General features: G+C 44.3%; 2 protein-coding genes across 19 annotated transcripts in view; one reads left to right on the forward strand and one right to left on the reverse strand.

Moving 5' to 3' along the window:
- Positions 1-9,778: 9,778 nt before the first annotated feature.
- On the forward strand, positions 9,779-38,204 carry PIWIL1 (piwi like RNA-mediated gene silencing 1). The gene is made up of 20 exons (XM_007111851.2): positions 9,779-9,856; positions 10,225-10,306; positions 16,727-16,852; positions 17,346-17,560; positions 17,942-18,063; positions 19,067-19,147; positions 20,030-20,227; positions 20,667-20,778; positions 24,714-24,840; positions 25,062-25,179; positions 25,699-25,813; positions 26,940-27,127; positions 27,494-27,566; positions 29,063-29,263; positions 29,377-29,480; positions 30,645-30,715; positions 30,873-31,026; positions 35,280-35,405; positions 37,785-37,932; positions 38,088-38,204. The coding sequence occupies exons 1-20, from the start codon at positions 9,779-9,781 to the stop codon at positions 38,202-38,204; spliced, it is 2,556 nt and encodes an 851-aa protein (XP_007111913.1).
- A 9,725-nt stretch (positions 38,205-47,929) lies between these two features.
- The window catches only part of RIMBP2 (RIMS binding protein 2), a 278,098-nt gene continuing 254,702 nt past the window's right edge, over positions 47,930-71,325 (reverse strand). For 7 of the 18 annotated variants that reach the window (XM_055080474.1, XM_055080471.1, XM_055080470.1 and 4 more), the window contains 6 exons: positions 68,300-68,484; positions 67,425-67,593; positions 61,688-61,791; positions 60,496-60,567; positions 51,616-51,750; positions 47,930-49,445 (listed from right to left, as the gene is read on the reverse strand). In XM_055080474.1, the coding sequence (XP_054936449.1) occupies positions 49,257-49,445; positions 51,616-51,750; positions 60,496-60,567; positions 61,688-61,791; positions 67,425-67,593; positions 68,300-68,484 (854 nt within the window). In that variant the 3' untranslated portion in view covers positions 47,930-49,256. Of the gene's footprint in view, positions 51,117-51,615; positions 51,751-60,495; positions 60,568-61,687; positions 61,792-62,172; positions 62,567-64,481; positions 65,405-65,755; positions 65,907-67,424; positions 67,594-68,299; positions 68,485-71,325 lie in introns of those variants that run through there. The other 11 variants (XM_055080472.1, XM_055080479.1, XM_028480083.2 and 8 more) reach the window with 9 other exon arrangements.

A 71,325-nucleotide genomic window follows, 5' to 3' on the forward strand; every position in this document is an offset into this window, starting at 1 on the left:
ACCACTGCCAAAGCAACAGAAGACAGGATTAGTTCAGATAGAGTAACTGCTACTAGAATATACCAGTACGAAGCTCAGGAGCTGAACACAGGCTTGACACAGACTTCATGAAGCTGAAAAGATCATTTGATATCATGGTACCCCAAAAGAGTGAGACACCCCAAAAGACTGAGGAAGGTGGTAGGCTTAACCCCTTAGCCCACTGGTTAGTCCAGTGGTTCTCAAACTATGTGGTGAATTGGAATCAACTGGCAGCCTGGTTAAACATAAATTTCTGGCCCCCCTCCCAGGGTTCCTGATTCAACAGATGTAGGGTGAGATCCAAGAACTTGCGTTTCTAACAGGTTCCAGGTGAGGCTGATACTGCTGACCTGGGGGCCACATGTTGAGAACCTTGGTCCTCATTGATATTTAGGAGACGGGCAGAAGAAGAAACTCCCATGAATCATACAAAGAAAGACCAGCCAGGGCTCCCCTGGTGGCGCAGTGCATAAGAATCCGCCTGCTAACGCAGGAGACACAGGTTCGAGCCCTGGTCCGGGAAGATCGCACATGCCGCGGAGCAACTAAGCCCGTGCGCCACAACTACTGAGCCTGCGCTCTAGAGCCCGCGAGCCACAACTACTGAGCCCGCGCGCCTAAAGCCTGCGCTCTGGAACAAGAGAAGCCATTGCAATGAGAAGCCTGCGCACCGCAACGAAGAGTAGCCCCCGCTCGCCACAACTAGAGAAAACCCGCGCGCAGCCACGAAGACCCAATGCAGCCAAAAATAAAATAAATAATGAATAAATTTATTAAAAAAAAAAAAAAAAGACCAGCCAGAGTGGAGGAAGAGAACCCAGATCAGAGGAGGCAAGATGGGATGTTGTCAGGATAGATGGAGCCAGCATCCCTCTCAAAAGGTACCGAGAAGACAGGTTGGTCTGACAGGTGTCCCCTGGATTCGGAAACAAGGTCTTTTAGAGAATCTAAATCATACTGTGGGAGGGTAAGAAGTGGATGGGAGGTGATGGGCCAGAAAGAAGAGTATGCCGTTCTTTCAAGGAGGTGGACTAGGAAGGGGAAAGAGAAAAGAGCAGCGATAGGGGTTTCTTTTCTTTTGTTTTGCTTTGTTTTTAAGATGAGGAAGACTCACGCCAAGGAGAAAGCCCCAGTAGAGAGGAGAGCTGAGGATAAAAGTGAGGACTTGTGATAGAGAGAGATCTTTGAGAAAGCAGGAAGGGGGATCCAGAGCACAGACGAAAGCGTTCGGCTGGATGAGGCTGGTGGAAGTCTGACACTCAGCACTCATGGCAATGACCTCATCTTCCTTGGAGCAGTATAAAGGCCAGTGGGGTAAGGACTGTGGGGGGGGGGGGCTTGTGGAGACTGTGAAGGTTCATGAGAGCCCAGAGGGGTGAGGCAGGTGGAATTAACCAGGAGGAGGAGGAACGTGACGGCCAGTGACGGTGCCCGGCTGAAATCCCTACTGTTGGAAGGAGGGCCACAGAGCAGAGGTGCTGAGGGCATGGGGGCGACAGCGAGAGAAGTGATGGCACCAGGGTCCGGCTAATGTTGGAGTAAAGGGCGGGACTGTAGATTGAGCTCATTCATTCATTCTTTAGTTAATGGAGATTCTTACAAAGCTTGTTGGGTGCTTAGCACCGCTGCGGAAATTGGGAATATCCATGCGGATGCAGCACATTCCCTGATCTCATGGAGATTTTATTCTATCAGGCTAGACAATAATAAATAAGCCGGTAGTGTCAGGTAACAAATGACCTTGACAACCAATAGAGCAGGGTGTAGTGGGTAGGACAGTGTGCCCTAAAAATCCGTGGCCATCAGGAACCTCAGAATGTGACCTTATTTAGAAATAGGATCTTTAATTAATTTGTTAAGCATCTCGAGAGGAAATCATCCTGGATTTAGGGTGAGCTCTAAATCCAGCGACTGGTATCCTTCTATCGAGAGGAGAGGACACAGGGACACACTCAAGGGAGTCAAATGAAGACAGAGAGCAGAGACTGGCGCAAGGCAGCCAGAAGCCAGGGAGCACCTGGAGCACCCGATGCTGGAAGGGGCAAAGACGGATTCCTCCCTGGAGCCTTCAGAGAGCACGGCCCTGCCAACCGACACCTTGACTTCCGACTTATGGCCACCAGAACTGGGAGACAATAAATTTCTCTGTTTTTAAGCCACCAAGTCCATGGTAATTTGTTACGGGGTCCTAGGACCTGACATGCAGGGTGAGGGTTAGGGTGATGGGAGGTGGGTGTAGAGGGACACTCAGGGAAGGGCCCTGGGAGCAGGGACATTTGTATGGAAAGCAGTGACAATCTAGGGGAGAGAGCTTCCAAACAGAGAAATGGGAAGTGCAAAGGCCCTGTGGTAGCAGATGAAGGAATGGACTGGAGAATGACCATGTGGGGAGGGGAGCCCTTGTGGATGGGTACTCAGGGAAGGGCCCTCTGAGGATGGGGCATGTGAACAAAGACCTGGATGGGAGAGGAAGCCAGTCCCTCCTGGAGGCAGGTGCCCCTAATAGAAGGAAGAACCAGGTTAGAGCCCCAAGCAAGACTCAGCTCGGCATGTCTGGCCCCAAAGGCCAGGGTGGCTGGGTGAAGTTGTTTGCAGAGGTGAGTGGGGGACGTCTTGCGGGCTGGGGGCTACTGGTACTGACTCTGACCGAGAAACTTGCTGGGGTTTAAAGCTGGGCAGTTGGAAATTTTTTTAAACCATCTGGCGGAGCCTGGAAGCAAAGATGAGACCACCGAGGGCACTGTTCCCACGCCAGCACCTCTCAGCCGTAAGTGGCAACAGGATCACGAGGAAGGCTTGTTAACGCAGAGCCCTGGGCACCGTCCCAAGAGATCCCGGTTCAGCAGGTCTGTGCAGGGTGTGCCTGAAAATCTGCATTTTGTACAAACTCACAGGTGGGGCTGCTGCCGGTCCACAGACGGCACTGTGAGAAGTGCTGGTCCAGGCCAACGCCTCCTTTTCTAGAGTGGAGGAAACTCAGAGAGCTTAAGTGGTGCCCAGGGCCACTCCTGAGAACAGAATCGGGCCAGTTTTGTACACCCAGGTCAGCGCTCTCTTTTCCCCACCCCCAAATATCCCACCTGTGGCCAGACTGTGATGTTCAGAGTTTCATTAAAAATTTGTATTCAGAAAACAGATAAACTCTGGCCTTACCCATCGCCCTCCCTTACAATAAATATCCCCAGGTATTCAGTGTGTGTGTGCACGTGTGTGTGCGTGCGTGTGCTTGTGCGCGCTGTGTGTACGTGTGTGTGTGCACGTGTGTGTGTGGACCTTGGGGCACACACCCACCTTTCCATTCTGCTCCTCTGGGTAGATCAGGTACCTACGGAGCAGGCGAGAAGCTGGACAGTTCTGTAATTCAACCGAACCAGATCAGAACCAATATAAATATGAAGGGAGGGGACAATTGCTTTAGAAAATTACGGTTGAAGAATTCACAGTAACTTGCTCTGAGTTTTTTTTTCTCTTTCAAAGGCTTCATCTATCACTTTACCTACAAAGTCTGGATTATGATTTTAAAGATGTTTTGCCATCTTGGAATGAAAGGAACTAGGTCCAAAAGTGCTCTGCTTATGTGCTTTTCAGCTTTAAAAATTTCAGAAGCTGACGGGTTACAGAATACGGTCCACAAAACTCCCGCATGCGGCACTCGGGACTCACAATGATTGACCAACTTTCTTTTCCAGCCAGCAGTTTCTGACGTACCTGCCACCATCAACCAAGACCATATTTACCAATCTGTAGCTAAACTAACTTGGGATTTCTCTGTCTGTTTCTCTCATTGTGTTTCCTTCTACTGGAAAGCTCTTCAGAGCAGCTGTCATGAACTTAATGGCCGTGGGCTGAATAGGAATCCACAAAGGTTCCTGCTTCTCTGTAAAAACATTAGACCCACCCTTTGGCGGACGAATGGATAAACAAAAGGTGGTCTATCTGTGCCATGTAATACTATTCAGCCATAAAAAGGAATGAAGGGCTGACACGCTCTACTACACGGATGAACCTTGAAAACGTGATGCTGAGTGGAAGAAGCCAGACACGAAAGGACCACATGTGACTCCATTTATATGGAGTGAACTGACGGGATGAATCCATAGAGACGGTAAGCAGATTCATGCTGGCCAGGGGCTGGGAAGGTGTTGGGGGCTGGGATGGGGAGTGACGACGTAATAGGAACGGGGTTTTATTTTGGGGTGATGAGAATGCTCTGGAACTAGATAGAGGTGTAGTTGCCCAGCACTGCAAATGTACTAAATGCCAATGAAGTCTTTGCTGTGAAACGGTTAGTGTTATGTCATGTGAATTTCCCCTCAATGAAACAAAACAAACAACCACAATGAAATCTCACTAGACCCAGCAAATCTGGGACCTCATTCCTCTTGGTAAGGACGGCGTGGGGCCCCGAAGTCACTGACCTTTTCAGGTGCTGTGTTTATGCTCCCGTTTGCTACAGCTGCTGCCTCTCCTATTCGGTGACGGGCCCACCTCTGATGTGTATTCCAGATGGCCTGGCCTTAGCATCATCAAGAAGACAGAGTGTATTTTATTCACAGCAGCTAGCAGGGTGCATCCAGCAGTCAGGATGTTCAGTTTTTGTTACTCAACTTCTAGAACCTGGTCTGTCCCTTCAGTGTCATCACCTGTCACTCCCCGACATGTCCCATCACGCCTGCCGGACCAACTGCAATTCCCTAACCACACTCTGTCCGTACTTTCCCCATGGCTCCCTGCAAACCCCATTCAAGACTTTAACGGCATCGTTTCCACGAAGCACCTTCCAACCCACCCTCCCTCCAAGCACTCAGATCATTTTTTGCCCTCTGCTCACTTTCAGGGTTGATTCGCCCCCTTGACCCAGCTCCTGGGAGGAGAACCTACATCCATTCCGTTTCCAGCTTCCAGAATCAGACACATACATCGTTGTTCCCCAAACTGATGCCACGGGGGTCCTGGTCGTGCTGTCAACATCGAAAGTTAAAAACACACACACACACAATTTCCCAACCCTTCTCTCTCTGAGCTTTTCTTTTTAAGTTTTAGGTGAGCTTTGTGAGATGTGATGTTTGCAACGTCGGAAGAATGATGGGCTTTGCCTCCATCTGCTGTCTCACTTCTTTAGAAAACAGCTTCATACATTGCACACACCAAGACGCTCAGCGGTACTTCAGACAGGCACTGTATCTTCAGCAGTTCCAAGAAGTATCAGGCCTATAGAGAAAATAAGCAGAGGAAAAAGTGTCACTTCCACCCTCTAACGTCCACTTGCGATATTTTTCTCCCCTACTTTGAGCTGAGGCTGTAAAGATATATTTCTTGTTCCACTGCTCCATCTACTGGCACGACTTCACAGAACATCCTCCTACTAAGCTTTTACGTCCTTCCTGGGAAAGTGAAAGTTCATATTGTATTCCAAATTGAGCCCTTAAAAAAAAAAAAAAGGTGAAAACCTTTGTGAGGCCATTTCTTCCCCAAGACTACTCCTCGCTTCAAGTGTCTTGCCTTTTCTCATGAATTCTTTCAGTGTCGGAGGCGTCAGGATCACACAGCTTGCCTCACACTTCTCAAACTTCTCTGAGCATAAGAATCACTTGGTGTTACTTGTTGAAAGAAAATTCCTTGCTGCCACAGCCCAAACCTACGGAATCAGGGTTACCTGGGGATGTGTGTGTTTTCAGAAGCTCCCCCAGTGGATTTTTTATAATCAAGCTACTGTGGGAAACACTGAAATCTAGCCTGTTCCTTTCAGCTCACGGATGAGACTGCAGCCCTCTCCAACCCCCGCCTCCACCGAAGTATACCCTCTTAATGAATAAGAAACAATATTTTTGCTGTATAAACGCCCCATTAAAGTCAGTCCCTAGACGCACTACCCCTACCCCCCCATTATAAAGAAGTTATTGAATTATTACTGGACTTAACTAGTCACCTGGTCACCAACCGTCCCACTTTCCGAGCCGGACAAATAATTCCGTTCTATTTTACAGTATTTACAGTAGCTTTAACTGTGTTGATTTTTGCCCAGTGAGGAAATGAACTCCTGTTAAGGGCATCTAGCTAGCTCAGTGCCTCTGCTACCAGTGCAGACGCTGGACCACCTGCAGTTGGTCTTCTGCAGTTTGTCAGAGATGCAGATTAGTGGGTCCCACCTCTGGAACCTGCTGACTCAAGAGTCTCTAGCGGAGGCAGCGGCGCGATCTGTGGTTTAACCAGCCCTCCAGGTGACCCTGATGCAGGGCAAGTTTGAGAACCACTGTCATCCACAGCAACACGCATGCACTCAGCACCCAATCTGTTGATGTGGCAAGTTAAATGCGTAGGTACACACCCGCTGGCACTCTGGCTCTAGAATGCAGTTTTACTTCTTTGGGGGCAAAATTCAAATCTCATTTTCTTATTTGATAAATGAAAAACCTTATCATTTTAAGGGGTCAGCCCCAAATTGAGTCCTTTTCTTTCTTTCTTTCTTTTTTTTTAAACAGCAGGCCTCAAAACACACACTTGGTCACAATTTCAGTTCACCGAGGGCGTGCTGAGTGCACAGACCTGCTCCACGAGCAGGAACGAACCGAGCACACCGCAATCCCCGTCCGCACCTAGTCACAGATGCTCCAGGTACAACGGGAGGCTCGGGCAAGGCGTGGGCGGGTCCTGGCGAGGCAGGGGCGGGGCTCATCTGGCCTTGCCTCTGCCTGTGCCCCACAGAAACCGCCATCCGCACAGCAGCCAATCAGCGCGCAGCGCGGGCCGCCGCCGCCTCGCCGGTAGCTGGGTGTCACGTGAAGGGCAGTTTACCCCTTGAAGTCGGTGTCCATCCGCCCAGAAAAAGAGGACCCCGCCCACTTCCGCCGGCTCCCGCGCCCCGCAGTCGCCCACAGCGGACGGCGAGGTGAGAGCGGGCGGCGCGGTTCCGTGGTGCCGAGAGGCCCCGGGGTCCGTTTGGTCCGGCGTCGGGGCGCCAAGTCTCAAGTCCCGGCGCGGAGGGATCCGGCGTGAGATAACCGTTGGCAGCGCGGCGGCAACTGTTAGTGCGGTGGGGGCGTCAGCGAGGCGGAGGGTTCCGTGAGGGCGTCGCTGAGGACCGGTAGTGGCACGGCGGTTCCTCTCCCGCTCCAGCCTGCGGGCCTGGTGAGGCCGCGGCCCTGCGGAGGGGCGTCCTCCACCGTGCGGTCGCTCAGCCCATTGGCGGCCCGTTCTGCGGTGGTCTCTGCCCTCCTTGGGCGTGGGTGGGGGCGGGGTGGCCGGGCGGGCAGCGGCGAGCGGCTGCGCTTTTGGGGTGGACGTCCACTTGACCCGGGCGTCCTTTGTAGCTGGTGCGGTACCTTTGAGCACCAGCTGGGTTTCTCACTTCCCAGGGATGGGGTAGCTTGTGGTCCAGCCTGGGGGATGCTGAAGTGGGGAGGACGCAGCTGAGCCCCGCACCTGTGCAGCGGGCGGCATGCGGTGGTCCTGCCCGTCCCGGCTTTGATGCCCTGGGTAGCGTCCTCCGGGGTCCTCGGGCTCAGCGACCATCAGAAGCCCCTGCAGCCTGCTGAGCACGAGCTTCTGGCTCGGGGGTGGGGCGTGGGACCCCCGTCCCGTTCGCGTTTGCATCACGTTCCAGGTGTTGCCCGCCAGGGATCACGCTTTGAGAACTGCTGCACTGGTTAAAACACACTCGCTCTTGGGGCGGCAGTTGAGCTCATTACTCGGTTGTTCACACCCCCCCACAGTCACTGCTGGGTTGCCAAGCTCTGGGCTTAGGTGCGAGGGATGCACTGATGAGCCGCCAGGTGTGGAGGAGCTCTTGAAGTGTGTGGGAGAGAGGGAGGGAGGGGGACACTGGTCACCCTTGCCGTGTGCTTGGTGTCATCCGCGTGCACACAGCTTTGGCAGAAGAGGGTGCAAGAGCTGGTCCTTAAAGGATACGCTGGATTCTTCCATTTTAGAGAGGAGGGTAAGGCGCTTCAGCCAAGGATGTGCCGGGGCACAGAGTGAACCCTGGAATTTATCGTGGCTGCCGAGTGGAGGAAAGCCACGTTTGCTGGAGTCTAAGGCAGAGGCCTCCGACTTTGATTCTGTCCCCCAGTAAGAGACCGGCATGTATGCCAATGTGCTCAGCGTGTATGTATGTATAGCCGTGGTCGTGGTCTACATAGTACAAATACAGAATGCTTTATAATGGTATGAAAACTTCGTGCGAATATGCTGGCGCCTCCGCAGGTCATATCTTGTAACCTTCTTGGGGAGTTGCTTGACTTGGGTTGGTTTTTACAGTGCGGTGAGCGAATGTTATTTTTAGTCCTTTAGAATATGCTAGGAAGTCAGAGAGGTCTTTGAAGAGACAAAGTGGAGAGTGTCGTTAGATTTGTCTTTCTAGGAAGCTTGCCGTGGAACAAAAACTTCTAGAAGCTGAGAAAACAGAGACAAAAAAGATAGCCTGACTTACAGCAGAGTGATCTCAACTGTAAATAATGTCATAATCTGCCCCTCTTTGGAACCTGCAGTAGTCTCACCTTGAGTTGAACATCAAATCCAAGCTCATCACACTTCTGTCACACTAGGCATCGTTGCTTTCTGCAGACAAGCCAAGCTCTCAACACTTAGTCACGGGTTTTCCCCTCTTGTCCCAAGAGTGGAGCCACCTACCTTCCAGTTCCTAGTCCTCCTACATCTCAGTTTAAATGTGAGCTTCATCGCAGACAGACCTCTTCAATATGTAAATTAGCTTCTGTTTTCCTCTTTGTAAGAACATGCTTCTTAGTCCCTTTGTCAGACTTAAGAATTTGTAGTTTATCTGCCTTTTCCACCAGGGCTCACATGGGTTGAATTCTCCTGGTGTGCCAGGTATTCTGTAAGCCTTTATATGTGTTCTCATTGAGCCACACAATTGACCTCTGTGGTATAGGTCGTTACAACTGTTGTGTAAATAAAGACGTGAGTCTTGGGTTATGTGATTTGCTCAGAGTCACTTACGTGAAGGAGTAGAGCTCAGATAGTCTAGCTCTGAGGTCCCTCCTGATGATAACCTGATGATACTGCTTTCTACCCTGTGGTTGGGGGTGACTGGGTGGGGAACCTCTCTACATAGTACTGACGGTATATTTGATGCCTGACACAGATCCTGGCTCACATTAGGTACTCACTCATTGCACATGGTGTTGTTGAAGAAATGGAGAGAATTGTTGATCAGATGTGGTAGGAGCAGTAAAGGAGTAGTTTAGAGATGAATGACTCAGTCAATTTTCTTTAGAGACGAAGTGGATGCCCCTCACCAAGAATGAAATTATGGGCCATAAATGATGTGGTAGAAAAGATTAAGCTACACATGGAATTGTGGGAAGATCCTGGAAGATACAGTAACGTATGTATAAGAATTATGTAAAGAGCCTGGCATAAAACTTGCCATTGGTGCCCTCTTTCATAGTAGGTTACACATCCAGATGTGAAAGAGAGAACTAGTCACCAGCACCTTCAGTCTCTGAACAGTTTTATCCTCCTAAATCTCTTAATAATAAATAATCCAATTGAAAAATGAAGTAGTGTATTAGGTCTTCCACGTCTGTGCCACCGCCTAGCACAGGAGCACTTAAGTTTATCGAAGGTGGGGGTATTGCCTTAGACTGTATGTTAAGAGGTTAGAAAAGTATGATTACCCAGGAGCTTGTTTTAGAGTCTCAACCAAATCAGTTTAAAGGTAACGTTGTAGAAACACTCAAATATAACTGTGAACAGTGAGTACTGTCTTCATGATTATTTCCTCTCAAGAAAAAGAAGAATGACTGGGAGAGCCAGAGCGAGGGCAAGAGGAAGGGCTCGTGGCCCGGAGGCGGCGTGGCACGTGGGCGCCGCGGCAGTGAGTGCTCCCCCTTTGCTGACCGCCCAGAGCGACTTAAAGCGCGGTGGTGTTAAGCCTTCGTCAGCTTGCACTGTCCAAAAGAAGTTTAAGAACCGTGTCCTGTGAAGGGACAGGGGCTGAACAAGGCAGCTGGCGTTCTGTGTCCTGTGGATATTGGAAGCTGGTGCTTGCCTTCAGTTGGCGACCCTTCTTGAAGAAATTTCTTGCTGAGGATAAAATATTTGATTACTAATTTAGATCGGTTTTGGTTAAATGCCCTGGACTTGTTTGAGTAGTTATTGCCTCTGATATCTGTGACCTTTTGACGATATCTGTGACCTTTTGACCTGAAAAGAATGCTGTTCTTCATTTGCATATAACTGCAGAGTCAGCAGCCGCCAGCCGAGGGGGAGGTCGTTGCCCGTGGACGACAGAGAGGGACAGGAGGAGCGACAGCCAAGTCACAAGGTGAAGGGGGAGTGAAGAGGCTGCGCGCGTGCGCGTGTGCGCACGCCTTAGATGTGCATGGCGACCAAAGCTCTGTAGAAAGAACAAGGACCCCCAGCAGCCCTCGAAAGTGTAACAGCCTCTCCCTCAAACTGTGCAGCCTGCCACCGAGTGCAGGGCCACAGGGTTTCTTTTCTCCTTGGAGATGAACTCCAGCCTACCAGAGCCCCACACTTGCTATTACAAAGCAAATTCTAAACTGATTACAAATTTGCTTCTTATGCATTAATCATTTTAGAACATTCTCTTGGCATCTTTAGTGACTTCACCCAAGCTGTACCAACTTTTACATTTGTAACTTTGGCTTAGAAAACGTATTTTCACATGTGTTGTTTTGGTTCATCCTGTTTCTCAGTTGCAAAAACTGAGGTCAAAGTTGCGACAGCCAGTAGAGTCAGAACACCGGTTCTGATTCCAAAACTTGTGCTTTTTCACTGCATTGTTCCGAAAACTAATTAATTGGATGCTTGGTGTAAGATTCTTCTACAGTTATTAAGTTTGGCTTTGGTATAGGAAAAGCAGACCCATGTATACATAGGGAGAACTAATATAATCACATTGGCTTTTAAACCCTGGGATGGCCGTGGGAAATGGGCAATAAAATAGTGTGGACGCAAAGGGAAAACTAGAAAACGAACCTGGTTCCTTGCTTTATGCGTTGCACTGCATTTCCATGTACTCCGAATATTTAGTCATAACCAATGAAATCCATAAAATGAGAAGAAAACATGAGTGAATCTAAGACGAACTTGGAGTGGCGTGAATCAAGCTGTGACGGATACCGTCGGTGTCGGGAGGCAACCTGGGAGCGTGACTGGAGTGACGGGACAGCTCCTGCTCTGACACGCGGAGCAGTCTCACCAGTCTGTGATAGTAACAAGCTGCTGGCAAAGTGGACAGAGGAGAGGGCAAAGCATTGAAAGATACAAAGGCCAGTAAAACGTTAAGCCTTAGCATTAAGTTTAAATTAAACTGAAACGTTTTTTTAAACAGAATAAACATCTGTTTATCCTCCATTTTACTTTTTGCCGATGTTGGCGATTGTAAAACTGGAATTTGTGCTCCCTGAGGGATTGTACTAACTTTTGGATGGCATTTGTGATGTGAAGCAGCGGTACACTTTTATTAGCAGTTACATTCATGGTAGTGTACCCAGACACTGGAAACCCCTACCCAGTGAGAGGTAAAACCCACTGTGCTTTAACAGTAGAGTACCATTTAGCCATTTTCAAGAATGTAAAAACTTGACCGAAATGAATGCAGCTTGCAAAACAGCTTTGTATTTTTAGTAAATACGTGTTATGTGTATGTATATATTTTCTGTATAGAAAATTTTGGGGAAAAATACATCAGTGGTTAAATAGTGCTTCATTTGAAGAATCTGTTAGAAGCCAAGGGGCCTTTTATTTGTTGCTTTATGTATCTAATTACGTCTGTTGCTTTTGTGGTACTACAGGACGTTTCAAACTTCAGAGTGCCTGATGACAGTTCTTTCATGGGGATTAATCTCCTTACATTTATAGGATTTTATCCAGCCACTTTGTCTAGATGCCTCAGTTCTTTCTTTTTTAAATTACCCATTGAATCCAAAAAGTGAACAGGGGGGTACAATCTGTTCTATTAGAATAAATATATCACAGCAGATTACAAATGTTTCTAATAATAGCAACTTGCATGAGTTTTAAATGTACAAGCCAAGTGAGAATTCTGTATCCAGCATTATAGCAGGCTAGATATCCTCCAACTAAATACCTTTAATGTGCTAAATTTTAAAATATCTTTTTAAAATTCATCTGATCTGGCTAGAGAGTTGGAAAATCTTCAGAGGCCAGAAATGACAAGAATAAATCCAGAGTGGGAGTCAGGTGCTGAAACCAGTGACTCCAAAAATCACCTCTAGGTCACTTGCTTTTATTATTTTTCCCCAGTTTTATTTAGGAAATAATTGACATGTATCACTGTCTAAGTTTAAGGCATACAGCATGATGGTTTGATTTACATGTATTGTGAAATGATTACCACATTAGGTTCAGCTAACACCCATCTTCTGATAAAGATACCATCGAAAGAAAAGAGGAAAAAAATTTTCTCCTTGTATGAGAACTCTTTGGATTCACTCCCATGATAAGTTTCCTGTATATCATTACAGCAGTGTTAGCTATAGTCATCATGTTGTGTATTATATCTCTAGTACTTATTTATCTTATGACTGCAAGTTTGTACTTTCAGACACTTTCCTCCAATTCTCCCTTCCCAACCCTCTGCCTCCGGTAACAAGTCTGATCTCTGTTTCTATAAGTTTGGTTTTGGGGTTGGTTTTTTGGTTTGTTTTTAGATTCCACATGTAAGCGAGATCATACAGTAATTTGTCTTTCTCTGTCTGACTGATTTCACTTAGGATAAGGCCCTCAGGGCCCATCCATGTTGTCACAAGTGGTCGGGTTTCCTGTTTTCATTATTTCATGAATAATAATCCATTATGTATATGCACCACAAACTCTTTTATCCATTCATCCATCAATGGACAACTCAGTTGTTTCCATGTCCTGGCTATTGTCAGTAATGCTGCTACCAACATGGGGGTGCAGATATCTTTTTGAGTGAGTATTTTCATTTCCTTTGGATATATTTCCAGAAGTGGGATTGCTGGATCATATGGTGGTCCCATTTTTAATTTTTTAAGGAGCCTCCATACTGTTTTCCATAGTGGCTGCACCAATTTAAAATCCCACCAGCAGCGCACAGGGATTCTCTTTTCTCCTCATCCATGCCAGCATTTGTTATCCTTGTCCTTTGGATGATGGCCATTCTAACAGGTGTGAGGTGATAGCTCATTGTGGATTTAGTTTGTATTTCCCTAACGACTAGTGATGTTGAGCATCTTTTCATGTGCTTATTAGTCTTTCATGTATCTTCTTTGGAGAAATGTCTGTTCACGTCTTTTGCCTGTTTTTTAAATTGGCTTATTTGGTTTTTTGCTATTGAGTTGTATGAGTTCTTCATATATTTTGGATATTAACCCCTTATCATATGTAAAGTTTGCAAATATTTTTCCCATTCTGTAGGTTGTATTTTCACCTTGTTGATGGTTTCTTTTGCTGTCCAGAAGTTTTTTTTATAGTCCCACCTGTTTATTTTCTATTTTGTTCTTGTGCTTTAGGTGTCATATCTTTAAAAAAAAAATCATTACCAAGCTCCCCTGTCAAGGAGCTTTTTGTCTTGTTTGTTTTGTTCTAGGAGTTTAATGGTTTCAGGTCTTACATTTAAGACTTTAATCTATTTCAAGTTAGTTTCCGTAAGTGGTGTATGATAGGCGTCCAGTTTCATTCTTTTACATGTGAATATCTAATTATCTCAGCACTGTTTATTGAAGAGACTGTCTTTTTTTTAACATCTTTATTGGACTATAATTGCTTTACAGTGTTGTGTTAGTTTCTGCTCTCCAACAAAGTGAATCAGCTATACATAAACATATATCCCCTTCTCCCCTCCATCTTGCGTCTCCCTCCCTCACACCAGTCAGAATGGCCATCATCAAAAAATCTACAAACAGTAAATGCTGGAGAGGGTGTGGAGAAAAGGGAACCCTCTTGCACTGTTGGTGGGAATGTAAATTGATACAGCCACTGTGGAGAACAGTATGGAGGTTCCTTAAAAAACTAAAAATAGAACTACCGTATGACCCAGCAATCCCACTACTGGGCATATACCCTGAGGAAACCATAATTCAAAGAGACTGTCTTTTTTTCCATTGAATATTATTGGTTCCTTTGTCAGATATGAGTTGACCATGTATTCCTGGGTTTATTTCTGGGCTCTTGATTCTGTTCCATTGGTCTATGTGTCTCTTTTTGTGCTGGTATCATACTGTTTTGATTACTGCACCTTTATAGTATAGCTTGAAATCAGGAAGTGTGATGCCTCTTGCTTTGTTCTTCACAGTTCTTTTGAAACTTAGAATATTTGACATGTTCAGCTGTGTTCAACGGAGCAAAATTTCATTGAATTAAAACTCTGGGCAAAAAGATGCGCTGAAGCTGTTTTTTAAAGAACATATCCTTATTATTGCAGCATTAAAATGCAAATATAATTTCTGGAAATACTTAAATCTAAACATTCTTTGTATTGATCTTCACTAATACTTTTTTAACAGTTCTTACATATCCTTATTATTGCAGCATTAAAATGCAAATACAATTTCTGGAAATACTTAAATCTAAACATTCTTTGTATTGATTTTCACTAATACTTTTTTAAAGTTCTTATGAATTTAATTCTGTGAAACTTAGTTCCCTACCTATGAAAAGGTATATATTGTACCTTTATAGATGAGGGCCACTCTGAGGGTCAGATGATACTCAGGATCACAAATACAAGGCCTGATTTGACCACCTTTCACTGGTCTTGTAAGTATTATATCTGAGAAGTGCTTCTCACAGTAAATGTTCAAGTATCTACTATGTTTTAGAAATTAAAATGACGACCTTAACAGATTTATCGTTAATGAGCCCTTGTTTAAGACCTCGATTTTTCACTCTGTGAAGGGGGATAGGGTTCCATTGCAGGACTCTTAAATAGAACAGCAGCATGATCGATCGGATCCGTGTTTTTAATAAAGCACTCTGGCAGCTGCGTGGAAGGGGAATTAGCAAGGTTTCCAGTTGTATCCATTTTGAAATGTGTCATCTTTCTAGATTGACAGTTAATCAAGTTTTGGCTAAAATATTAATACTAGCGGTGCTATATGTAGAGAGGGGAGCAAACTTCATCATTGTTTATATTCAGAAACTTGCAATCAGGTTTTCACATCCAGAACTGATATTTTTTTAAGAGGAACTCAAATTTTTCAGGGAAAAATTCCGATCAAACCTTTATGACCTGTTGTTGCTATCAGGTTAGATTCAGTATACCTGACCTTTGTTAATGTAATTAATCCATGGATACCTTAAGCTGAAAGACTTTGGGAGAAAAAGTTCACCAAGGGAGACAAATATAAACAGCTACATATTAAAAGACTTTTAAAATAGAGCCCCTGAAAATCATGAGGCACAAGAACCAGCATATTTAGCAGTACCTTTAAAGCGCCTTATAAACGAAGTTCTCATTTAAAACTTACTACATCCTGTAAAATTTATTATAATCAATTTTTCAGGTGAAGAAATTGAAGCTCACATTAAAATAACTGATATGTTTTGTTTAAGCTGTGTTACTTCTCCTCCAGAAGCTGGCAGTTCTGGGCTAGTTCTGGCATTTGTGGTCAGAAGAGAACTGGGCTCTCATCTTTTTGTTCTCTCCTCCCAAGTTCATGACCTCCATCATTAAGACATATGTTTTGTTCAGAATGTCTGCTTGAGCTCCCTCCTGCCATCACATCCAGGTTCCAGGCAAGATTGGCAGCTAGGGGCATGGACAACAGAAAAGCTAGCTATTGACTCCCTGTGGCGCTTTCCCAGACATTTCATCCAGTAATTTCTACATAAGTCTCTTAGGCCCTCCTTACCTGCAAGGAAGGTGGAAATTCTAGTCTTTTAGCTGTATTACTCCCAAAATAAACTTTTAAAAGAAGAATGAAAAATTGGTTATTGGGTAGTCAGTAGTCTCTGTTACACAAGATAACATGCCTATTAACTGAAAGCTAGAACTTAACACTCGACTACAAAGCCCATGTTCATTCTTTGGCCCACATCATACTATGGATATGAGATACTTCATAATATATTTCACGCAAATTAAAGGACTGAATAGTTTAGGATATTTTAGCCACAGCTTTTGCAAGTAAACATGAACTGATAGTTAACCTATCCCAGTAGGTGTGTATCATGGCCACTGCGGGATATACACAGGCCCATCCCATATGTTCTGCTGGTCCGTAAGGGAAATGAGTGAGGAAATTACACTTTAGACTTAACGTTTTCTAATTCAGGTTGCACATTTAAATCATATGAACTACCAATTCCTACAGCTATAATTACATCATAAAAATTGTGAACAATACTGATATTAAGGCCCACAGGTGGTTATCAGACCTAGAGACAGAAAAATAAGTACCCAGTCAGTAAACATGTGCTCCTAAGTTCTTGAATCACTTCAGTTGTCTTGATCTTGTAAAGGTATACATGTCTTGTGAGGGAGCTGAGTCTGCCTAGGGCAGTGACAAGAAGGGCTTCACAGGAGAGGCTATGGCTGAGAAGTTGTTTTCTCCTTTGGCCGGCAGTTACCTGAAACATTCTGATGGGATTGTTATACACTATCTTTAGCACCTCAGGAGCCTTTGGGTTTCATGTAGTAGAGAACTTCGGGAATCGTCATTCTTTATTTCATGCTGCATATTACTTAGGTGTATAATTATTTTCTTTTTTTCCTTTTTTTTTTTTTTTTAAGAACTCCAGATATCTGCTGGATTTCAGGAGTTATCATTAGCAGACAGAGGAGGTCGTCGTAGAGACTTTCATGATCTTGGTGTGAATACAAGACAGAACCTAGATCATGTTAAAGAATCAAAAACAGGTAGGTTAATTATTAAGAGTACAGTTTTCAAGTACACAGGACAGTGAATTGAAGCACTTTAATTTCGGTATTTATTTGTACGATGCATTACTAGGATGAAGGAGCACATTTGGTCAAGGATTTTGCATGGATGGCTTTTCCATTTTCCTCTCTCCCTTTTGGTTTTGAAATAGGTTATAGATGTCCTTAGCTGCACTGAAATGTTGTTTTATTACATAGATCACTTTTTTCTTTTAAAGCTTTTTGCTGTAAAGAGATTTCATTGGTTCGGTTGTAAATTACTCAGTCTAGGGAGGATTTATTTCTAAATGGATGCTTTTAGTAATTTACCTAAGTGGAATAGTCTCCAGAGTCAGATGTCTGAGAACTTTTGTGTTGTCTACTGCTTTTAACCCCTTGTTTACAGAATCGTGTCTGCCTTGTCATGGCAGTGAAGATTTCAAGGAAGAATAAACGTGATATTTCATTAATTGAATGTGACTTACTTTTACAGGTTCTTCAGGTATTATAGTAAGGCTAAGCACTAACCATTTTCGATTGACATCCCGTCCCCAATGGGCCTTATATCAGTATCACATTGACTATAACCCATTGATGGAAGCCAGAAGACTCCGCTCAGCTCTTCTTTTTCAACATGAAGATTTAATTGGAAGGTGTCATGCTTTTGATGGAACAATATTATTTTTACCTAAAAGACTACAGAACAAGGTTATTTCAGTTGTCGGGTTGGGGAGAGGGAGATGGGGAGTTCTACCTCAAAGCTAAACTGCCACAGTCTGGGGTAGCTTTAGAGAAACCCCAGTGGTCTCCTGTCTGTTAGGACTTGTAATACACCCATGAGTGTATTTGGCATTATTATACCATTCTCAGATCCACCTGAGTGACTTAATGATTACCATCAAAAAACAATAAGGCGCTTAATCACTCTTTTCTCATACCCATTCTGTTACTCTTTTCTCATAGTCATTCTTTTTTTTTTTAATTTGAAACTTTTCCATACTTTTCATTGTTGCCTGATTCAACAGGCTTATGTGATTGGCCCTATTTTAACAAAATTAAAAGTTTGGTTTTCCACCACTCTGGCTTCAGGTTACTGAAGTTTTTAGTCAGACCCGAAATGGAGAGCATGTGAGGATAACAATCACCTTGACAAATGAACTCCCACCTACATCACCAACTTGTTTGCAGTTCTATAATATTATTTTCAGGAGGTATGTTGGTATTTTTTAACATTTTATTAAGAAATTTTAAACATAATCAGAAGTTGAAAGACATGTACAATAAGTACCTGTATACTTAGTACCTAGATTTTACAGTGGTTGGTTGGTTAGGATCATTGGGTTACCCTGAGTTTTAATCGTTTTTAGGTGTGGTGTACTGGTATAAATCTCATTTATTTGCCTTAAGCAAGCGTCATGTCTTTCACTTCCCTATTTGTGTTGAGATTAGATCTTTCAAATCCCATTTGAGCTTATGTTAAGAGCACACATTCTCTCAGCACTTTAACTTTATATTCCTTCTGTCCCACGGGGGGTGCCAATTCAGAAAGCAGGACGGGGTTTAGATCTGTTCCGATTTACTTCTTCCATCATAGGACACGTACAGTGCGTGCTCCATGATTGGCTTTCAGTGTGGGTGCTGTGTTTTCCAAACCCAAAGTTGTCGGACACAGGTTCTGTGAGGGGCCCCCGCCCCTGCCATCCCCCTGCTGGGTGGGAAGCGATCTGGATGGGCCTGAGCTTGGCATGAGCATAGTGAGACATAACTGTTGGATTTGTAGTTTTTACCTAAGTTGGTCATGAGATAACCTGTCACTGACTCATTTTGGTGGATACTTGTTTGAATTGATGTAATGGAAGATTTATTTTTCTGTAAATGATGGGTTGGCAAACTTCTTCAACTCCTCTGTTGAAGCACGGAAACAGCCCTAGGACATATATGGTCGTGGCTGCGCTCCAATAAAGCCATACTGATGGGCACTGAAATTTGAATTTCACATACTTCATGCATCATTAATCGTTTGATTTTTTTCCAGACCTTAAAAAAATGTAAAAAGAAAAAATAGCTCCTAGGCCATACAGCAGGTAGGCTGGATGTGGCCCCCCTGTGAGCCATAGTTTGCCAACTCCTGATCTAAACAACATGCCATTGTGATTGTAGTATTAGAGATACTTATCAATATTCATTTCTCTCGTCTGACCTTTCCAATTCTAGGCTTTTAAAGATCATGAATTTGCAGCAGATTGGACGGAATTATTATAACCCAAGTGACCCAATTGATATTCCAAATCACAGGTTTGTATGAAGTGGAAGGTTTCTGTTCCTTAGGTTTAATCGCAAACTTTGATAGTGATGCTCTGTTATTTTTTTTGTTTTTGTTTTTTTGTTTTTTTGGTACGCGGGCCTCTCACCGCTGTGGCCTCTCCCGTTGCGGAGCACAGGCTCCGGACGCGCAGGCCCAGCGGCCACGGCCCACGGGCCCAGCCGCTCCGCGGCATGTGGGATCTTCCCGGACCCGGGCACGAACCCGCGTCCCCCGCATCGGCAGGCGGACCCTCAACCACTGCGCCACCAGGGAAGCCCGATGCTGTGTTTTGAAATGATCAGATTTACTATGGCTGCTAGTGGTACCCATCACATTTAAGTGAACATTTAACCTGGCTTAAATAATAAAGGGGAGACATCCCAGAATATCTGGATTTTTAAAAATCAGGTGATATTTATTTGTCATGGGGGAAAAGCATAAAGAGTTATCCAACACAAAGTTTGTATTTGCTCTTAGGTAACAAAATTCATCAGCTAGTGACGATTGCTTCAGAAGTTACTGCAGTGTATCAGGATTGCAGCTTAAGTGGTTTAGGTTTATTATAATAAATGTAGATGCTTTCAATTAGATTTTTCAAGTCTTAGATCAACATAAAAAAATTTAATAAAGTTAGTATATTAAATTTAAAATGGAACTTATAAAGTTATTATACTATTATAAACATTCATTGTTGAAGATCTTAAAAAGATCAGTCTTTATCTGGAACCCTGTAAAACCTGAAGCTAGGTAGATGTACTCAAAGACTTGTACTGTTGACCCAGTTAATAAATGTAAAAACCATAACTTGATACATAGAAAACTTGTTTGGATATTCATAGAGTTTACTTCATGGCATTCATTGTCTTTGACAGGCTGGTGATTTGGCCTGGCTTCACTACTTCTATTCTTCAGTATGAAAATAACATCATGCTTTGCACTGATGTCAGTCATAAAGTCCTTCGAAGTGAAACTGTTTTAGATTTCATGTTCAACTTGTTTCATCAAACTGAAGAACATAAATTTCAAGAACAAGTTTCTAAAGAGCTGATAGGTTTAATTGTTCTCACCAAGTAAGGCTTTTAATAACGCAAAATAATTTTACAAGTCTGAAGATACTGAGGCTTTCTAGTCCTATAATGTTAGATGGAGAGAAAGTAGGCTTTAAAGTTGAGAGGTGGGAATAGCACAAAAACAGGGGAGGGATATTTATAACCTTTCTCAAGAACAAAAGTTTTGGGGGAGTATACTCATCTTAAAAGGAGAACTAGCCAATGATTTCTATTCTTTTTAGTTTTAGTTTTATTTTCTCATAGTTTAGTTAACTTCGCCATCCATCTAGTGTATAGCATAGTCTTAAAGAAATTGTTTTCCCTTTATCTTTGCATAATATTGCATATTACCAAATGATTTGAAATTTTATTTTTTAGAGAGTGCATAGTGTCTAGCCTCTCTTTTTAATAACATTTCTACATATTTTAATCAAATACCAATAAAATCTCAACTCCATAGGTATAACAATAAAACGTACAGAGTAGATGATATTGACTGGGACCAGAATCCAACGAGTACCTTTAAGAAAGCAGATGGCTCTGAAGTCAGTTTCTTAGAGTACTACAGGAAGGTAAGATGTTAATGTGGATTTTTATCTTTGTAATGTGAAGTACTTAGACCTTAGGAGAAATCTGAAATATCTTCAGTAGAATTTTCTAACAGGTGTACATATGGAACAAGTTGCTTTTGAAGCTGTATATAAATGTGTTTATTAAGGCGGTCACAGCATAGTTAGCTCATTAGCAAATGAGCTGTGCCCTGTCCTGGTTCCTTTTCTGCAGTAGAATACAAGGTTACATTTGAACTTCAGCATGTAGAGGACAAGTAGGAAAACAGTACAAGTTAACAGTTTAGCATACTGTCTCTTATTCTGTAGCCAGCACTTTTTTTAAACTTCATCTGGCAGCGTGGGCTAAAGATCTTTGAACCCTTGGCGTCCGTTGTGATAAATCTTCAAATGGGTTAACTCTTACTTTAGTTTTACATGCTGACAGAGTGAGACAGACTCGTCCCATGTGGGCTAGATCAGGTTATTGGGTGGCCCCCAGCCCCAGTTTTATAAAGATGATTCGAGCTGTCAGCACAGTGATCACTAAACTGACAAAGACACGAGAGACAGATAGCAAGAAAGAGCAGCCACTGACTAGAAGAGAATAAAATGTTTCTCCAGGAAGGCATCGGAACATTGCTGTAGTGTTCAGAGATAAGCAGATCTGCCCCTATATCCTTAGAAGGTCACATTCCATTCGATGTGCTCTGTTAAAAGTGCAGGAAAAGTATTGAAAGAAAACACATTAATTAAAATCTTAAAGCCTGTCTTTGAAGTGCTAAAATTTATTTCATTTTTTTCCTACTTTCTCTAGATTATTTCCTTTTTCTAAAAAGTGGAGTAAATGAACTATTATGTGTTTATATTTTGTGTCAAAAGTATACATCCGACTAGTGACCTTTGAAATGTCTTTTTCCTGAATATCTACTGTTGCCTGATCTTCAGCTGCTCTCCTGTGAATGAGAAGATCAGATACCACTCTGGAGGGAGACGATTCTCTGAGAAGTCCCATTAAGAACTGGTCTCATTCTGGGCAAAATGAAAACAGGAGGCCAAGGGTCATTTCAGCTTGATTTCCCTACTGCTGTTTTCAACCTCTGAAAACTCCTTGAGGACTCCAACCATGTTTAACCTAGATTCTTCTGGGTGTCAGAGGTTACTATGAGAAATGAGTTTTGGCATTTTTCCGTAGTTCATTTTAATAATCATGATCAGAGATGGGAATAATTGGTATATACCAACAGCAGATATAAAGAGGACACAGTTGAAAGTTTGATTTGAACCTGCAGCGAAGTCAGGGAAGATTCTCCCCTCCTCTGACCAGTATTGAATCTTGCATGCCTGCTTATTCTTCTTTAAGGGACCTTCTAAATGCTGGCATACTTAAAGGTCTGCCTCAGGTCCCTAGTCACTGTATATTTATACTCTCCAGGTGATCTCCAGTCTATGCTAAGACTTCACGTATGATGTGTTAACAAGTCTCAGGTTTCTAGCTCTAGCCCTAGGCATATCTAAACCTACTTGTTCTGAATATTTGGATGTCTCAGCGATGCCTTACCTGTGACCAACACTGAGCATGTGATATCCCCCTAACCTGGCCCCTGGGCAGCGCTCTTCACCGGAGCAGGGAACACCACTTCCACCAAGTCAGGGAGTTTATAGTTTATATACACGCCCCAGTGCCTAAGTAGGCACTCAGGTATTTGCGTGAACAGGTGAATGATGGGTAATTCAAACCTCAGATCACATGCTTTGTATAACTTACCTTGTATAACTAATTGTCAGATCCTATCACCCTACCTTGCTTATCTGAAATACCTTCATTTTTCTCCTTTTCTAAGTGACTGCCATCTCCTGTCTAGGCCCCATTTCTCTCTCTCACTCAACTGGTCTCTTAGTTTTCATTTCTTATGCTTCTGATCCATTTCAAAACTCATACAAATCTGATGTTACTCTTTCTACCCAAAGTAATCAAGTGGCTTCCCATTGCTCCCGTGTCTTTTTTTTTTTTTTTTTTTTTGTGGTATGCGGGCCTCCCCCTGCTGCGGCCTCTCCCGTTGCGGGGCACAGGCTCCGGACGCGCAGGCTCAGCGGCCATGGCCCACGGGCCCAGCCGCTCCGCGGCACGTGGGATCCTCCCAGACCGAGGCGCGAACCCGGTTCCCCTGCATCGGCAGGCGGACGCGCAACCACCGCGCCACCAGGGAAGCCCTCCCGTGTCTTGTTAAGAAGCGCATTTGTCCTTATCCGGTGAAACCCTGAACGCTGTCGCCGCTGTGCGTCCTCACCGTGTCGCTTGCCCCGCCGTCCTATCCAGCCCGGGGCTCTCCCGCTGCCCGACCGCGCTCGCTCTGCGTGCTTGACTCTTGCTCTTAGGCTGGCATCTCAGCTTCGGGTACTTCCTCCGGGAAGATTTCTGTTACAGCCAGGGATCAAGGGGTGTAGTAGAGCTAATTAATCAGAAGGGGTGGGCTTGAAATATTTGAAAGAATCAGGGTATTCTTAGAACTTCCTAGCAGAAATGGAGTTTTAGTAATAAGTGATGGCTTAGTTCTTGTATATTGAAGATAATATCTAGGAAACACTCAGTGGGAGAGAAGGGCCTTTGGAAGGGAAGATCATGGTCAATCACTTTTAAAAGAAAAGGTTTAACAGTAGTATTGAACGGAAATGAAAGTGCTAGTTTTTCATATGTAGGGGAAAATGTTAAAAGAACTGGCGGGAAATCCCACAGCTCTGTAATTAAGAACTGCATTGAAGGCCCTTTGGTGAAACAGAGAATAGGAACACTTCTGAAGTTACTACCACGTTTCTACCTGTGTGTGTACCCAGGTAAATGACGTGTAAGCAGGGTGACTGTTAATAGACCCGTGATAAAAGTAGTGTGATAAATAAGTAGTATAGATAAATGGAGCAGAGATCAGATATGCATGTTCTACTTGGAATTTTCTTGTCTGAAATGAAAGCTTTTCCGTGTGTGGTTGGTAAAGAGTTGAATGTAGGACAAAGTCAGTGACAAGCTAGAATTCATGGTCTCTTAATTCATGATGATAGACGGCCAGGACCTTGACTGTATGATAGGAATAAGGAACGGGCAGGTACCGTAGTCTCTTGAGAGACCGGGAGTCATGAAATGGCCGTGATGGTATTACTATCCTGTATGCTTAGTGGAGATGTGATTGTTCTAAAGATAAAAAGTTAGAACTAAATTAACCAGGTTAGTTAAAGATGGTAGGAGAGGATACAAGAGATGATGGAAAGAGGGTCTTTAAGACACAGGGCCAGGAGCTCTAGGGAAGATAACTTGAGAGAAGTCTGCGCGGTCTCGAATTACAGAGCTGAACTGGAGGCGGGAGAGCCGTCTCGCACATTCGTTAGATACTAAGCATCAACATTTTTGGTCTCTTTACGGGTTGTAAAAACTTACCCTAGACAGTGATCACACGTGGGGAATCTTAATACCACTAAATGGAAGTTCAGCTTCAAAGCAGAAACTTTCCCTAATTAAAAATGTCCCGTAGTGTGCAAACCTCCTCCTTCCACCATTTATCCTTACAGTGAGACGACTTTCACAAGCTAGCCCTCACTATAATAAGAGTAGTTTTAGAGGAATTCCACTGTGGTGAAGCGTTGGAGTTACACAGACTACTGTTTCTAAACCAAGAAGCCACAAACTGAAGTAAATAGAACTGTGACCGAAAGTCAGAACTTAGAGCCTTACTGTCCTTGACCATCCAAGTTTTTAGGAGAAAAGATGAGGTACTCAGCAGAGCATATAAATCACAACCTGGTTTAGTAGAATTAAAAAGACAATTTTTATACTTGGAAACTGATACTAGCCTTGCTGTTGGCATCAATTCTTAATTAAAAAAAAAACAACTTTTGTTGTCCGTTACAAAATGCCATGTGACTAAAGGCATTTACGATGAACAGTGATACTTTCTTCCCTTGAATAGCAATATAACCAGGAAATCACCGACTTGAAACAACCAGTTTTGGTCAGTCAGCCGAAGAGAAGGAGAGGCCCTGGAGGCATATTACCAGGCCCTGCGATGCTTATCCCTGAGCTCTGCTACCTCACAGGTACTGCTGACTTTTCTTTACTGGAATGAAACCACGAAGCTTATTTTCCCCGTCTGTTCTAGAAGTCACTAAACATTCCTTCACACCCTCCGTCCCCTCAAAAGCCCTTAAAGCTGCTTTGTCTCCTCAGAATTCTTTCACTCGCCACCACCTGACACTCCAGATACTTAGACACGATTCTTGTTTCTTTAACCGTATCCCTTTAAACGTTTTGTTTAAAGGTCTAACTGATAAAATGCGTAATGATTTTAATGTGATGAAAGACTTGGCTGTTCATACAAGACTAACTCCAGAACAGAGGCAGCGGGAAGTAGGAAGACTGATCGATTACATTCATAAGTGAGTCATCTGTGCTTCGCTGGGGTATGGTTTCAATGCTTTATTTTACGTGGGTTTGGAGGAGTGACAGAAGGTAATTTTGGTTCGCTTTGTATTTGCAGTATTCAGGGTGGGTTCTTCATGTTTCTCAGGGAGGCGACTGTTTGTCAGGGGAATAATTAAGTTAAAAACCTTGTAGCCTGTGGTATTTCTAATTCTTCTGTTAGAGAAAGAATAGAATAGAAAGCAAAATTGTTTGGGACAAGTCTGGTTTTTTCTCTTTGCTAGAACATTTTGTTTACTTTGAGGAGGAGATAGTTTGGGCACCGGGAATTTTGAATGAAAGGAGATCATGGAGGGAAACAGCTGTGATGGGGGAAAACTAGATTGTACGTCTGCGCTTCCCAGCGCTCTCGGCGGGTTTGAGTCCTGAGGGAAAGCTGGTGCGGTTGCGGCAGGCCTCTGTTTGCGTGTGCGCGCTAGTAGCTTCCGCTCTGTTTCTTTGCGTTCAGCGCGTGTGAATATGTGTTAACTTCACAGAGACGATACCGTGCAGAAGGAGCTTCGGGCCTGGGGCCTGAGCTTCGACTCCAGCCTGCTGTCCTTCGCAGGAAGGACCTTGCAAGCGGAGAAGATTCATCAAGGCGGAAGAACGGTAAGGCAGCTCTTGAAGTCGTCCGTCCAGTCGACTTTGCGTTAGGCTCCCAGCAGAGCGTGCAGGGGTACACGCCCTAGTCCCATGCCGGGGCAGCCCTCTCCCCCCAAGCACCCCCACCGCCAGCCGACGTGAGCAGAGGGGGCCAAGCCTGCAGCTGGGTCCTCAGACCGTCCGTGAGACTTAGCTAAAAGGTGGCTTCATTTTTTAAATACGCGAAGTTACTTAAATCAAGGTATAGTAGAAGTCTAAGGATTTGAATCGGTTGCTATTTTGTCTGCCACTGAAGTGAGCGTTTACAGGGAAAGCTCCCAATTTATTTGGCTTCGTTTTTGCGTGGACCACTTGTTTGTTAGGGATCTATATTAAATATGGTGATGTTTTTTATCTTCAGAAAAGGGAAGCAAGTATTCAGGAAATATGTTTTTGTGTAACTGAAGCACTACAAGTACCAAAATTTTAAAAATCCTTTTGTAAAAAGCTGTGCTCTTCTGTCTTCTAAATGTTCTATGAATAACAACCTAATCATGTAGCTTGATACTTTAATTGCAATTGTTTTTATTACCCTTTGTAGTTAATATATATTCCTGTATAAGGGTTGTTGCAGGAGGTGGGTAGGACATGTAAAAAGCACTGGGTTTTTTCCTCTGTGGTAAATATTTCTAGGGTCACTGTGCTTTGAGTCTGTTAGCTTTCTGCCTTGCTGTCAGATGTTTTCACAGCTTGCTTTCAGTATCTGACACCTCAGTCATAAAGTTGCTTAACTTATAAGGCCTTATTTTTTAATATCTTTATCATGAGGGAAATAACACTTATCCTTGTAAGAGTTTAGAAAGATTAAGAAGACTGCAGCTTGAGATACTTAGAGTAGCTGGTGCAGGCAGGTAGGCACTTGAGTGGCCGTTGTTAATATGAATGTATTTTAAATAAAATTGACATAACCCTTTGCATACATTTTTGTATCTTTTTTTCCCTCACTGAGGGCATTTCGTCTGTCACCGCAGTTCAAATTTAAGAGTAGTACTCTGAGGTTTAGAATATGCCGTGGTAGAACGGTTGAGAACTTCCTGGCTTTCTCCCCGAGAACTTACAATGGAATTTACAGTGTCTCTGAACTTTCTTCTAGTTTGATTACAGTCCACAGTTTGCAGATTGGTCAAAGGAAACAAGAGGTGCACCCTTAATTAGTGCTAAGCCACTAGATAACTGGCTATTGATCTATACTCGAAGAAATTATGAAGCAGCCAATGCGTTGATACAAAGTCTATTTAAAGTTACACCAGCCATGGGCATACAAATGACAAAAGCAATAATGTAAGTTTATCAAGTCATTTCTACTCTGAAAATTGATTAGCAGTCATTTGGAGGGTGTGGGAACTCAAACTGTTAATAAAACTATCAAAAACATTGGATGATCGTAAAGATCTGATACAGTTCCCTGTAAGGTGGGTACAGAAGTGCCTCTGAGGCACTAAGGCTGGCTGGGAGGACAGCAGGACTGTCGCTCAGATTAGCGTTGTGTGTGCTAGAGACGGCCTGTGACGGCACGGCTGCTCCTGGTGTTTTATCTCGTGTTTTACACGGAAGTGTTCTGTGTGTTATGATCTATAGGAACCTTTTAGCACACGGTACAGTTTTTGTTCCTTCTTCTGAATGTTGGATGACGTATTTCCGTTCTAGGATTGAAGTGGATGATAGAACTGAAGCCTATTTAAGAGTCTTACAGCAGAAGGTCACATCAGATACCCAGATAGTAAGTAGCTACTTGATGTGGAGGCAGTTGACCTGGAATCAGTTGTTGTAAATCTTTGAACTTGAGTCCATCGTTGTAAATGTGATAATTAGGTTCCCACACCGGTCGCGAAATACGTACTCGACCTACCTAAGACAGCTGAGTTAATGCGGCTTTACTTGTGCGCCTAGGAGCGTGTCGTTGTGCCCTGTGAACAGTGAACAAGGGGTGGAGAACAACAAAGCCATCTTACGTTTACCCGGACTCAGACGCTTTAATTATTCTAGAAAATCTGGGGGGAGAAAAGGCACAAGAGTAAAAAACAGTACCTAGCTGTTCAGCACACACAGTACAGTTAGGGTATCTGAGGTTACACTTAAGTATTAGGAGTGAGGTGGCAAAGACAAATTTAATGATAAACAGCATATCTGTGTTGCTTTAAACCCAAGAAATGAATTGGCTTCTTCTAATGCATTCCTTTTAGTCCTTTATCTCATACTTAAACGCCACAGGCAAATTACTATTAGGTTGTCTGGAATAATAGAGACACCTAGGGTAGGAAGATGATTTTATTGGGGGCCATGGAGAGAAAGATGAGCATCTGAGACTGTAAATTGGAGAGTACGGCAATGAGTTAAAGAGCTGAGTGCAGCTCCAGGACGTAAACTTGGATCCTCAACATCTGGGCAGGCGTGGGTAGCTTGCTTGCTTGCTTTTCCAGCTGTTTTGCGATGCACTTGACAGGTTAACGTTGTGTGAGGTTTAAGTGTACGGTGTGATGACTTGATACGTGTATGTGTTGTGAAGTGACGACCGCACAGGGTTGGTTAGCATCTCCATCACCTCACATGATTACAGTTCTTTTTGTGTGTGCGGTGATAATAGTCAAGATCCGCTTTCTTAGCAACTTTCAAGTGTATAATACAGTACCGTGAACTGTGGTCACCATGCTGTACAGCAGATCCTCCGAACTTAGCTTTTGGCTGGAAGTTTGTGCCCTTTGACTAACATCTTCCCATTTGGGGCAGGGGTCTGCTTAGATCAGGTACTTGTACTTCAGCTTCCCCAGCAGTGCCCATGGACTTCCTAGGAAAGTTCATAGTTTGATCATATCCTCAAGCCAGAGCTTTAAAAGGTTAAAAGCCATGATTCTAGGTGGGTCATGAGTAAGAAAATTGTGAGCATTTTAGAAAATCTTTTATTTGTCCACCTATAGGTTATCACTAACTTGTTTTGCCCTATTCCCTCCCTCTAAAGTATTCCAAGCTGGGAACAGAGCATTTTTAACTAAGTTCTCAAGTTTTGAATGATTTGCTTAACATGCTTTCTTTATTAGTATTATTACCTAGTTGAACGTAATGAGCATTAGCTAAAAGTTAATGTCATACTTACGAGCTACATGGCAGAGATGAATAGTAAAGTAAATGATTTTGTGGGTGTGGTTTCCTGTCTTCTTCCTTGAACTTAATTATCAGCTTCCTAATTCTTTGTAATGAGGGCGTTTTGTTCGTTTTTAGGTTGTTTGTCTCTTGTCAAGCAGTCGGAAGGACAAATATGACGCTATTAAAAAATACTTATGTACAGATTGCCCTACTCCAAGTCAGTGTGTGGTGGCCCGAACCTTAGGCAAACAACAGACTGTCATGGCCGTTGCTACAAAGATCGCCCTGCAGATGAACTGCAAGATGGGGGGAGAGCTTTGGAGGGTTGATATGCCTGTAAGTTTGATTTAATTGGTGGATAAAAGTTTTCATTGTTATTTAAGAAAAATGGATTTTTCAAATACTGCTGGTATTCTGTTGTATCTCACATTACGATGTTTTTGTTGAAGCTGAAGCTAGCCATGATAGTTGGCATTGACTGTTACCATGACACCACAGCTGGACGGAGGTCAATTGCAGGCTTTGTGGCAAGCATCAATGAAGGGATGACCCGGTGAGTGGGCTTTGGTAGCCGCAGATTAACTGCTAGACGTAGGCAACACAGGCCTCGAGTCCAGGGACCAGTGTCTGGGGAGGACAGGGGTCGTGTTAATTCTTTACCTTGGTTTCTCTTACGTTAGATCCAGTAAAAGAGAAAAGTTAGAAAAGGAAACCAGTTATGAGCTACCCTACCATTTTTAATGTCCTTCACTGGCCCTTAACCTGAGGTAGTGGTCAGACTGCGTTTCAGGTTACTTTCTTATTTGTATTTGCGGGGAGGATGCATCCCTTTAAATGTGACTGTCTCTAAAAACTTCTTTAATAATTTTATTGACCACTGAATGTAATTTCAGGTTGTCACGTTAACTTTATTTTGGAAAACCCACTTGAGTTTACCCAGTCACTTGTATTTCCACATAGTGAAATTATTTTTCAGTGCTTTGCTTAGAACTAATAGAATTGCCAAGAATAGGAAGAATGAAAATTGAAGCATTGATGTGTTAGCGTTACTAATGGGCGTATTTCAAGGTGTTTTATCTTTTAGAAAAATATCTTTTATCAAGAGTACAGTAGTAAGAGTGTGCTTCTGTGTGTTTTTTTATAACATTTTCTTTTCTTTTTTTTTTTAAAACCCCACATTTGTTTATTTATTTATTTATTCACGGGCCTAGTTGCTCCGCGGCGTGTGGGATCTTCCCAGACCAGGGCTCGAATCCGTGTCCCCTGCATTAGCAGGCAGATTCTCAACCACTGCACCACCAGGGAAGCCCATTCTGTGTGTTTTGAGGTGTGAACCTAGGAGGCATCTCTGGCTTAAATTTTATTTTCTTCTCAGTGATGGAATTATGGGACTGATTTATAATGAAAGAAAACTTTATGAAGATTTCCCGTATCTTGTCCTTTCTGCTTAAGATTTCAAAAAAGGAAGTTAAAGAACATGAATGACTAAGGGTGGCTTAAATTTTATTTTCTTCTCAGTGATGGAATTATGGGACTGATTTATAATGAAAGAAAACTTTATGAAGATTTCCTGTATCTTGTCCTTTCTGCTTAAGATTTCAAAAAGGAAGTTAAAGAACATGAATGACTAAGGGGAACATAGATGTAGAATGACTCAAAAGTGAAAAATTTCTAGACAGTTGCATTCTCACCGCTGCCATGTTTTTTCTCTGAATAGCTGGTTCTCTCGCTGTGTATTTCAAGATAGAGGGCAAGAGCTAGTAGATGGGCTCAAAGTCTGCTTGCAAGGTGAGTCTCCTGTTGTGGTTTCCATCTGGCACCTGAACTAGAGTCATCAAGAAATTGTCATAAAGCTGTGTTTCTGAAAAAAACCTGTGCCCAGAATTTGGTAGAAGCCCATTTTTGTTCTGTGTTAATGTAGTTAAAACGTCTGGCTTTCTTTCAGCTGCTCTGAGGGCTTGGAATAGCTGCAATGAATACATGCCTAGTCGAATCATCGTGTACCGGGATGGCGTAGGAGACGGTCAGCTTAAAACATTGGTGAACTACGAAGTGCCGCAGTTTCTGGACTGCCTGAAATCTGTCGGTAGAGGTTACAAGTAAGCATGCGCGATGTAATCGTTTTCTCTTTATAAGATTACACTTTTGTAGCTTTGAAAATAACGCCACAGGGTGAACCGGTGAGACTCTAACCTTACAGGTGCCGTCAGGCTTGAGGTAATGGAAGAGGTTTGGGTTGGAGGTGTGTCTTGTGGAGAATTTTTCGTGGAGGAGGGGCAGGCTGGAAATGTAGAGCGGGAGCTCTTTCAAGGAATGACGCATGGAGATGCCTTTACCGATCGTCTGCTGCCGCCTTTCTCTCCTAGAGCCTTGAAGCACGAGGCTCTGATTATCCCAGTACATCCGTAGGCACCCACAGAATTGGTCATTGGAATATGTATTCCAGAGAGTCTTAACTTTTTTTTCTGCCTCATTGTACCGTAAATACTTGCTTGATTTCTGTGTGAACTCAGCTGGCCTGGCGCTTGGTGGGTAAGATGACTGGCGGTGTTTGGTCTCATAGGGGAGATGGTTCTACTCCGCCCTTTTAGGCGGCCTGCACGCCCCGGGCTGGACAGCGCTCCCCGTAACTGTTCGCTGCCCACGTCTCCTCTGAAAGCTGTACGGGGTCTCACCTTCCTCTGCTCTCCTACAGAGGGCACTGTTCGCGCTGTTTGGCAGTAAATTGCACGCGGTCTCAAGAGAGCTGTTTTAGTAAGTTACGTGGTTTAACTTTGGCTGTTTTCTTTATCAGATTGTAAGGAAGTCCAGATCAGGGACTGTTTAGTAAGAGCTTAGCGCATAATGTATTAAAGATTTGTGGATTTGATTTTTAAGGGTACTTAGAAAATCCAGGAGACCTGTTTATATGTGCTTGCACGTGCATGTTTAAACACTGATTATTTTTGTCAGACTTTTTCAGCCGGTATTTGTTATCATTATAAAAAGTGAGGGATTTTGAAAGTCATTTGACTGTACCTGGGCTCGCTGTGATTTATAGGCCCATGGGATGAGCATTAAGAGCTTATTTCTAGCTAAATTGGAGGGTGCTTCCAAGTCTTCTTTGGCCAGATTCTGAATGACCCCTTCTAAGTGTTGATTCTACACGTTTTTTAAAATGAGATCATTATGCCACTAAGTTCTCAGAGCATGTCGGGGGTGTTTTTATCTCTTTTGAAGTAATTGCGTTTCAGATTAAAATGCTAATAGGCAATTTTTAATATTTTGTAAATGAAGGTTAATGTTCTTTCCTGTCCTCTTAAAATTCCTAGTGCTTGTGTTTTCTCATTAAAATAATGGTATTTATTTTATTTTGGTTTTTGAAGTTTTGTAAGCCTTAACTTGTGTTTTTTCCCTTAGATTTTCTGTCCTTATGGGGAGGGATGATGTGGTGGAAGGGGGTAGAGCGAGGGCTCAGATGGACCGCTGCTTTCGTAGGTTTTTTTTTAGTTGTTTACTACTTTAGCACTCAGAATTTTCTAGTCTTAGCTGCTTTCTTTCTCATATCTAGAGAAAAAGAACATTTCAAGAAGTGAAGAGTAGAGGTAATAGTGCAAGTTCATCTTCTTTCCTTAGGCTGAATATTTGGAAACATAACCCTGTTGTCCCTGCTGGGCCTGCATCTCTGGTTCTTGGAGTCTTTTGAGCCCTTTGGGTTGGGTCCCAGAAGGACTGGCAGAAATAGTTCTCAAAGAGGAGACTCTCGCCCTAAGAGTGAGTGTCTGTGAACAGGGTCCTCCTCTACAAGGGGGTGGAACGGGCCTGAGGAGGCTGGTGGGATTTTCTGCTCGGCTTCCCTTTAGCGAACAGGAGCACATGTTGCAGGGAAGGAGGGTTTAAGTCGATTGCTTGGGCTGGTGTATAACAGACCGTTGCCTGAAGTAGGTTTCACGTCGTGAATCGTGCTGCTGTTTGGTGGCTGCAGAGGTCAGCAGTCAGGAGCAAAATGTGTCTTAAAGTCAGAGTCGGGTTGGTCCCAGCTTTGCCTTCATCTGTGAAACAGGAGAGGCACCTTGACCAAAGTTGAGGAAAGGAAAAAGTCAGTGTTGAATGTACTTCACACAGCACCCAGGAAGCACTCAATAGATAGTAGGTAATTCATCTAGAAACCAGTTTGGAGTTGTATATAAAGTAAAACGATACCCAAGAATGATTCCTCACTTTGAAGAACTGCAGAGTTTGGACTGTAATGTTTGTAGTTATCCTTTTTGTTTTTCCTATTTGTGTTTTAATTGAAATGTTGATGTTAACTTTTTATAAAGATGCGTCATGGATTAGTTGATTTAGAATGTTTGGTATAAGAACAAATCAAAAAGTCACTTTAGCATACTTGTGACTTGTCTTTATGTCACCACATTTGCTAAATCATTTCTTGTGATGTCACAGGACTAAAATCCACTTTGTCTTTTTTTTTTTTTTTTTTTTTTTGGCTGTGTTGGGTCTCCGTAGCTGCACGCGGCTTTCCCTAGTTGCGGCGAGCGGGGGCTACTCTTCGTTGCGGTGCGCGGTCCTCTCACTGCGGTGGCCTCTCCCGCTGCAGAGCGCGGGCTCCAGGCTCACGGGCTCAGTGGTTGTGGCTCGTAGCCTCCAGAGTGCAGGCCCAGCAGTCGTGGAGCATGGGCTTAGTTGCTCCGCGGCATGTGGGATCCTCCTGGACCAGGGCTCAAACCCGTGTCACCTGCATTGGCAGGCAGCGGATTCTTTTTTTAAAAAAAATTTTGTTTATTACTGTTTATTTTTGGCTGCGTTGGGTCTTTGTTGCCGCGTGCAGGCTTTCTCTAGTTGCGGCAAGCGGGGGCTACTCTGTTGCAGTGCGCGGGCTTCTCATTGCGGCGTCTTCTCTTGTTGCAGAGCACGGGCTCTAGGCAGGCGGGCTTCAGTAGTTGTGGCACGCGGGCTCAGTAGTGGTGCCTCGTGGGCTCTAGAGCGCAGGCTCAGTAGTTGCGGCGCATGGGCTTGGTTGATCCGCGGCATGTGGTATCTTCCCAGAGCAGGGCTCGAACCCATGTCCCCTGCATTGGCAGGCGGATTCTCAACCACTGCGCCACCAGGGAAGCCCCACTTTGTCTTTCGATTCCTGAGATTGTGGCTCTGTTATATCCAGATCTGCTGTAGCTGGGCAGTGAGAGGTCTATTGTACATGGGTAGATAGTGATATTCCTAAAAAGTTCCTCCATTGACTTAAGTAGAATCACCTTCCTGCCCCTTGTATATTTGGTTACTTCTACCGTGAAGGAGCACATTAAGTTTATGATTGAACAGAAGTTCCCATTTGGGGATCTTTCAGACCATCAGTCTAGACAGTGTGCCGTGAACTACCTACCCAAGTCAAACGTTACCAGCCAGGTCCATACTGCATGTGAAGCCCTCTGCTTCCCAGTGTTTAGAATAAAGTATATTTATGCTCTTAAGGAACTAATGTTCTAGCTGGAAAAAGAGCACAGGAAACTTGAGGTATTGGAAAATCATAATATTTATCAAAATTTATTACATGCCAGCACCAATCTAAGTGCTTAACATATTCTAATTCATTTATTCCCAAACGGATGTGTGTATACAGTGTGACTGTGTCAGACAGTGAATTTGAAATGAACCTTTAGGAGACGGATAGAAAGGGTATTCAAGCTGAATGCATACTGGCAGTTACAGGGCTGCCCTCAGGAGAGCCAAAAGGCACGCAGAGGCAGTGGATCTAACGTGACACAGAGCTGAAAGCTCCCTAGGCCAGAGGAGTTTAGTCTTGACACGGGAAGCCACTGCAGAATGGGGCTGGGGAGGGCGAGGGGAAACGGCAGTAGTCTGGTGCTGCTGTGTGGTGGGCTGAGGAGTGGCTGAGCCGGGAGGGACGGAGAGCCCCGCTACGTTGTCGGCCAGTCATTTGGAAAGGCAGGAAGTTAGACTTTGAGACTGCCCAAATTAGCTTACCTGTCAAAGATTTGAGGGTTAATATCTTACTTTCCACATAGAAGAAAATGCCCACTGAAAAGGCCTTCAAACTGTGAACTTTAAAAACATGCTGGGTTTAACATTTTCGTGAGACAGGTATGTCGTATGCTTGGTTTAAGGATTAAACATCTACACGACCTTGAGTCACAGGGCCCAAATATGCCATTTTATTTTCTACTCACAGTATTTTCCTGGCCCTAACTCCACGCCCTTACAAGTTGTGGAAACTTCCTTCACAACTGGGATAGCTAGTGTGCCCCAAGAGGGATGTGCGTTTCCTTTTAAATGGAGTGTATGAATGTATGAATGCTCCAGTGCCCTGAAAATATGACGGACTAAATGCAGTTACATTCGTCACCGTCTTAAGCCCAAGACTAACGGTCATTGTGGTGAAGAAACGAGTGAACGCCAGATTCTTTGCTCACTCTGGAGGAAGACTTCAAAATCCACTTCCCGGAACAGTTATTGATGTAGAGGTTACCAGACCAGAATGGTAAGTTCTGTATTAGATGAAGATTGGTTTCTGTTTTGTTTTTTAGCATAGCCTCCGTACTTTATCACCTTTAACACATTTACTTGATAGTTCATATACTTTATTTCTTATAAATACTAAAGTCTTTCATTAGTTTGATCTAATAATGCCCATGATTTATTAACTTAGTCTCTGAAATGGGGAACAGAGGTTTCTGTGCCATTTCTCTCTGGGGGAAGCGGGTTATTGTTTGTGGTATTAGTTATACATAACTGAGTTTAAGAACAGCTGCTCTAGATTGCTTTTGCATTTTTTTTTTTACATATGTAACCTCATCCATAGATTGTTATTTTCCAATCAAAATTTTTAGATCTGTAATGCACTTAGTTACCCACAGGTCAGAAAGTGTCATCTGAAACACAGTTGCAGGTAGAAAAGTGGCTTCTGAGCAAACACTTTTTATGTAACCGGGAGCTGCACTCTGCCATAAGAAAGCCAACTAGAACATTCAGGGGCACACGGTAATGATCTTATTAGCACACGAGGGTTCAACTGTAAAGTCATGAAATTTGGTTCCTCGAAAACCCCTTTGTGGGGAATGGAGTACAAGGCAGCAAGTCATGTTCACGATGGCAAGTCATTGGTCAGTCCACATTAATGCCCTCTTCATGAGAGTGAACAGCTGTGATGGTTCTGTCTTCATATATAAATTTTTGGAGCCCTTTTTAAAAAGGGTGCATCGGCAGGCGGACTCTCAACCACTGCGCCACCACGGAAGCCCTAAAAAGGGCAACTTTAATCAGGGTAAAGTGTCAGCCTAGGTGCAAAGTTTAAATGTAGAACACTTCTCCTGTATGAACCTTAGGTAAATGAGGCATTACTGTACTAAATTTATGTAGACAAATGATAATACAGATTTAGTTCTATTTAGTCCTGTTATCTGACAATGTATAGAAAAATTTTTTCAAGATGCATTATCTAGGATTGTGTCTTTCTCTCAGGCAGATGTTAGTTATCAGAAGGATTCTAATCTGTTGGGGAAAATCATTGAAGGAGGAAGACAAAATGGCTAAGATAGTAACTAAGATATTACAATTTCATTTTCTGTAGGATTCTCTTTAATGATTCAGAGTGACCTCATGATACTCCTAACCTCACTACTACTCTGATAACCAAAGTTCAGGTGTAACATTGACCTAAAGACATAATTTTTTTTAACAATTTGGGTAAAACCAAGTTGAACTATAAAGTATGAAAAAATTTGATTACTTTTTACTAGATGTTCTTTAAAACTTAACAGCTGCTGTTACTACTCAAATACTTGGAGAAGTCCACTTTGAACGATAATAACGTGCTTAAACTGGGAACAGAGTTTTTGATTCTAGCTCGTTTGTGATTTCTCTGTTCTTTTGGGCAAGTCATTTAACATTTCTGAAACCCTCATTTTGCTAAATAACAGTAATCTGTTGTAGATCAATTCTGATTTTAAAATTTGTCTAGTTTCAATGGACATAATAAATTAGAGTTAATTTCTTTTTTTTTTTTTTTTTTTTTGCTGTACGCGGGCCTCTCACTGCTGCGGCCTCGCCCCCTGCGGAGCACAGGCTCCGGACGCGCAGGCCCAGCGGCCACGGCTCACGGGCCCAGCCGCTCAGCGGCACGCGGGATCCTCCCGGACCGGGGCACGAACCCGCGCCCCCTGCATCGGCAGGCGGACTCCCAACCACTGCGCCACTAGGGAAGCCCAAAAGTTCAAGTTTTTGTTTGTTTGTTTTTTTTGCGGTACGCGGTCCTCTCACTGCTGCGGCCTCTCCCGTTGCGGAGCACAGGCTCTGGACGCGCAGGCTCAGCGGCCATGGCTCACGGGCCCAGCCGGACTCCCAACCACTGCGCCACCAGGGAAGCCCAGAGTTAATTTCTTAATATCTGTATCAGGTCAGACTACAATATCTCTGGATTGATGTTTAATTGGTACCCAAAAAATGAAAAAAACAAAAACAAAAAACCTGATGTTCCTTTGCGTTTGCACTGCTGGGTTCTTGATTCTAGAGCCTGTTGCTGTCATCGCCCTCAGATGCGGAGTGGAAACAGTGACCCGGTACAGTGGCGCCGTCATAATTAGCAGCGTGTCAAATGTTTGTTACTGCCCCGAGGCATCAAGGATAGATATTTTAAAATATAAATAATAGTAGTATCTTAAACCTCTTTCACACATTAGCATTCCAAAATGGTTCATGAATAACAAGTTCCGAATTCAAGGAAGCACGTTATGTTTTGAGAAGATTAGGTTACATTTTAGTATACCGGATCTTTTCACTCTAAGAAACTTGAATCGTCTTAATTTTAGCTTTCAAAAAGATGAGCCTTACACCCACGTGTTTCTTTCTTTTGTCATTCCAGGTATGATTTTTTTATCGTGAGCCAGGCAGTGAGAAGTGGTAGTGTTTCTCCCACACATTATAATGTCATCTATGACAGCAGTGGCCTGAAACCAGACCACATACAGAGGTTAACTTACAAGCTGTGTCATGTCTATTATAACTGGCCAGTAAGTATTTTTTCAATTGATGTTTATTCACATCAATGAGATTCACTTTTCAAAATGGAATTGCTATGTGGTCTAAGGCTTTTACAGTTAATACCGAGATTTCCATTCAGAGAGCTAGATTCAGAGTGACAGAACCTTTTCTTTTCCCACTGAAGGGTGTCATTCGTGTTCCTGCTCCTTGCCAGTATGCCCACAAACTGGCTTTCCTCGTTGGCCAGAGCATCCACCGAGAGCCCGACCTGTCACTGTCACATCGCCTTTACTACCTCTAGCCTACGGAAGAAGACAAGATGCAGCGGTTTGTTTTCTTTGTGAAAGTGTAACTTTGGGATTTTTTTAAGCTTTTATTTTTTAACTGTTATCTTTCCAGGTGAAACTTGGGAAGGAAATTAGGAGGTCTAGAGTCTTATTTCTAACAGTGCTATTAACTGACTTATTTTATAGGTTAAAAATTAGGATTTTATATTTTATCTTATTTGATTCTCATAAATAGGTTGTGAGGATTTTTTGTTTTGAAAAAAAATGTGGATAAGGTGCTTTGTATTATAAACAGACTCTTAAAGTATTGGAAAAGTTGGGATTTACTTGAAAGTGCTTTCAGGAGTGAGCAAGTCCTACTTGTAAGGCTGTATTAACCTTATTTTTGAAATATTTATTTTGAATTTAAAGGAGAGAAAAGGCATAAAGTGGAGGCTCAGTACAGTCGTAAGGTAGGATTTTATTTGAGCATCTGATGATCTCATTTTAAAGAAGCAGCTGCCATTAAATAACCTATACAAGGTATAGGAAAGGTGTGAGACTGTGGAGAAATAGGCTTATTTTTATTTCATTTTTGGGGCTAGGTGTTATGGGGGTTAAAAAAGAAGATAGTTGAAAGTTTTAAATTTCTGTCCAAAGGTACATTTTAAGACTCCTTAATAAAAGAGGCCAGTAGTCTATATGAACATGACTCTTTTTTTTGCAACTGGGACATCATTCCATTTGTTATAAAATTGCAGTGATTGTCATTTTATTTGAATAACAGTGTAGTTTTTGTTTTTACTGAAAGCGTATGCATTTTCTTTCCATTTATTATATTTTTTAAAACTGCTGGAGAGTACACTCAAAGGACACCATTCCATTTATAAAAGCTAAATTTGTGTTACTTATGAACTTCAGAGTAAAACTGAATTAACAGTGTAAGACTGGACATCCTTAACTTGTAAGAAAATGCAGACTCAGAAGTCTGTGTTTTTGTGAAGTTGATAATTGTAATTATTCACATCTACACACTTGTAGTAATTTTCAGGGAATTTTGCAAAGAGCAGGCTCGAAGTTAATGAGTGATTGTATGCCATGAGAACACCTTTAAACATTGCTTGCAAGTGTAATGAGTGTAAACCTTAATGATCATACACAAGCTACAGGAACTATGATTTCAACTAATGCCATTCAGTAAAGTTACTTGTCTTACCATTATTGTGCTTGTTCTTATCAAATAACTGCCTTTTGGATTTAGCCTTATTAACATATTACGAATGAGAACCATTTTATTTTCCCTTTAGTTCTTTGAGCTAATAACTGTTGTTAACATTGTTTTTGGCTATTAGCTGAGGTTCCTTAACCTATTTGATTTCTAGACATTAGAAGGAATGCAACACAGGAGATTGTGACGTTTCAGAAGAATGCCACATAAAGACAATAAAATCGATGAAAGTTGCTAAATGTTGTCACAGTATTAAGGAACATAAGGAAGTCTAATTATACAACTGTAAAAGCTTGATTTGGGGCATCTTTTATTTATGGATTTTTAGGGCTAGTCAGTAACTTAAGTCATTAAAGTCTCATACTTGGCAGGTTTTAAACTATCCTTTAAAGTTGAAAGGCTTTAATATCTTTAAAACTATGAGAAATTGATAAATGTGGTAATTCTGGGAAAGTTGCAGTATTCCAAAGACCCTCACTATATCATAAAGACTTTTTTTTTGCAAGGGACCAAAAAAGCCTCAACTTAAGCCAAAAAGGGTTATAGACTGGCTTTCTCAAGTCATCCTAGGCAGTGGTTCCCAAATGGAATGTTAAACGTGACCTTGTTTGCTTTGAAATAACATAGACTACTGGGCTCCAGACCAGATGCAGGAATCAGAACTTGTAGGGGAGAGGCCAGGTGAACTATTAAACGCATCCCAGGTGGTTTGTCCGGGAATCTGGGCAAACGCCGGTTGAGAAGGTGTGCAGAACCAGCTGATGGAATGCTATCTGTCTCTTTCTCTGCTTCCTTCTGGGTTGGTTCTAATCAGATAGGATGACAAAGATGGTCACAAAGCCTAGATTTATGTCTCAGCCTCACCGCAGTGAAAGGAACACCTCGTCCACAACGGCTGCAGCAAAACTCAGGCTGTCTACACATCCTTGAACCTGAGGGACACCCTGCCCTGATAGGGACTAAATAGCTGTTGGGTCAGATGAGGCCCATCTAGGAGTGGGTAGAGGAATGGTTCTCCAAAGGAAAACTTAGGTGCTACAACCAGAAGACGGAACAGACAGGTGAACGCAGTGGACGCCTACTGGATGTCTGCTCTGCTTGTTTAGTGGCAGGTCAGCTTGTGATGGAAGTAAGAGTTGCCCTGGTCCCTAGAGGGACAAGTACAGCCGAGCACGGGAAGGGCTTGATTGCAGTGCTTCCAGAGGCCAAAGTCAGAGCTCTGAAATCCTGGTTTCTTCCTAAGAGAGAAGTATGCACGCCCGAGTTCACCTTCTGAAGGCCTTAGCGTTAAAGACGCTTCAGGTTCTCCCTTCTCAGTGCCCGGTCTGACCCATCAAACCTGGCAGTTCCTTAGGTGGTGAAGCAGTTTGTTGGGGGTGGTTCCTCAAGTGCATTACAACGGGTAATCTGCCTAGTTTTTTCTGGGTACACGGGGTTTGTTTCCCCTCAGAACTCCAAAAATGTGCCCCTCATTGAAGCTTTCTGTTAGTTTTACATGCTGTTCCCTAGAGCTCATAGAAATCTTGTTTGAGGATTCTGGAATTTCTGTCCGGAAATAGTGGCTTTGTTCTCTCTGGGTTGAATAGAAAGTCTGCCTGATGCTATGATATGAATCCTCAGAAGTTTGTGGATTTTTAAGGCTTAATTCTTTCATGTAGCTGTAATATTGTCATTCAGATACAATATTTCAAGGGCTGCGTTGAGGTCTGTTTGCATTCATCATTCCAACCCAATTGAATCGTTTAAAAATCCAGGGTGAAAAAGAGAGAAACGTTAACATTCTGAAGCGGTCAAGTCAGCGGAGAGTCCGCGCGCTGCTGCTCTGTAGCAAAAAGCCGGCGGCTCTCTGGGCTGCGGTGCCCCTGCCCCGGCCACACCGCCCCTCCCAGCGCCCTGTGCCGCCTGCAGCCGACGTCCAGTGGGGGCTCCAGACCGCAGCCTCTGTCTGAGAGCCCCGTCCTGCCTCCCGGGATTCTCAGTCTCCTGCTGGTTCTTCCGGGTCTCCCTAATTTCAGAATGTTGGAGTGCCTCCAGGCTCAGAAGTAGGATCTCTGAGAAGCAGGAAGAAAAGAGTTTCTTTCTACTCTTCCTCCCTCGGTAATTCCATTCAGTCTCATACCTCATTTCTGTGAAAATGCTGCCAATTTACATCTCCAGCCCTGGCCTCCTACAGTCAGATGTCTCTGAGTGTCTGATACAGTGGTTCTCAAACTCTTTGGTCTAGGAACTTCCTTACCCTCTTAAATTGCTGAGGACCCAGAGAGACTTTGTTTATGTGGGTTATATTTATTAATTGTACATTAGAAATTATATTTTAAAAACGATACGAAACCCACATTCCATTAACTGTTAGACTGATGCTGTTGTCATGTCATGAAGCCTCTAGAAAATACTGTATACTCGTGAGAGAATAAGAATGGAAAAGGCAGAAGATGACTTCAGTGTTAACAAATTAGGTCCTGTGGTCCCCTACTCTGGTCCTAGCCCAGCCAAGCCCCTCTGCCTTGGCAGGGAAGGTTCTTTTCCGTTAGGGTTCACACAGCCAAAAACAAAACTGAAGCTGAGATCAGTGCAATGCAAGCTTTATTCAACGGCCAAAAAATGGAGAAGTGGGAACTTAGTTCACAGGTCAGCCTCTCACTCGCGCTCATGTGGCCATGTGGCGAGAGGGATTTGATTTTAAAGAATAAGGACAGTGCAGGGAGGAGCGAGGCTGCTGATGGCGAGGCATTTCCCTGAAATGGGATGCCACCCTTTTTCTGTCCTTTTTTGGTCGGCAACTTCCGGTCATGGCTGCTGGTAGGTGTGTCACTTAGTAGCTGATGTAGTAAAAACAGCGTAGATGAGACTCCGGGTCTGTTGAAGGTCAGATTCGTTGCCATCTTGGTTCTAGCTGGTACTATCTGGTTTTTGTTTTTCTCTTCGTGTCGCTTTGTTCCTTTGTCTTGGGACCCTGTGACTTAAAGAGATATGTTAGTTCCTGTTCAAGGGAGGGATTGGCAGGTTTTGAGCAAGAAGGTGGTGTCAGCTCTGGCAACAGTAGGAAAATAGTTTTGACCACAGAACCCTGGAAGAGTCTCAGGGTACCCCAGGGGTCCCCAGGCCCCACTATGAGAACCTCTGGTTGAATAATTTAATATGCCTGGAGCTGAACTGTGATTTCTCTCACACCTGCTCCAGTTCAGTTCATTGGAAACTCCATTTTTCCAGATGTTCAGACCAAAACCCTTGGCATCTTTCCTTGAGTCCTGTCTTTCTCGTGTCACACTTTGGGTTCCTCAGTAAATCTTATAAGCTCTGCCTTCAAAATATCATGACTATCCAGCCACTGTTCCTGTCCCCTTTTCCAGGCCACCACTGTCTCTGAATTAACTACCACAGCCTCCTAAAGTGGTCTTTTTGCAACAGAGTGATCAAGTCACACACCTGCTCGTCTTGCAGTGGGCTCCCATCTCAGGAAGACAGTCGTTGCGAGGGTGTGGCTTCGTGCCGTCCTGCTCTTCACAGACCGCCCAGGTGCCCTCATCCTGCCCAAGGACCTTTGCTGGTGCTCCAGGCCCAGATTTCCACATGCTCCTTCAGGTCAGCTAAGATGTCACCAGCAGAGGACCACTTTCTAAATTTTTAGCATCCCACAGGCATAGAGACATAGCCTTTCTGCTCTCTCCAGCTCTGCTGGTATCAGTAGCATATTACTCGTTGTGCTTTTTATATTCTCCTCCCCCACTAGAATGCAAATGATTCTAGGAAGCCAGGAGGGCAGTAATCTTTGTGTCTTGTTCACTGTTGTCTCCGAGTGTCTTCATCAATGTCTGGCACCTAACAGGTCCTCAAATATTTATTGAAAGGACAAATAACTAATGTAACCCTTAACTCAGTCAACCAGCCCCTGTATTTCTTATGCACGTTAATGTCAAGGGACCCCTGTATACTCCGCAGTGGTTCTCGGCCTGGGCTGTATATTCTGGTCACCAGAGGGCTTTAAAAACTCCTAATGGCAAAAGCCCCCACCCAGGTCTCATAAGTGAGACTCTTGGCTTGGGACTTGGACACAGGAACACTCAGAACTCTTAGCAATGGCTGAATCATATTATACAAGGCAAAGAAGTGAGCTCGTCCATGTGGGTGACAAGCAGTGAGGCCTCCGAGAGGCCTGGGTCCTAAGCCCCAGCTTCTGGCCACACCTCAGCACCAGATGTCTGCCACTGGATTCTTTTCCTCGTGGGTACCTGGAAAAAGGAGGTTCTGCCCAGTCCGCCTTTGCCCATGCTCCCCACACACCTGACCTAAGCCCAGTGCAAGGGTTGGTCAGGTGTGGCAGGAAGGAGCCCTTGGGAGGGGGTGTGGCCTCAGCTGTGGTGTGGCGGGGCTGCCCTAGCACAGGCAGGCACTTGGCTCCTGGCCCTGCGGCGAGCGGAGATTGCACGTGCCCAGGAAGCCGCCAGCCCACAGAGGATCGTTCCTGGGCTACGAGGCCCCTGATTGCGGAGTTTGCATGCCTTCAGCCTTTCTGTTAGGGGTCAGCCTCTTTCCATCTGGCCTCAGGGGCCTGTGAGGTTGGGGGATAGGAGTAGTGTATATACCTTCTTTCTGGACAACACAAGAATCTTTGAGCACTCTAATCCTGTTCCCTCTTATCCAACTTCTATGCCATCGTTCTAAATCAACTTTATTGTAATTTACATGTAAGTGAATGCAACTTGATGAGCTTTTGACAAATTGATACACTCCAGTATCTCTGCCACCATCAAGATTTAGAAAAATGTCTGTTCCCTCCCACAGAAGGTTCCTTCTTGCTTCTTTGCAAACAGTCCTTCCCACCTTGACCCCAAGCAACAATGATCTGCCTTTGACCTACTCTAGTTTCGTGTAAACGGAATCATACGGTATGTACACCTTTGCATCTGGCTTCTTTTGCTCAGAGTGCTTCAAAAATTAATCTGTTTTATTGTCTAATTGGTTTGTTTGCTTAAGCAGTATTCCATTGTAAGGTTGTATTTCACATTGTTTATTCACCATGGACAGATGGATATTTTGGATGTTTCCTATTTGGGGCTGTTATAAACTCTAGAAAAATTCTGTTCAAGCCTTTGTATGGACATAGTTTTAATTTCTTTGGGGTAAAGACGTAGAAGTAGAATTGCTGGGTCTATATGCTAAGTGTCTCTGATTTTATAATAAGCTGACAAGCGATTGGACCCTTTTCTATTCTCCCCTCCAGTGCACGGGAGTTCCAGTCGCTCCACATCCTCACCAGTCTTTGATGATGTCAGTCTTTTCATTTTAGTGGGTGTGTAATGTTATCTCATTTGGATTATTAATTGCATTTCCCTGCTGACTAATGATACTGAGCATTTTTTGTGTGCATATTAGCCATTCTTACAGCTTCTAGGAAGTAGCTGTTCAGATCTTTTGCATATTATCTTTTAAATTGGTTGGTCTTACTGAATTGTAAAATTTCTTTGTGTATTCTGGGTAAGAGTCTTTTGTCAGATATATGCACTATGAATGTTTCCTCTCTGTTTCTGGCTTCCTGTTTTGCTTTCTTAAGTATCAAAGAGAAGATATTTTTAAATTTGATGGAGTCCAGTTATCAGGGGTTTTTTCTCTTATAATTTGTGCTTTTTGTGTCCTGTATTGAGACATCTTTCTAGCCAAATTTCTACTGTGTTTTCTTCTAGAAGTTTTATAGTTTTAACATTTTCATTTAGGACTGTGTTCTGAGTTAAATTTTGTGTATCATATGAGGTAAGAGTCAGTTTTCCATCCTATGAATCCCCCTTCTTTCTGCAGAATTTCTGGAAACTACCATATTTCCCCCATTGAATTGCTTTGGCACCTTTGTTGAAAATGAACTTACTATATATGTAAGCATCTATTTGTTCCATTGATTTATATATATCTTTATTTATATATAGCTATATTTTACATACAAGCAACACTGCCTTGATTACTGTAGCTTTATAATAAGTCTCAAAATTAGGCAACGTTAGTCTTTCCACCTCGTTCATCTTTTTCAAAATGGGTTTGACTATTCTAGGTCGTTTGCGTTTCTGTATAATTTTTTAATCAGTTTATCAATTTCTGGAATAAGCCTGCTGGAATCTTGACTGGCATTTCACTGAATCAGTAGATATATACCTGGAGGGAAATTGGCATTTAACAATACTGAATCTTCCAAGCCATTTAACATCTTTTATATCTCTATTTAGGAGCTTTTTCATAGTCTTTAGGCAGTGTTTTACATTTTTCAGTATATAAGTTTTGTATGTATTTTGTTAAATTTGTCCCTGAGAATTTCATGTTTTTGATGCTACTATAGCTGATTACGTTTCTTTCTTTCTTTCTTTTATATCAGTTATATCTATATTTTAATTTCTGTCTAATTGTTCCCTGCTGGGGAGATTGATACAAAATATGCAATTTATACAAAAATACAATTGATTTCTGTATGTCGACCTTGTACCCTGTCACCTTGCCAAATTCACTTATTAGTACTAACCGCGTTTTGTAGACATCCCTTAACATTTTCTGCATAAACAATCATGTCATCTGCAAATAAAGACTGTTTTACTTCTTCCTTTCAAAAGTGTATAACTTTTCTTTCCTTATTGCAAGGCTAGAAACTCCAGTAGAGTGTTGAATACAAGTAGTCAAATGGACATCCTTGTGGGTTTTGTTTTGTTTTGTTTTGTTTGTGGTACGCGGGCCTCTCACTGCTGTGGCCTCTCCCGCTGCGGAGCACAGGCTCCGGACACGCAGGCTCAGCGGCCACGGCTCACGGGCCCAGCCGCTCCGCGGCATGTGGGATCCTCCCAGACCGGGGCACGAACCCGCGTCCCCTGCATCGGCAGGCGGACTCTCCACCACTGCGCCACCAGGGAAGCCCCTTGTGTTGTTTTTGACAGAAAGGGCAAGTGGTCAGTCTTTCATCATTATGTATGTTGACTGTTAACTTTACCAAGTTGAGGTAAATTCCTTTCTTTTCCTGGTTTCCTGAACAGCTGTTGATTGTGTCCAGTGCTTTCCTTGCATTTATTGAAATGACTGGGGTAGCTTTTCTCTTTTGTTCTGTTAATACAGTAAAACACCTTGATTTTTCTTCAGCGTGCTTAACCAACCTTCATTCCTGGGTTGAACCACAGTTAAATATAGTGTATCATCCTTATATATTGTTGGATTCAATCTGCTAATGTTTGGTTAAGGATTTTTTTTTTAAATCTACATTCATGATGCTCTTGGTCTGTAGTTTTCTTACAATGTCTTTGCCTAGTTTTGGTATCAGGATAATGCTGGCCTCGTGAGTTTGGGCATTTTTCTTTCTTCTCTCTTCTCTGGAAGAATTTGTGTACGGTGGGCCGTATGTATTCCTTAAATGTTTCGTAGTATTCACCAAAGCTAAGTCCAGCTCATTATCACTTTGGGCTTGCCTACATTTTCATATTTTAGGAAATTTGTAAATGTGTTCAAAAGATTTAATCCTGGCTACTTTTACTGATTTTATTTTATTATTTTTTTTTTTGGAGAAATTGTCATTAATTTCTTTTTACTCTGGTAAAGTATATGTAACATAAAGTTTACCATTTCAACCATTTTTAAGTGTGTAGTTGCATTAAGTACATTCACACTGTTGTGTAGACTTTAATTTCTTATACTGGTATTTCTTAAACTGGAATATTTTTAAATTAAAGACATTCCATTTAATCTAGCATTTCAGCTTTTTTTTTTTTTTTTAACTTAAGATCTCCAGAATTGATTCATCTTGTGTAACTGAAACTCTGTGCCCTTTGACCCACATCTCCCCATTCCCCCCACCCTCAGCCCCTGGCAACCACCATCCTACCCTCTGCGCTTCTAAGTGTTTGTTTGTTTCAGGTTCCTCATATGAGTGAGATCATGCGGTATTTCTCTGTCATCAATTATTCAAACATAACCTTTTTTGTAAATGCGTTAGGTGAAGACATAGTTCGACGTGAATGACATTATGATAGCAGTTATTTTATATACTTGTATATAGTTTCATAAAGTTATGCATTTGAATTCTATTTTCACCTTGCACATTGATTTTACCTCTTAAGGATAATACGAATTTGAGAATTTGGAGAATTTTAAAATAATTAAGGATTTCAGGAAAATGCTTTGTATTTGAAAAATTCAGTTGTGTTTTATTATATTTAGCTGGTGTAGCTCTTTATTCAGATCATCTGAATTCTGGAGTTGCCAAAGGGAGATGTTATGAATATGGTTTGAACTCACCCTCGACGTCTTTGTTGCACGTATTTCACAAGAAATACTCGGTGCGAATTACCTTTTCTTTTGCCACTGAGTGGATTGTCACCAACAATGCGAGGGTGACAGCACTTTGTAAATGACTCCCAAAACACAGGTCAGAATTATTTTAGAAAAAAAGTAGTGCCAGAAAAGGTAACGTCATAGAGTTTTTCTTGTACATACAGGAGAAAGGAATTCAGTTATGCTGCTATGATTTTTTTCAAAAAGTGTTCAAAACAAACATACAGAATAAATGGCATTGTATAAAATAACAAATTTTATTTCTATAAAATATTTTACACTAGCTGTACACATGCACACACCCACACAGAACTTAACCGCACACTGAGTAATTTCCTTTTAATAAATCTACCACATACTATTATATTACAATTTACAATATAGTTTTTGAAGACACAATGGGGAAAGCTTCATCATTCATTTATAAACCTTCCATAAATTACAAAAGAAAGGCAGTCTGAAAAGTATGTATAAAGAGTAAAAACAATTTACAAGTGGACAAGAATTACAAAATAGTAACCATCAAATACATCTGCCAGCAACTTTGTAAATCTTTTTTGTTGTTGTTCAGGTGCCAATGGTGAAGATTGGTATGGAATCACTTTGAACAGACTTAAATTTAGTATGTTTTTGGTGTGGCTTATGCATTATGTGGACTGCTTTACGTGTATGCCGTTCATTGTTGATTATCTGTGTATGGCATTTTCACTTTGAACAGACTTAAATTTAGTATGTTTTTGGTGTGGCTTATGCATTATGTGGACTGCTTTACGTGTATGCCGTTCATTGTTGATGATTATCTGTGTATGGCATTTTGACAACGAATGAAAGTAACGTAAATCCATATGCCACAAAATGTAACACTGAAAGCAATGAATATCACCAGCTTTTTGGCAGGTTGGAGTAGTGGTACTTCACCAAAGTTACTTCCTCTCCTCTTTTTTAAATGATTTGAATAAGTAAACATTTCCTGTGTGTTGCCTGGCTTGCTTCGAAAGACAAAAAACCAGGATCTTATCATTGCACAGCCTGTGCAACTTGGTTTCAAACCACTGTGTCTGTGAGGGTGAAGGGCACTGAATGCACAACACATACAAAGTGTACACTGTAGTTTTTATTGGACGGTACAAATCATTGTGCGTTTATAAGGCAGAACATCAAGGCGATTAAACTAGGAATTTCAAGACCAGAGTTAAAGTGAGAGTTACGCATCATGAGGCAAGCATTTTTGAAAAGGGAGAGAGGTGGAAATCATCATTCCTTTAAGGGCAGATGACAAATGCACAAAGACGGGGACCCCGGGTAGGGAGTGAGCTACAAAGAGCTACTGGCCGCCCTGCGCGCTCACGAGACAGCCCAGCTCCCGCCAGGGCACGGAGGCCGGGCGGGGGCACCAGCAGCTCTTTGTCCTGGCGCTGGGTTTACAGTGGACGGTAGCGCAAAGAGCGTTTCTCTACTGGTGTCAGGGGACGAGATTGGTTTTTTAGGAAGTACTTGAGTCATGAAAGCCCTAGTTTGGAATTAAAGAAAATTACACAGATTTGGAAGTTGTCCGGAAGCCCGTGAATCATTTCACTGCACCCAGCTTTTTCAGCAGTTTCTTGCCTTTGGAAAGCAGCCCCTTTTTCTTTCTCGAGGACATTTCCCTGCCTCTCCCAGGACTACCAGTACCCATAGATGACGTAGGTGACCCAGAATGGAGATGGGCTGTGGGAGATGGCACTCTCCTGGCCGTACCTGAACCCTCAGGAGGAACCTAGTAGGCACATTGGTACAGGTCACTGAGTGCGTGAGCCCGGCGGCATCCCTCCACTCGCTGCGCAACATCAGTGACGTCGCACCGCCCCGACTCCCACCAGGCAAGGGAAGGGGGGGGGTTCGTTTCTTCTCTGAAGGGTTGAAGTATCCCGTGAGAGGCACACGGCCCTCCCCCGGCATAGCTCAGAGAGGGGGTCTGAGGGCCCTCCGAGAGGGGGCCCGCAGTGGGGGGTTTTGGTTTCTTTGTCTCCGGGGGAGGGGGTGGCCGTTGCTTTGGCAAAACAAAGCCGGGTAATCATTTATTTACTTTGTAACTTAAGAGCAGAAGCAGGAAGGAGGAGAGAGTCATTTTGAATTAGGCGAGAGTAAGCCTGGCCGAGTGCCCATCAGTAATCTTAAAAGCAAAAGTTCTTAAAAGGGAATTTCGTATTTGAAAACTCCTTGGGTATATGAAATCCTGACATTGTTGAGTACATTCCTGGGTTAGTATACTATAGAAATACTGGAGATGGCACACCGGTTGAAAGAAAAAAACAAAAACAGAAACTAAAATGAACCTTAATTTCAATCAAAGAAAGCTTAAAGGCCCTTATCGTACGCTTTCATTATCTCCAAGGTATTAAAGGTGCGTTTTTGTCGACACAGAGCACATGCTAGGGTTTCCGTACACTTTGAGTGTTTCCTGGTGCTTCACAGGAGCAGAACTGTATTCTAACGCGGGCATGGCGACGTGGGCTCACGCACGTTTACGGTCGCATGCGTGCCTGCGATTATAGAATATCAATCACTTTTCCTCTCGCTCCCTTACCTCACCAGAGCAAACCTCTTTCTAATACGAATATTCGTTATTCATCAGGCAGATACGAGCCCAGGGGCTTCAAGCTTCCTTGGATTTAAAATCAGGGTCTAATTCTAATGGCGAACACCTACTAAATCATCCCAAAGTACACCTGAAGATACCATCTAGTCCATCTAATGCAATCCTTTGAGCTGCATGTTTCGTTAAACTTGGTATTGCATTGGTACACCAACAAAGCAGAGTCTCCAACCCAACGCCTGTGTGTGCAGGACGCTCGCTTGTGCTTTGAGGAGAAGCACCCGCCCTCCCGTAAGGTAGAGGGCTGGTGTCACTTAGGGAAGCTGTCTGCCCTGCCAGGCAGCATGCGGGGTGCTCAGAGCCAACTCTGGATCACCTCGCGTTCACTACTCATCCGCTCGATCTCGAGTTGCATTTTTTATCGGTAAAATTTCCAGAGTAAACATTTATTAGGTTGTGCTTTTTCCAAGAGTGGCTAACAATGCAATATGCAGCTTTAATTACGAATAGACATTGGAACACTCTGTGTAAACAAACAATTAGCCTGTTAAGAAATATGTTCCCAATGTTGGCCTTCCAAATATTCTTAATGTAAATCGTAGGAAATGATTATCAAAGATGATTTATTTCACTACAAATTCAGTTGCTTTACAACTGAGGCCAGTAACACTTTGGGTCCAGTGAGTTTTTGAGACATATTTCTTCTTTTTTTTAGCCCCCCAGTGAAGCCTTAAGTCTACCGCATTGGTCCACTGCAGGTAGCTTAGGTTGCTATGTTTACAGGTATCTTCAGTTGCTCACTTACGTGAAGGCTACATTGCCTGATTAAGGGGTGAAATGCACACTCTTCTTCTGTTTCCAAGCAGATGAGCAAAGAAATAAAATATATATAAAAAGATAATATATAAAAACTCGCAGTGATGAAATAAAATAAAAATGAGACACCAAACAAATGTAATCTGATAGTTATATATGGCTGAGAAGTTCTTTGACCTTTGTTCAGAAGATCTTTTAAAACCCTGACAGGGCAAATAACCATTATTGCCCACCGACTCTAAGGACTAGCCATCCCCTTTTCACTCTTAAACTGGACTGTGCGTCTGTGATGTAGGATGGGAAGTTCCTCTGTGAGCAAAGCAGATCGACTAGCTTGAAAGGGGCATTTTGGTGAGACAAGTAGACTTGATTTAGAATTAGGAATTTTTAGGCACAACCCCCATGGAAGGGCAGAGAAAAAATTCAGGGTATATGCTTTTCGGCCTAAGACATAAAAAGAGCAATGCAAAGACTGCAACAGGCCATCTGTGGCAGCGTGGGACGGGGGTTAAAAATGCTGAACACACGCGCTTACCCTTTTCGTCTTCGAGCGTGTCGGCGTGTCCTGCGGGTAGCGGCTCGGCGCGTCAGAAAGGTAGACTTCTACGTCATCAGGCACTTCTTCTAGGAAGTTGGAGGGTACGAGGCCTTTCTGCCCATTAAGCTCCCCCTAAAAACACAGGGATGAGAAGAACACTTGACTATTTTTCCAGAAACCCACTTCTTGCCTTAGGGAAAGGAATACAGCTCAGAGTAGCCAGTTTCTTCTGGCTCAAAAGTGGCAGACAGGACGGGGACTCCAGCGTGTCCAGACTCCCCCGATCACAAGAGTGAGCTCGGCCACGTGCTCGAAGTGCAGGGTCCCGGCACCCACCCTGAGGTCTCGATCTGGCCTGTCTGGAGTGGAGCCGAGGACCCGTTTCGGCCAAGGGGCCTGGGTGGTTCTCAGGGTCAGGCACGCCTAGGAGGGGTCCTTGGGAGCATCTCACTCAGAGGTTCTCAGCCCTGACCAACCTCTGAGTCCCATGGGAACTTGTACAAATACCATTGCTTGGGTGCACTGAGAGAGGGGAGCCGGGGGCGGGATTGAGGGGGCCGACCGGTTCCACCTGGTATCTTTCATCCCGTGCGGCGCTACAGCCTCGTTGTAAGAATCCACCCAAGAGGGGAAGGTGAAAGTGCTGGCACCTCCTCGAGGTGACTGCTTCAGGTTGGTATATATCCTTCCGGGCCTTTCTACGCCGCCACACGTCCATGCACGGAACACAGTTCCAACTGCCCGCTGGACGTCAGTGCCGAGCGGTTCACAGCCCACCACGTCAACCCCCCGGTGCCAACTTGCCCCACAGAACCCCAAACCAAGTTCAAAACTGGCCCCAGACAACCTGGGAGTGTGTTTCTCTGTCCAGTAAGTGTAGGAGATGACAACTTGAAAGAGACACCCTACAACATCAGAATTACAGACTGTGCATCCAGGAACACGATCAACAGAGTGAAAGAGAAACCTACACAATGGGAGAAAATACTTGCAAGTCATATATCTAGTAAGGGGTTATAAAGGATATATAAAGGACTTCTACAACTTAACAAAATAAACGACCCAATTAAAAAGTGGGCGAAGGACTTGAATAGATAATTTCTCAAAAAAAAAAAAAAAAAAAAAAAGACAAATGGCTTAACTAGCACAAGATGCCCAGCATCACTGCTCATTAGGGAAAATGTAAATCAAAACCTCAAGATACCACCCCACATCCATTAGGACGGCTACTCTAAAAATATTTTAATGTTGGTGTAGATATGGAGAAATCGGAGCCCTTGTGCACTGCTGGTGGGACTGTAAAACGGTACAGCCACGATGGAGGAAACGGTATGGTGGCTCCTCAGAAAATTAAAAATAGAATTACCATATGATATGAGCCAACAATTCCACTTCTGGGTATTTACCCAGAAGAACTGAAAGCAGAATTTTGAAGAGATAACTGTGTACCTATATTCACAGCAGCATTCTTCACCATAGCCAAAGGACGGAAGCAACCTAGCTGTGCGTCAGCGGGTGAACGCATAAACAAAATGTGGCGCGGTGGAGTGTTATTCAGCCTTAAGAAAGGAAGGCTATCCTGACCTACGCTACAAGAGAGACGATCCTTGAGGACATTACGCTACGTGAAGGGTCATAAGCAGCCGCGACTCCACTCACATAGGTCCGGAGAGAGTCAGAGTCTAGAGACAGAAAGGAGAGGGGTGGGCGCCAGGGGGAGGGGACAGCGGGGACTTGGTGTTTGATGGGGACAGAGTTAATTTCGCAAGATGGAAAGAGTTCTGGAGATGGATATGGTGGTGATGGTCGCGTGACAGTGTGAGTGTACTTGACGCTGTTGAACTGTACGCTTACAAGTGACTAAGATGGTAAATTGTGTGTATTTTCTCACGATTAAAAATTAAAATTAATTTTTTTTAAAGAGGCAGGTCCAGGTACCCCCCATGTCTTCCTGTGCGGTAACCCCTCCCGAGCCCGACAGCCACACGCCCAGTCGGCCACCAGCTCCTTCCGCCTTGACCTTGAAGATCCCACCCTCCTGTTTACCTGTGGCCGCTTCAGCCCTTCTTCCTCAGGCTCCACTGTTAGCTTGTCTTTCTCCGTTGGTGTTACTTAGGCACTCTTTCTAGGACATCTTTGCTTTGTGCTGTACATGTCTCCCTGGTGATTTCTTCCACGCCAGCGCTTGCAGACAACATGTATGTGCAAAGGCGCTGGAACTTCTGTCCAGCCCAGACCTCTCAGTTAGGTCCAACAGCCAGATTTTCCCTCCAGCACCAGAGGTGAGCACCAGACGGAGTAGTTGGCTCGTGCCGGGGGCTACATTCTATGAACACGCACAGCTTTACACGCACAGCCCCATCAGCACCGTGTTCACATCTCAAGAGGCACCTGTGTGAACCAAGAGCGACGGGGGCCTGCGTGTTCGGGCTCGTGGGCTGAGCCCTGCCCTGGGCTCCCTGATACAGCGGTGGAGGGAACTGCCTGCGCTCTTCATTGTTTTCTCTCTTCTCTTGAGCCTCCCAGCACGGTTCTGCTAAATCACACGTCACAAGTGCCCACGACACGACTTCACTGTTGGCATCCACCGCCACGTACCCCTGCACGAGACGCGGTCGCTAGAATCACGCGCCTGCGTGAGTCCCCCTCCACGTTGCAGAGGCTCTGTAGCCTCAAGCTCAGTGGTTTCTAAGCCGTGTTTTCCTCGCTACTGTGTCCTTATTTCTGTGTTCCCAAGGGCACCCATGGGCTGAGGCAGAATCTGCAGATCCTCCTGGAAGATGTCACAACTGCAGGTCTGAGCCCTGCGTGGCCTCGAGCCTATCTTTGTCGGCCTCCCGGTCACCGTCTCGGGGCAGGCCCTCTCTCCTCCCCTGGGCCGTTCCATCGCCCGTCACCTGGCCTCTTGGGACTCCCACCTCCCCTAAACGGTCCACTTGCGAAACCCTTGACCATAACTTTCTCTAAGAGAAAACTGGACCTCTCCCCCACTTGCAGACCCTTCACAGTCTCATCTCTGCTCCTCTTCGAGCCTCACTGCTACCGCGTTTGTGTTCGAGGCCAGATACGCACCGTGTGAAGACCTTACGTTCGAACAGAATCGGAGTCCGCTGGGCTGAACGGCAGAAAACGTTACAGTCTGTCCCGGCCCCTTTTTCTTCATGCCCAGTCAGCACGAGGCCCCATCACGCTGCACAGTTCTCCTCCTTTGCTTCCTTTAATACTTTAGAATGCTACTGTACGGCCTATTTCCTTCTGACCTATCAAAGTATATGATTTGGGGGTCTGGGTGTAGAAACACGGGGCAGCGCAAGCAGCTGGCTAACACAGCACGAGGGTTAAAGTGTTACGGGGCGCCGGGAGTCTCAAATGATCGGAGGCAGAGCGGGGGCCTCACTGGGGATGCTGGGCATTGGGGAGGGGAAGGCCCAGGTAGACAGCAGAGGCCCCTCTGTCTGCACTCTGTTCGTTCTGGGACGTGCTGGAACTAAGGAGAGACTAGGACGAGATCACAGGACCAGGGCCCGTGAAGTAGCTGAAAGTTGGTGGCGCTCGAGAGCTTTTAAGATGGCACATGATGTCAGACAAGGCAAGTGTGGCGAAATTTAAGATTTTTGGTATTAAGTTAGGTATCCGCGGTTCTTGTTCATCAAGTAAATAATAACTGCACTGGGCAGAGGCTACTCAGCAAATCTGACCAACAAAATAACACTAAAGCCATTTGGTGGAGAGAGAACTAAAACGTGTACATATCAATTGATTCCTACTATCATAAGTCAAGAAAATAAAGTAGATAAAACAATGTAGGAATGGGAACATGCAGATCATACTAGAAAAATATGTTTAAATTACCAGAACATACTATGTCCAGTTTTGTCTATACGTTCGAAAATCTAAATGAAAGGCATGGCTTTCTAAATATATATATAAAGCATTAAAAATTGACTCAGTAAGAAGATAATTATTTAAGCAAGTGAAAACTTTTGTACAACTGCATCCTAAAAAGACACTGAACCTAAAAGATTTTTAGGCAGGTTGTAATAACCTTCATGTAACTGAAGGACCTAACTCTGTCATTTAATCTGTTCAGAGCATGAAAAATATTGGAAGCTTACCAGTTCATTCATAATTCTAGCATAATCCTGACACCAAAAGCCACAAAAAAAGATACTCCAATAAATATAAATCAATATAATTTCTGGAATATAAATATGACTTCTGAATAAAATGTTAGCAAATCAAATCCAGTGCTTTAAAAATAATTGTAAAAAAAATAGTTGTACACCGTGGTCAATAATTTACTGACAAAAAATAAGTTCAGCAAACGAACAACAGGATGCTTAACATTATAAAGACCATCTATCTTTATTGATAATCTAGCCTAACACATAACAGTGTAAATAAGATTAGTGATATTCCTACTAAAATACAGACTGTCAGGGATCCCCCGCCCCTGTCCTTCAGAATTGTTTTCAATGATGCGGTAAGACAATAAAAAGAGATGACTGATAAATATTGAAGAAAAGGCAAAATGTCATGATTTGGGGAACCCTAGAGAACCAACTGATGACAATGGATATAAATGCATTCAGAAAAAAGATTTGTAGGGGAACATAAACACACATGCACATAAATAGGCACATGATATATACACACACATGCACATAAATAGGCACACAGTACACACACATACATGCACATGCACACATGCATGCTCGTGCACATAAACACACACATCAATGGGCACACAGTACACACACATGCATGCACATAAACATGCACACACATATACACACGTGCAGATGCGCGCACACATGCAATATACACGTGCACATGCAATTCGTGTACACATGTACATATACGTGTACACATATGCACACACATGTACGTTGCATACATACACATATACTCACACAAACATGGTCATACATACACACATACACATATACGCTCACACATTTCCAACAAGTTTTCTAAATAACCAGTAAAATATATACCAGAAAAAAATCATAATAGCAAGAACATAAGAATGAACTTTAAAAGATATATAAAAGGATGTGTACGAAGAAATTCATGAACCTTCTGACAGGTGAAAGGGAAAACTTAAAAAATGTCAGACAGACCATGTGTCCAAATCAAAAGACAATATTATGTCAAGGTCCCCCCAGTTTAACCTAAAAACTAAACGCACCTCTAAACAAAATACTATGGGTTTGTTGTAGGGCAGGCTCTTTACAAAAACGGTTCCTCCCAAATATGAAAATGAATTATAAAAATACAATAACTGAGATAGCGTCAAGTAGCACTGAAGTCCAGAAACACTCTAGGTAGGAATGCAGTTCATAGTAGAAAGATGGGATCTTTAACCAGTGGAGAAAGGACGGATTATTTAATAAGTGGTGTGGGGACATTAGTTTCTCTAATTCGAAATCAAAAATAAACACTTGAGATTTACATGTGACAATGAAGCTATAAAAGTGAAGAACCAAAATAAGATAATTTCTATCAATCACCTTGAAGGACTTTTTAAGCATGACTCCCAAGGGCAGAAAAAACTGACTACAGACAAATTTAAAACTTCTGCTTCATAAAAGAAAAACAAAGCAACAAAACCACACACACACAAAAGGAAAAGTTAAAAAGCAGACAATGACCTAGAAAAAGAACTATTTGCAACGTACGGGACAAAGTATTGAGACAGGCTGGGACCTGGGACCTGGGACCCTTTGCTGCAGGGCTTGCAGCAGATGGACAGATGTCATCTCCTCAAGCAACAAAATACAAAGAAACTATAAGGGACTAAAAATAACCGCGTGCATGCGCAGTTGGGGCAAATTATGGACCACAAGATAGAAAAAGACCAAAAAAAACCCAACTGCCACTTCGGAAGAGCCGGGAGCAAAAACAGGGGGTCGGGAGCCAAAGCAGGGCACTGCGCACGCCCCCTGCACTCACCACCACCAAAGGGGCGGGGCAGACCCCCTGAGCCACGCCTCCGGCCCGACCCCCCAGCACACCCCTCCCCTCACCCCATAGAAGGAACCAGCTGGCACCCCCTCGGGGAGCGGGCCAGCAAGGGAAGCTGATGCTTGCTTTCGCTCCCCCCGCAGCAGCAGGGCCCCCAGTAAAGCCTTGCCTGAATTGCTTGTCTGGCCTCTGATCAATTTCTATTGATTAAGGGGGCCAAGAACCCTGGTCGGTATCAGCACCACACCTGGCCCCCTGTGGCCCCTGCAGGGACAGGCCATGGTGGGCTTCTAGGTCCATTCCTAGATGCGGCCAGAGTGGGAGAACGGGAACAGCTCCCTGGGTTTAAAATGATCTTTTCGTTGTTGATTCCTGACTTAATGGCACTGTGATTAGAAAATGTTCCTTATAATACTGCTTCTTTTTTCTTTTTCTTTCGATTTTATATTTTTGGCTGTGTTGCGTCTTCGTTGCTGCACACAGGCTTTCTCTAGTTGTGGCGAGCAGGGGGTATACTTCATTGTGGTGCGCTGGTTTCTTGCTGTGGCTTCTCTTGGTGTGGAGTACGGGCTCTAGGGGTGGGGGCTTCATTAGTTGTGGCGCGCAGGCTCGGTAGTTGTGGTGCACAAGATTCATTGCTCCGCGGCATGTGAGATCTTCCCAGACCAGGGCTTGAAACCACGTCCCCTGCATTGGCAGGAGGATTCTTAACCACTGCGCCACCAGGGAAGTCCCAGTACAGCTTCTTTGGTGCTTGTTGAGATTTGCTTTCTCCCTGGTATATGATCAGTCTTCCTACCTTTGCACGTACGCTCCAGAAGCACAGGCAGCCCCTAGTTCCATGTGTGTCCCCTTGATCAAGCCCAGCAGCTGTTCATCGAGGCTTCTGTGAATTTGCTCATCTCTATAAGACTCGTTGGTTACGACATGCAGGACGTTCAGGCATCTTGTCTCTCTCAGATTCCATCGGTTTTCGTGTCTGTCTTCTGAGGCTGTGAGAGGAACACAGTCTGGGTCCTGTCCCTTCCCTGGGAACCGTGTCTCCAGATAGCATATCCCTGATGCTGTCAGCCCCCAAGGCTGCCCCCAGATTCCCCACCAGCACAGCCTCCTCCAATCCTACCACACTCCCGTCCTCACACTTAGGGGTGTTGCTTATAACTGCTTTTAGCGAGAACTTATTTCATTTCACTTACAATCATTGCATTGTGTTCACCTTGCTTTTCCTTTTCTTTGTAATATGAACACATGAGCTCCACCCCTGGAACATTTGAAGTGCACAGTGCAGTGCTGTTAACCACAGGTGCCTTTAGAACTGATGTTTTCCAGTCATACACACTTATGTCTTTATTTTTAGTTTGAACTTTCTTTTTTATTGATGTATAGTTGATTCACAATATTATATTCATTTCAGGTGTACAGCATAGTGATTCACGATTTTTAAAAGTTACGTGTCACGCATTTTTAAACTTATTTTCATTCTGGAGTTTCTGCTATGTGTCCAGGAGCTGTGCAAGGCACAGAGACTAGAACAGATGCCACCCTACCCACGTGAACTTCAGGAAACAGTGGGAATCAGTCAAATGTTTTCAGGTGCTTCACTGTGCTAAGTGCTCAAGAGAAAACTGGAGCAGGGGAGTGGGGGCAGGGCAGGTGGGCGGGGCTGTCTGTCCTTCCCTCTCGGGGGGAGGCTTAGACGCCCAGGGGTGGGACAGGATGGACGGGGGCCGTGGCCTGTGGGGTCTCCAGGCCAGGGTGGCTGCTGTGCTGGGGCCAGGGTTCAAGCGCGGGAGCGGGAGGCAGGCGAGGGCCGGCTGAGCAGGGGGGAGCCAAAGCAGGGCACTGCGCACGCCCCCTGCACTCACCACCACCAAAGGGGCGGGGCAGACCCCCTGAGCCACGCCTCCAGCCCGACCCCCCAGCACACCCCTCCCCTCACCCCATAGAAGGAAGCAGCTGGCACCCCCTCGGCAAGCGGGCAAGCAGGGGAACCTCTAGTTTGTTCTCGCTCCCCACCCCGCTGCAGCAGGGGCCCCAGTAAAGCCTTGCCTGAATTGCTTGTCTGGCCTCTGATCAGTTTCTATTGATTAAGGGGGCCAAGAACCCTGCTCGGTAACAGTATGAATAGTCTCACTAAAAACTATACTCTTGAAACCCAGAAACTGCGCAGAGGAGAGAGCTTTGAAAGGCCACGTGTGCCTGAGTGTGTGAAATCCCTCTGACCCCAAGAGAAACCTGCCATATCCGTACTTGAGCGTTTCTCAGCTACTGTGATTTTTTTAAAAAGAGAAAAGAAAAAGGAGGAAGGTTGGACTCTGATGCAAGATGGTGACCCCACTCCCAAGGCAGGGGACAGCGGTGGGTGTCTGGCCGGGCAGGGGCCGCTAAGATGACCACCTTCTCTTCCTCGGGGATTATCGGGAGACCGGCTCCTCCACGGGAACGGGAATGAGAAGGAAGGAGGCTGGCACCGGGGTAGAGCCAGGACTGCCCCCCACAGGCTGGGTCCACACGGCTGCGAGGAGGAGGTCAGGGAGGAGGCTTTTAATTAATTAATTATGCTGCTTTGGATTTCTTCCTTTTCCTATTTGAAAATGTATTTATTACCTACGCAGTAAGTAATCCAGAACATTAAACTGTTTGGTAAAGGTTTGGATGGAGGAAATTTTAAATGTAAACACGTGAACACCCTTCCTTTGCTGACAGCTTGTATACATCGAAAATACCCCTATTAGAAAAGAAGGAACAGTGAAGATCACACGACTGCCGTCCTATGTCCTCAGGGAGGAAGACAAGCAAATCAGCCAACCTGTCAGCAAGCCATACAAAGTTCACACATAATTTCGGGGGAAAGAACAGACAAGCAAAATTACATATATATATATATATATTTGATGCTTCAAAACTTACATAATAAAATCCATCTTCATCAATTTCACCAAAAACAGTAATAATATCTCCAGTGCAAAATGTAAGTTCAGCCTGTAGAGATAGAACACAAAGTTAATAGTGTTCTCCTGGAGACAGAAGTTGCTTTTTAAAAAAAAAGAAAAAAAGTTCTTCATGATTTCTGGTATGATTTCTCTTTTTTTCTTATTATTTTGGTATGAACCTATTCTTTCAGTCAAATAAGGCGGAAGGGCATAAATCTGATGAATGCCTCTGCCCCTGGCCTCTTAGAAAGTACGGATATGTCATGATGACTCCCGCCGGAAAAGGGCTGCCGGGCTCTGATTCTCGGCCAGAATTCAGTGTCGCCCCCACGCTCTGCCGGTGGCACGTCTTTAGAACCAGTCAAATAGTTAACTTAAAAAGCCCGGAGCCCCAAGGAGATGTTCCCTGCAGCGTAGGGACCACTGCACAAGCAGCCTTTCGCTGAGTGTGAAAAAAAAATCTGTAATTAAATGTCTACTTATTAAGTGTCTACTCTATGCCAGGCTCCAGGCTAGAAGTGGGTGCACAGAATCCAGCAGAGGATACCAGAAAAAACTGCATTTTTATCTCTAGACGTGAAAAGAGGGACTAAGGTTCATACCTAAGAGCCATCAGGCATCGTGCACACACCAAGCCTGTACAGAAACGCGAATACACCTGAGCTCTGAATCGGGACCGCAAGCTGCTCGCCCGCCAGGTGTAACAGAAGCACCGAGGACCAGGGACTGGCACACATCTTGTCGTCTAAGAAAGCAGCTCCACAGAGCGAAACCTAACCTTTCATTTCTGAAGGCAAATCCTTTTGTTTTCACAGTGTTCCGAGGACACCAACCCTATGCGCACGAGAACATCAACGCTTTCTTCTCGATTTTCCTTGAATGTGTGTGTGGCGGTCAGAGGGTCAGTGGCCACATGCAGGGGGCTTTGCTTTCTCTCTCCAGGACGACCCGTCACCACCAGGTGTGGGTCACAGGGCTTGCCCGGCGCTGGTCCGGGGAAACGCTATGTCAGTGGCTGCCACGTCCTGAGCGTGTCACCAGGCTCACGACCTCTCTCCTGCCTGCCTGGGTCCCTGTTTACTGGTCGGGTAGCCCTGCCCTCGGACGGATCCAGAGAAGGCAGGGAGGGACGGCGCTGTCGGCAGAGACGCGGGGCGCCTGGCCGGTACCTCGACATCGATGTTGGGCGAGCTCTCCCTCGGGTCGTAGTCGTACAGGGCCACCATCCTCCGCGTCGCCACCGAGGGCTGCCTGCTGCTTGTTCTGTTTCTCTCTGTTCACATCACAAGGAGAAGAAGAAAACCACCATGAAGCGATTTCAGAGCCGGTGACGCCCCCTCTCCCTTGACACTGGGTGAGTGGAGCCGGGTCACAGACGGCCATCTGGAGGCTGGCACCTAGCTCGAAGGAAGCCCCGCAAACGCGGGGCCAAAACTGCTGCCCGTGTAGCTGCCGTGAAGCCACAGAATCAAGTTATTCTCGCTCAGACCAGAGGCACGGCCACCGGCCTGGCATCAAGAGAAGCAAGAGTCCAGAGAAAGCGGCGCCCTCTCTACGCATCTCAGGGGTCCCTCCCACCGCTCTCTCCTCCAGCGCCCTGCCACTGGGCTTTCAACAGCTGTCCCTGCAAAGGCCAGAGGAAAGGGCCGCCCTCTCTACGCATCTCAGGGTCCCTCCCACCGCTCTCTCCTCCAGCGCCCTGCCACTGGGCTTTCAACAGCTGTCCCTGAAACGATGCCACCTGTGGAGGAGGCTCTGGGGAGGTCCCCCTCCCCCGCTGCCTGGCTGTGACCTGCCGTAGACGGAGCCCCAGGGCATTATCCCAGCACACAGGGCAGCACAAGCCGGGAGGGAAGAGGCAACCCCATGCAGAGCAGAGGCGAACACTCTGAAAACAGCCGTTTATAAGAAGGGTCAGTGGAGAACCGCGGGGTCTGGCCCAAATCGTCGAACTCCCTGGCAAACCGCTGTTGTTGGATTTCTAAATGATATTTCTCCTGGAGAAAGCCGGCATTGAAGCATTTCTTCTAAACACAGCTGCTTTTCACCTACAATTAATTTTTGGAATTCAAAACACAGAAATGAAAACTCTCAAAGGCAGGTGTTTTGAAAGCAACTAACATTAGTTACGTGGCCTTGCGGTGGCTTGTGGCAGGTATAGGGCCTACAGTGGATGTGCAAAATTCAACCCTCAGCTCCTGGTCAAGAATCGCTGCTTTCATTTAAAATAAGCAAGCACACCTTTGCAGGACCTGCAGGACATATGTTTGCTTGAAGCAAAGTGCAGTGGTAACCAGAGGTTAATTACAGTGCTGCTAAACATCACTAATCTCACAGGGGATGTTTTCTGCAGGGATGAATTTCTGAAGGGGGCAGTAACAACACACGTGTTCTGTACTGAGGTGTAGTTTACGTACAATACCATTCACTCTGTCTAATGCTCACTTCAGCAAGTTTTGATAAGCTCATGAGGTCTTATAACCACCACAGCCGTCAAGCTACTGAAGCTCCGTCACCCCCCAAAATTCCTTTATGCCCCCTTGTTGTCACCTCCAGCCTGGGTAACCACTGGCCTGTTTTCTGTCTCAATAGTTTTGCCTTTTTCAGAATATCATTTAAACGGCATCACACAGATGTAGCTTTGGGGACTGGCTTCTTTCCTTTGGACAATGCATCTGAGAGGCATTCATGTTACTGCACGATCAATAGTTTGTTCTACTTTTATCAGTGAGTAGTATCCCATTGTATGGATGCACCATAGTTATTTTATCCATTTACCAGCTGGAAGACACTTGAGTTGTTTCCCCTCATCAGTGATTATTAGTCAAACCACCATAAATACTCATGTACAGCCTTTGGTGTGAACACGGTTTCATGCCTCTTGGGTAAGTACACAGGAGTGGATAGGATTGGATTGTAAGTGTAGGTTTAACTTTAGAGGAACCCATACCTGTTTTGCAGAGTGGTTGTACCATCTTACACTCCAGTGAAACTGAGCAGAACCCTACAGGGCCTTCCTGGGGACAGACCCCACCCCCTGCCACACGGTGTCCCCTGCCTCTTGTTTGTAGAAAACCTTTAGCCTCCTAGGCCTTCCCCAAGTTCCAAAGAGCAAATTTAATCAGAGATGTGAGAAAATGTGGAAACAAGGGAAAAAGGTCAAGCAACACAAAATAACAGTAAATAGTTTAGCCAGAAAACAATGTCAAGGATCCTTAGTTCCTCCTCAAGGGCTACAGGTACTATTCTGAGAGCTGTTGTACAGATACTAAAACCTCCACCAGGTGGCAGTAGTTAACTGCCGACCACCAGCGCGTAGACCCCAGACCGGTTGGCACCAGAAGATTGATGGTGTGGATTCCCAATTACCTCACCACCAACCAATCAGAAGAAGGTCCACAAGCTGACCCGGCACCCTGCAGCCCCCTCCCTCACCTTGCTTTAGAGACCCTTCCCTGAAAGCCATTGGGAGTTTGGTTCATTGGAGCATGAGCTGCCTGTTCCCCTCGCTTGGCACCTGCAATAAATGCTGTACTTTCCTTCACCACAACCTGATGTCAATAAGTTGTCTTTGCTGTGCATCAGGTGAGTGGACCCGAGTCTGGTTCAGTAACACCGCAAGCAAACAAGAGTTCCAGCTGCTCCACACTTGCCCACACTTGATATGAGCAGTCTTTCATTGTAGCCATTCTAGCGGGTGTGTGTTGGTTTCTCATCACGGCTTTATTCACTAATGATGTTAAGCACTTTTCCATATGTTTATTTACCATCCAAATATCTTCTTTGGTAGGGGATCTCTTCAAATCTTTTGTCAACATTTTTACTGGGCTATTTTTTTATTTGTTAATCGATGGTTTTATTTATTATTTATGATAAAATTTTTAAAAAATTTTTATTGTAGTATAGTTGATTTACAATGTTGCATTATTTTCATGTGCACAGCAGAGTGAATCAGTTAGACATATGCATATATCCACTCTTTTTTTTTTTTTTTAGGTTCTTCTCCCATATAGGCCATTACAGAGTATTGAGTAGAGTTCCCTGTGCTATACAGCAGGTTCTTATTAGTTATCTACTTTATACATAGTAGTGTGTATATGTCAATCCCAATCTCCCAGTTTATCCCTCTCTCCCCATCCCCCGGTGACCATAAGTTTGTTTTCTACATCCGTGACTCAACTTCTGTTTATTGGGGTTTTTTTTAACTGTCAAGTTTTGAAAGTTTTTTCTGTATTCTAAATATAAATCCCTTTCTGCTGAGTTACTCACAAATATTTTCTGCCAGCTTGTGGCTTCTCTTTTCATCCTCTTAATGGTGTCTTTCTAAGCTGAGAAGTATCTGATTTTGATGATGTCTAACACAATTTTTAAAATATATCATATCAAAGAAATTGTTGCCCAATCATCACAGTTTTTCTCCTACGTTTTCTTCTAGAAGTTTTATAGTCTTTGTTTTTATATTTAAGACAGTGTTCCATCTTGAGTTAAGTTTTTTAATATGGTGAGACTATGGCTTGAGATTGATTTTTGGCCTGTGGATGTCCAATAATTCCAGCACCTATTATTGAATAGACTATCCTTTCTCCACTGAACTGCATTTTTACCTTTGTTGAAAATCAACTGACCGTGTATGTGTTGATCTGTTTCTGGGCTCCATTCTGTTCTGTTGATCTGTGTGTCTGCCTTTCTCCAATACCACATGGTCTTGATCGGTTTGCCTTTATAGTGAGTCTGAAAATCAAGTTACGTGAGTCTTCCACTTCTGTTCTTCTAAAAAATTGTTTTAGCGATTTCAGTTCCTTTGACTTTTCACACGCACGATAAGATTTAGCTTATGGATTCTACATAAACCTTTGCGCAGACCTTCACTGCAGTTGCGATGAAATCTATAGGTCAGTTTGGGGATATTTGACATCTTAATATCTTAGCAATATTAAGTCTATGAGCATTCTATCTCTATTTACTCAGGGATTCTTTGATTTCTTTCATCAGTGTTTTATAGTTTTCAGCATACAGATCCTGCACATATTTTGTTAGATTTAACTGTAAGTGTTTCACATCTGCATTGTGTTATTGTTAAGTGGTATTACTTTTTAAATTTAAATCTCAAATTTTTCATTGCTAACCTATGGAAATACCATTGCTTTTGTATCCACTGGCCTTGCTAATCTCACTTGTGAGTTCTAGGAGCTTTATTTATAGATACGTGAGACTTTCAAAGTAAATTTTCATGTCACCTTTTCATTCTGTGTACCGCTGCTTCCTGGCTCTCCCCGTAAAGCACGCTCTGCGTGATGCTGGAAGGAAGAGGTGAGGGCAGACATCACAGCCTTACTCCCAGTCTTGGGAGGAAAGCACTCGGTCTTTCACCATGAAGAAGGCTATTTCCTAATAATAGAAGGGCAAGCAGATGTCTCAGCTTGGTTCCCTCAACTAGTCACATTTAGAAAACTAGAATGGAATAAAAAGACATTTAATCTAACTGATCACGTAGATCAAGTTTCTGTTTTTTAGCAGATCACTCCTGGGCCCCCGGGGTTCGTGGTGCACAGAGCCCGTTCCCTCTATGAACACTCACTGCCCACTTTAGGAAAGAAGACAGCAACGCAAGGGAGTGGATGGTGTGAGGGGCTCAGAGAGCTGCAGTCTCGTGGATTTAATCTGGGCAATTTAATCAGTGAAACCTCAACTATTTGACGTGCATCGTAACTTGAGACCATGAGCTCATTAATACCAAAAAGTCTGAGGCATTTTATTTGATTTTGTGTTTATCCTTAAAACCATGCATATTCTTTAACCACTGAATTTTGTCTTCGGAGTGTCATTTAGAAGTGAATCTAATGTTTTGAAGTATTAAAACTTTAAATATGAATGACATAAAACAGGTATTTCTGTCTACAGCTATGGAGAAAAAGTAGAGGCCTTTTGAACACGAGGATTTTCCTTGCACATGGGAAAAATTAAAGATCGTAAGTGTAAAGTTGCTGAAAACAGTTTTGCTGTTGGTTGGCTCAAAGGTGCTGCAGAGTGGTTCAAGATAAACGAAGGCATTTAGTATCCAAATTACAGGGTAAAAATCTTTTATGCCTTTTGGATAAGCAAAATTCACCTGAAGAATGGAAGGCATAACACCACCCCATCATCCTTTGAAATTTATCATAGATATTTAGGCAATGTTCAAAGTATATTACCAGTGTCTTAGTCCATTCCGGCTGATATAACAAAGTGCCACAGACCGGGTGGCTTAGACAACAGGTATCTATTTGTCACAGTCCTGGAGGCTGGGGGTCCAAGACCGAGGTGCTGGCTGACTTGGTGTCTGGTGAGGACCTTCTTCCCTCCCTCCTGGCTTACAGACGGCCTACTTCTCACAGTGTCCTCACACGATGGTAGGGGCGAGGGGCCTCTCTGCAGTCTCTTCTGTAAGGGCACTAATCTCATCCACGGGGGGCTCCACCCTCATGACCTCGTCGCCTCCCACAGGCCCCACCTCCTAACGCCATCACCTTGGGGATGAGGACTCCAACGAATGAATTTTGGGGGGACACAGACGTTCAGTCCAGAACAACCCAAAGGCAGTTGTTTATTTTCTAGATGTGACAGACCTTTAGTAAGCAGGGCTGTACTTCACCTTCCCTGAGAAGATCTGTGGATTCATAAATATTTAGATGCCCGTATGTCCGTATCGCAGCAAGACTATTACAAGCCCGGTTTACCGAGTGGGTTTTGCCCAAGAAAAGCCGACGGTTAACACTCAGATTTCCTTTGACACATTCAGATGGCGCAGGTGGGATCCTGCTCAGCGCTGTCTCCTGCTCTGAGCTGGTGTTTTTGCTACGAAACCCTCAGGAGGGCAGGAGCCTCGCAGCCTACAGGTTCACGGGTGAGCAAGGGGTTGCCTCTTACCTATTTTCTCCACAGGTGTGTTCAGGGGGAGGAAGCCTTGTCTGAGAAGCTGCTCCATCACCTCCTCATCGTCTGCCTGGATTTCAGAGACCATGTTACAAGGAATAAGGCCAAGCCGAGCGCAGGTTTCCCCGCGGTAGAATCCATCAGCATCTTTATCACCGTAAACCTGGAGCCGTGGGAAGAAGTTAAGGCATTGGGATGGGCTGGTTCAGAAATACATCAGCTCTACTCACAGTAGAGTCATACCTAGTCAGAAACAGACTTGAGAACACCAAAACAACCGGCACGTGGGTGTAAATGTGTACACATAGCCCTCGCACTATACATTTCTACCTCTAAGAAGCTGTTTCTCCTCCAGGGTTTGGGCAGCCCCTGGGCCTCCCATCAAGGAGGGGGGCTGCTAGCTGAGGCCAGGTGATGAGACCCCACCCCACTTAGAAGTGCAAATGGTTCTTCCATAAGAAGACAGTGCCACTGTCGGATATCCTAGAAGTGAAAAAATCTCAACTAACAAAGAGATTCCGCGGGTACTGTTCTGTGGGGTAAGCCTCACCATCCTTTAAAGGCCCCGTTTTATCAGACAAACATTAGGACCACTTTCAAAGGCGAGCTGTCAGTGCCCTTTTGGAAATTTGCAAACTTAGGACTCAAGGCTCTTTCCCCTCTCCTAGGGAGCATCCTGCTTCTTCGTTCTGACTCCAGACTCAGGCCCCCCTCCTCTGCTGAGAAGAAGGCTGAATGTCGAATGCAAGAGAAAGCAGCTTGTCGTTGTGATGTGTTAAGGAACTTGGGTCTGGCGAGTGCCCCCTCCCCATCGTCCCCCCTTACTCCCCCCACCGTGCCCTCCCCATCACCCCCAGCCATGCCCCCACCTTGATGATCTGCCCTTCTTTAAAGGGAAGCTCCTCTTCCGCAGCATCTGGGTTCGGGGACATGGTGAGGGGGTCGTAGTCAAAAAGAGCCACAAAGATCCGAGGCGGGAGCTCTTCCGCCCCAGGGTCCGTCTCTGACTCTTCGTAGAAGTCTGGAGAAAGCCGGCTCCTCCCACTGTACTCATCTGGAGCGTGTGGGATAAAGGACAGGGTGCTAAGTAATTCCCGCGGCCATCCCCCAGCTTTACCCAGAAACATGAGCTGTTATAGGAAGTGTGGTTTTAGAAACTCCCACACTTTGGGAGGCTGTGGCACTTTAACTTTTGTCTTTAAAAAAAATGGGTAGCTTAATATGCAGGCAGAAATGGATCATCTCAACAGAGATGGGTTTGACAAGCAAATAACTAGTATACAACACAGGCACCAGCATGACCCTAGGTGTGCTGCGTGTTAAGACAGTGAGAGATAAAGGACTTTGTCTCAAAGACCTCCCTGCAGGGCAGGCCTGAGCACCAGGGGCGGCAGGTGGGCGAGTCCTTGGGATTAGGACGCTGCCACACAGGCCTGTTCAGGGGCCAGAGACCCGGAGACCCTCTGTGTGTTTCCATAACAGCCCAGCCAGAGTACATGCACGTTGAAATCCATCTGTATATTAGTCAAAGTTTGATATAGGTGACCAAGCTGCTCACTTAGCCCCAAATAGGTAAGTGGCAACAAATGCATTACAGCGAATTAATGACTTCCTAGCGGGATTGAGTTTCAAGTCTACCTACCATTGAGCTTCTAAAGAGCATTCTTTTTGAAATCCTAATATATATGCATACGTATTATTAGATATCATCATACATATGCATACATCTATCTATGTATACGTTTAAATATATATAGAGAGAATGAACAACTGCTAGTAAATTATACTGTTCTGACCACACAATAAGGGCTCAGAACATCAGGGGGGAAGCAAATGAGAAAAACCACAATCATTAGAAGAGAGGGTAGGGGTGGGACAAACAGCCAGTCAAAACTTGTGTCACCAGCACAAGTAGCACAGGAAGTGGGACAAGAAGACGTCACAGGTGTGTGGAAAACGCAGGAGAGGTGGGGTGCGGAGAGGCGGGAGAGTCAAGAGCCTTGACTTCTCTCACCAGCAGAAACATGTAGTTGAAAAATAAAGAAGGCACTTTAGCTGCAGGAAAGGTTGGTTTTTAAAATGCAGTGAACTGTTTACATTATTTGAATTCGGGATCTTTTTAGGATGCCGAGATAACCTAAACATTCAGCAACTTCGCTTCTGCTAGGGAGGGAACAAAACTTCTGAGCAGCGGGGCCTTACTGATTTCTTCACACTGGTTTTGCTTTTATTTATAGTCAGTGAGAAGATCTCACACTTTTTCCCCTAGTTTTCAATGTTATCTAAATTGAATAGTGTGCAGCTAATGGTATACCATCCGGTGAACTATGAACATCTCGGTGTATGCAGTGATGCAGGGGTCTCTCGTGCTCGTGGCTGACGGTAGAGAAAACCGTGAGCAGCGTGACAAGGATGCCTGTTTTCGATTCAGTCAGATACCTGTGGGAGATTCGCAGAAGGAACTTAACACAACGGTGATGTGATCTAGTGGATGCCATTTCAGCTGAGGGAAATGTCAATGAAGGAGCATTGTGGCTACAGCTTTGGCTGCACCCAGAGGGTTCCCAGGGCTTCTCCAGCTGAGTTGACGTAGTGACGTGGAGTCAAAACATACAGGCAAGTTCACAGGGGCCATTTCATAGGGGAGGGTCGGGTAGGTCAGCGCCACCCTGGAAGACTTTTGAGCCACACCTATAATCCACATCGAGTGCATGCTCTCAGGAGTTGGCTCGAGTTCAGGCACCATGATATGTGGAAAACCGTGCCTTTACATCTTTAAGTCCGAAATCACACCAAGCACAAGTGGGAGGCATTAGGCACTGGAGACCGGAGGGGGGATCTGAGGCCAGCGCCGGCGCTCAGTGAAAACAGAGGGCAGGGTCGTCCTCACCATTACAGGATCTCTCTCTGGTTTGGGGGCAGGAGTGGGGATGGAGTGGAGGCGCTTGGAGCACTTGGAGTTGGTGTGTATGAGTGGAAGTGTGGGTGTGATGTCACTGCACTGTTTCCTCCAGAGAAGGTGCCTTAGAGGCTGTACGAGAATCAGACCTCAAGGGGAGAGAACAGTGGCCTCCATGGAATGTGTCCATGGAAATCTGGCTTCGCAGGGACCAAAGTGGGCAACCGAGAGGAACTTCTCTTTCTCGGTGGCAGGCTAGACTCAAGGAAGAACTGATCTCTAGCTGCTGGTCTGACCTGGGAGTGGGAACTCCTCCTTCTGCCCTGATGTGGAATGTCCTGGCCCGGGGAGGGAGGGGGTCTTTGTCAGGAAGGAGGAAGGGTCCACATACCACGTGCAAAGTCGGGGCTCATGACTGGCCCCTGTCGGCTTCCGAGGCCACCTGTGCTGCCAGAATAAGCATCGTCCTTTGCAGGTGAACTACTTCCCTCACCACCTGACCAAGGGCACCACTTCCACTGTTCCTGTCCAATGTAATTTCTACAGAGAAAAAGGGGGTCACCTATGAAACATACTTTACAGCTGTTCATCTTCTCCTTGCAGGGAAACCCAGGGAGAAGAGTCTCCTTTCTAGAGGGCCAAGTTTTGTTTCTTTAGTTATTCATTTTTAATTCTTCCCACCTGGACCCAGAGAAAATGTGCTGCATTTCCTTTTGCTCTACAAGGTCAGTAGCCAAAATAACTGGGGAAAATGGAGGGGGGTGCTGGAGACCTGCACAGTCAGTTAGTAAGAACAGAATGGCCCTGAATGTGGTACTTCATGTTTAGAATGGTATACCCTCGGGCCTTTTCATCTGACAGGTAAATAACTAGATAAATGCAAAGACCAAAAATTATAATAGAGGAAGAAACCAAACCCAGTGAAATCCCCCTTTGGGGCCAGTGATCAATGTTATGAGGCCTTCCTTATGCTAATTATATGATTTAGAATTTATT

Source organism: Physeter macrocephalus, chromosome 19 (assembly GCF_002837175.3).
Source record: "Physeter macrocephalus isolate SW-GA chromosome 19, ASM283717v5, whole genome shotgun sequence".
Taxonomy (NCBI): domain Eukaryota; kingdom Metazoa; phylum Chordata; class Mammalia; order Artiodactyla; family Physeteridae; genus Physeter; species Physeter macrocephalus.

Excerpts from the sequence above, each read along its gene's own strand:
- PIWIL1 (XM_007111851.2), top strand. The coding sequence starts at position 9,779 with ATGACTGGGAGAGCCAGAGCGAGGGCAAGAGGAAGGGCTCGTGGCCCG. Across the intron at positions 18,064-19,066 it reads TATAATATTATTTTCAGGAG|GCTTTTAAAGATCATGAATT; the intron begins GTATGTTGGTAT and ends TTCCAATTCTAG. Across the intron at positions 24,841-25,061 it reads TGAGCTCTGCTACCTCACAG|GTCTAACTGATAAAATGCGT; the intron begins GTACTGCTGACT and ends TTTTGTTTAAAG.